Source organism: Arachis ipaensis, chromosome B07 (genome assembly GCF_000816755.2).
Source record: "Arachis ipaensis cultivar K30076 chromosome B07, Araip1.1, whole genome shotgun sequence".
NCBI classification, from domain to species: Eukaryota; Viridiplantae; Streptophyta; class Magnoliopsida; order Fabales; family Fabaceae; genus Arachis; species Arachis ipaensis.
The window spans coordinates 45,479,410-45,542,753 of NC_029791.2; the positions used below are offsets into that span (position 1 = coordinate 45,479,410).

The 63,344-nt window shown below is 37.2% G+C and overlaps 3 protein-coding genes and 2 long non-coding RNA genes across 14 annotated transcripts; 1 reads left to right on the top strand and 4 right to left on the bottom strand.

Moving 5' to 3' along the window:
• Positions 9,080-12,492, bottom strand: LOC107608995. 9 transcript variants are annotated; one of them, XR_002351495.1, is made up of 5 exons: positions 12,139-12,487; positions 11,939-12,035; positions 9,855-9,969; positions 9,596-9,689; positions 9,080-9,466 (listed from the first exon to the last, which is right to left on the bottom strand). XR_002351495.1 is itself a non-coding variant. In XM_016310806.2 (4 exons), exons 1-4 carry the CDS (start codon positions 12,374-12,376, stop codon positions 9,672-9,674), a joined length of 468 nt encoding a protein of 155 aa, XP_016166292.1. In that variant the 5' UTR covers positions 12,377-12,487; the 3' UTR covers positions 9,080-9,671. The 9 variants fall into 9 exon arrangements, 2 of the variants coding, with proteins under 2 accessions (XP_016166292.1, XP_016166291.1); XR_002351494.1 differs by having other exon boundaries at positions 9,588-9,689; XR_002351498.1 differs by adding an exon at positions 10,501-11,607 and having other exon boundaries at positions 9,080-9,969; positions 12,139-12,492.
• Positions 14,194-17,783, bottom strand: LOC107608996. Of its 2 annotated transcripts, none has more exons than XR_001613034.2 (4): positions 17,528-17,783; positions 16,119-16,215; positions 15,510-15,631; positions 14,194-14,529 (listed from the first exon to the last, which is right to left on the bottom strand). It is a non-coding gene; the product is annotated as an uncharacterized LOC107608996 (long non-coding RNA). The 2 variants fall into 2 exon arrangements; XR_001613033.2 differs by having other exon boundaries at positions 16,119-16,158; positions 17,528-17,781.
• On the top strand, positions 21,538-21,774 carry LOC110265174. The gene is made up of 2 exons (XR_002351499.1): positions 21,538-21,629; positions 21,710-21,774. It is a non-coding gene; the product is annotated as an uncharacterized LOC110265174 (long non-coding RNA).
• On the bottom strand, positions 24,055-27,368 carry LOC107607176 (probable polyamine transporter At3g13620). Its single transcript, XM_016309154.2, has 2 exons — positions 27,260-27,368; positions 24,055-25,872 (listed from the first exon to the last, which is right to left on the bottom strand). The coding sequence occupies exons 1-2, from the start codon at positions 27,366-27,368 to the stop codon at positions 24,560-24,562; spliced, it is 1,422 nt and encodes a 473-aa protein (XP_016164640.1). The 3' UTR covers positions 24,055-24,559.
• Positions 32,020-36,860, bottom strand: LOC107607175 (protein FAR1-RELATED SEQUENCE 5-like). Its single transcript, XM_016309153.2, has 4 exons — positions 34,610-36,860; positions 33,550-34,027; positions 32,479-32,595; positions 32,020-32,254 (listed from the first exon to the last, which is right to left on the bottom strand). The coding sequence occupies exons 1-4, from the start codon at positions 36,858-36,860 to the stop codon at positions 32,239-32,241; spliced, it is 2,862 nt and encodes a 953-aa protein (XP_016164639.2). The 3' UTR covers positions 32,020-32,238.

Consider the following 63,344-nt stretch of genomic DNA (forward strand, 5'->3'; position numbering starts at 1 on the left):
GCATATGGTGGTGGTTGTTGATAGTCCATTGGAGGTGGTTGTTGCCATGAGGGTTGATCAAATCCTTGTGGCTCCTCCCATCTTTGATTGTTCCAACCTTGATGCCTGTTCTCATTGTAATTTCTTCTTCCTGCAACATTATTGTAACCAGACTCATAGCCAAAGGGATGAGAGTTCATAGTAGCAAATAAAAAAAATTAAAAACAAAAATAAAAATAAATTTAAATTAAAAGGTTATTTAAATTTTGAATTTGAAAATTAAATTTTGAAAATTGAATTTTTGAAATTTGAATTTTTGAAATTTGATTTTTGAAATAAGATAAGATAAGATAAAAATTTTAAAAATAAAAATCTGAATTTTTTTTTCGAAAAAAATTAATTAAAACTATTTTTGAATTTAATGAGGAAAGAGAAAAACAATAAAATGACACCAAATTTCAAATTTTTAGATCAAAACAAAGAAAACAACTAAGAACAGCTTGAAGGTAAAGATGAACGTGAAGAACAACTTGAAGATCAAGATGAACACTAAGAACAAATTTTTGAAAAAAAAAATTTTTAATAACTAAATAAAAACCAATAACCTCTTAATTTACGAAAAAGCAAAAATAAAAATAAGAATAAAAACAAATAAACAAGTAAAAAGCAAATATTTACATTAACCAATAATAAGACACACGTTTGCAATTCCCTGGCAACGGCGCCATTTTGACGTTAGAATTTTTGCCAGTAAAGAATATCATAAAAACAGTCGCATTGTAGATATAGTCTCTAAACCGACATAAATCCCTTCGTACAAACGTTTTGGTTGTCACAAGTAACAAACCCCTTTAAAATTGATAACCGAGTATTTTAAACCTCGTGTCGTCTTCTCAAGGAATTGCAGGGAGGTATGTTCTTATTATTGGTTATGAGTTGTAAATTGGGGTTTATTAGGAGGTAAGGCGGGAATATATTGAATGACAAGTAAAATAAAATAATAACAATAAAATCTCTTGGCAAGGTATGGAGAACTGGAAGTCCTATCCTTATCAATTGCGATGAGAATTGGGTTTTAATCTCACTTTGTTAACCTCTAACTATGAAGGTAAATCAAGTGGATTAATTAGCTTAATCCTCAGGTCCTAGTCAATTCCTATGGAAAGACTAGAGTTATTGGAGCAACTCCCAATTTCAACCACTCCTTTATTTGACAGCTCAAGCGTTACCAATAAATCAACTAAAGCCAAAAGGGAAAAATCTAAATTATTTAAATAAAGGAAAGCAATCATAGATCTGAAAATACCTCAAATTAGCACTAATAAAGATATCAAATGTAACATGGAAGAGTTCATAAATTAAATTAGAAAAATAAATAAAAGGAACATTGAACCTGTGATCGCAAAAGATGAAATACTCATGAAGTGAAAAGAATCCTAATTCTAAATCCTAAGAGAGAGGAGAGAACCTCTCTCTCTAAAAACTACATCTACTCCTAAAATTGTGAATTATGAGAGCCTCTCTATGAATGGATGCATTCCTCCACTTTATAGCCTCTAATCTGTGTTTTCTGGGCCGAGAACTGGGTCAGAAACAGCCCAGAATTCGCTGGTCTCGAATTCAACTGCGCTGATTTCCGTCACTGTGACGCGGCCGCATGGATCACGCGGTCGCGTCGCCTAGCGTCAGGAGAACTATAGCATATTATATATCAAATCGAAGCCCCGGACGTTAGCTTTCCAACGCAACTAGAACCGCGTCGTTTGGACCTCTATAGCTAAAGTTATAGCCGTTTGAGTGCGAAGAGGTCAGGCTGGACAGCTTAGCAGTTTCTCCAACTTCTTGTATTCCTTCCATTTTTGCATCCTTCCTTTCCATCCTCTGAGCCATTCCTGCCCTGTAATCTCTGAAATCACTTAACACACATATCAAGGCATCTAATGGTAATAAGAGAGGATTAAATATATTAAAATTAAGACCAAAGAAGCATGTTTTCAATCAAAGCACATAATTAGGAAGGCAAATGTAAAACCATGCAAATAGTATGAATAAGTGGGTAAAGAGTAGATAAAAATCACTCAATTGAGCACAAGATAAACCATAAAATAGTGGTTTATCAAGCATCTACTGGGCGTTTAACACCAGTAGAGATAGCCATCTGGGCGTTAAACGCCAGAAAGAAGCAGCTTCTGGGCGTTTAACGCCAGATTTACAGCATCCTGGGCGTTCAGAAAAACGCCCAGTGACAAAGGAGTTTCTGGCGTTTAACGCCAGCTAGAAGCAACAGCTGGGCATTAAACGCCCAGACCAAGCACCAACTAGGCGTTAAACGCCCAAAACATGCAGCAGTTGGGCGTTTAACGCCAGGATTGTGGGGAGTAGGTAATTTCGTTTTCACTTCAAAGTTTTTTCACTTTTCATGTTTCAATTCATGATTTCTTGCATAAACATATTACAAATCCTAATTTTTCAAATCCTTTTTCAAAGATATCAAATGTATCTTAATTCTAAACATAAACCTTTTTTTTTAATCCTCTTCAACTTCTTTTCAAATCTTTTTCAAAACAAATCTATCTCTTTTCCTTCTCAAATTTTTTTTCAACTCATCAATATTTTTTTCAAATCTTCACAATATCTTTTTCAAAATAAAGCTATCTTTTTCAAATATCTTTCATATTATTCATATCTTTTAAATTTTAAAGTGCATCCTTTTCCTATCATACTTATCTTTTACAAATCATATCTTCAATCATATCTTCTTCAAAAAATTTCAAAACCCACCCCCTTCCCTTTAAATCCTAGTTCAGCCTCCCCCCCACCTTCACAATTCGGACTTGACTCTCCTCATATCCCTCTTCTTTCCTTTCTTTTGCTTAAGGACAAGCAAACCTCCAAGATTGGTGTGTTTATCCGTGATCACTAAGCCAATACCCACTAAGATCATGGCTCCTAAGGGAAAACAAACCAACTCAAGAGGCAAGAAAGAGAATATTCCAAAACTACTTTGGAATCAAGGGAAGTTCTTAACCAAAGAACATTCAGACCATTACTACAAAATAATGGGTCTAAGGTCAGTGATCCCGGAAGTTAAATTCGATCTGAAAGAAGACGAATATCCGGAGATCCAAGAGCAACTTTGAAACAGGAGCTGGGAAGTCCTAGCTAATCCTGAAACAAAGGTAGGAAGAAACATGGTTCAGGAATTCTACGCTAATCTGTGGCAGACGGACAGGCAGAGAATAGCTAGAACCGCATTCTATGACTATAGAACTCTGGTCAGAGGGAAGATTGTTCACACCCACTCTGACAAAATAAGGGAGATCTTTAAGCTGCCTCAATTGCAAGATGACCCAGACTCCTTTAATAGGAGAATGATGAGACTAAACCTGAGCTTGGACAAAATCCTAGAGGACATATACCTCCCTGGAGCCAAATAGACAACCAACACAAAGGGTGCCCCAAACCAACTCAAAAGAGGAGATCTCAAACCAGTCGCCAGAGGCTGGCTGGACTTCATTGGGCGCTCTATACTGCCCACTAGCAACCGCTCTGAGGTCACCACCAGAAGAGCAGTGATGATTCATTGCATTATGCTGGAAAAAGAAGTGGAAGTTCATCAGTTGATTTCTTGTGAGCTTTACAAAATTGCAAACAAGAACTCCAAAGATGCCAAATTGGCTTATCCAAGCTTGGTCTCTCTGTTATGTAAAGATGCTGGGGTAAAATGGGAGTAGATGAGTATATCTCAGTTGAGCAACCAATCACCAAAAATTCTATGGAAGGACAACAAGTGCAGGACAACCCCATCAAGAGGAAAGCACAGGAGTTCCTCCCGGAAATCCCTCAAATTGAATACTAGGAGCGCCTAGCAGCATTTGTCACCAAGTTGCAAGAAGCTGTGGATCAACTGAAGGAAGAACAGCAAAATCAAAACAGCATGCTCTGCAAACTGCTTAGAGAACAAGAAGAGCAAGGGCGCGAACTAAAGGAACTGAAGCGCCAGAAGCTATCTCTTGAAGGGCCAAGCACTCCACAGACTAAAGAGGCATCCACCTCCCAAATTCAAGGTTGTTGAGTTCTAATCTTAGCCTTAACTCTGTGATAATTAGTCTTATTAGAAATTTACCTTAGAAGTCATATATGAGTATTAGTAATTAGTATCTCTATTTTGATTTTATCTCCAATTAAGCTATAATTTATTTTTCTCATCATCACCAAACATGAATAAAATAGCAGATTTTTAGAATAAGGAGGCAATATTTTTTTTCGAGTTTTTAATAAGGAAAATTTTAATTATTTATATGTGGTGGCAATGCTTTTTTTTGTCTTCTGAATGAATGCCTGAACAGTGCATGTTTTTTATATTGAATTTTATGAATGTTAAAATTGTTGGCTCCTGAAAGAATGATGAACAAGAGAAATGTTATTGATAATCTGATAAATCATAAAATTGATTCTTGAAGCAAGAAAAAGCAGTGAATACAAAAGCTTGCGCAAAAAAAAAGAGAGAGAAAGAAGAGAGAGAGAGAAAAAGCAAGCAGAAAAAGCCAATAGCCCTTAAAACCAAAAGGCAAGGGTAATAAAAAGGATCCAAGGCTATGAGCATCAGTGGATAGGAGGGCCTAAAGGAATAAAATCCTGCTCTAAGCGGCTAAACCAAGCTGTCCCTAACCATGTGCTTGTGGCGTGAAGGTGTCAAGTGAAAACTTGAGACTGAGCGGTTAAAGTCAAGATCCAAAGCAAAAACAGAGTGTGCTTAAGAACCCTGGACACCTCTAATTGGGGACTTTAGCAAAGCTGAATCACAATCTGAAAAGGTTCACCCAACTATGTGTCTGTGGCATTTATGTATCCGGTGGTAATACTGGAAAACAAAGTGCTTAGGGCCACGGCCAAGACTCATAAAGTAGCTGTGTTCAAGAATCAACATACTAAACTAGGAGAATCAATAATAGTATCTAAATTCTGAGTTCCTATGGATGCCAATCATTCTGAATTTCAAAGGATAAAGTGAGATGCCAAAACTATTCGGAAGCAAAAAGCTACTAGTCCCGCTCATCTAATTAGAATCTGAGCTTCACTCAAAACTCTGAGATATTATTGCTTCTTGATTTCTTTTTATCCTATTTTATTTGTCTAGTTGCTTGGGGACAAGCAAAAGTTTAAGTTTGGTGTTGTGATGAGCAGATATTTTATACGCTTTTTCGGGTTAATTTCATGTAATTTTTAGTATGTTTTAGTTAGTTTTTAGTATATTTTTATTAGTTTCTAGGCAAAATTCATATTTCTGGACTTTACTATGAGTTTGTGTATTTTTCTATAATTTCAAGTATTTTCTGGCTGAAATTGAGGGAGCTGAGCAAAAATCTGATTCAGGCTGAAAAAGGACTGCTGATGCTATTGGATTCTGACCTCCCTGCACTCGGAATGGATTTTTTGGCGCTAAAGGAGTCCAATTGGCACGCTCTTAATTGCGTTGGAAAGCAGACATCCAGGGCTTTCCAGCAATATATAATAGTCCATATTTTGTTCAAGGATAGATGACGTAAACTGGCGTTCAACGCCAGTTCTATGTTGCATTCTGGCGTTAAATGCCAGAAACAGGTTACAAATTGGAGTTAAACGCCAGAAACAGGTTACAACCTGGCGTTTAACTCTAGAAACAGCCTAGGCACGTATAAAGCTCAAGTCTCAGCCCCAGCACACACCAAGTGGGCCTCAGAAGTAGATTTCTGCACTCTCTATCTTAGTTTACTCATTTTTCTATAAACCTAGGTTACTAGTTTAGTATTTAAACAACTTTTAGAGATTTATTTTGTAACAAGTGACATTCTAGACCTAAATTTTATACTCTTTGACGGCATGAGTCTCTAAACTCCATTGTTGGGGGTGAGGAGCTCTGCCGTGTCTCGATGAATTAATGCAATTACTTCTGTTTTCCATTCATACATGCTTGTTTCTATCTAAGATATTTATTCGTACTTCAATACGATGAATATGATGATCCGTGACACTCATCACCATTCTCAACTTATGAACGCGTGCCTGACAACCACTTCCGTTCTACATTAGATTGAATAAGTATTTCTTGGGTTCCTTAATCAGAGTCTTCGTGGTATAAGCTAGAATCCATTGGCAGCATTCTTGAGAATCCGAAAAGTCTAAACCTTGTCTGTGGTATTCCGAGTAGGATTCAGGGATTGGATGACTGTGACGAGCTTCAAACTCACAAGGGTTGGGCGTAGTGACAGACGCAAAAGGATCAATGGATCTTATTCCAGCATGAGTGAGAACCGACAGATGATTAGCCGTGCGATGACAGCGCACTTGGACTATTTTCACAGAGAGAACGGATGGTAGCCATTGACAACGGTGATCCACCAACACACAGCTTGCCATAGAAGAAATCTTGCGTGCGTGAAGAAGAAGACAGGGGGAAAGCAGAGATTCAGAAGATAAAGCATCTCCAAAACTCCAACATATTCTCCATTACTGCATAATAAGTATTATTTAATCCATGCTCTCTTGTTCATTTGCAAGTCAACTGATAATTATAATTGATATCCTGACTAAGAGTTACAAGCTAACCATAGCTTGCTTTAAGCTAACAATCTCTGTGGGATCGACCCTTACTCACGTAAGGTATTACTTGGACGACCCAGTGCACTTGCTGGTTAGTGGTACGGAGTTGCAAAAGTGTGATTGTAATTTCGTGCACCACATGCCAGGCTACACAAGTGCTTAAAGAACCCTGGGCGTGCCACTTGGGCTCGAAGGCGTGGCACGCCAGGGAGGCCAATGAAGGAAGGCGTGCCACTTGAAGAGTTGGGCGTGGCACGCCAAGCCAGATTCAGAGTGGGCGTGGCACGCCACTGAAGCGCCAGCCACACACCAGCTGGGAGATCACGTTTATTGAGTTTCTTTTCCCTCCAAATTGTATTTTTCTTTTCACTTTTGTAATTCCTTTATTTTTCTAGTGCTAGGAGTAGTATAAATACCCCCAAAAGATACTGAAAAAGGGGGTTAAGCAGTTGGAAAGCTAAGTTGTGGAGTAGAACTTTTAGTTAGATTTACCTTTTTACTTTATCATCTTCTCCATCTTTTGTACTTTTCTCTGAGCTATGAGTAGGTAAATTTCCTCTCATTGAGAGAGGGAGCTCTGTTGTACTTGATGGATTAATGATAGTTAATTTCTTCTTCTTTTCATCTTCTCTTTGATTCGCTAGAAGGAATTTCGTTTTAATGCTAGTGTTCAATTATCTTGGAAAAGAGATTAAATGCAAAATGGGTTTCATGGGAACCTTGGAAAAGGAAACATGAAACCAAGCTAGAAATTCCTTCTCACACTTGAGTAGGATCTGGGTTTTGGTGTTTGGATATGGTGACATATAATCCTCCCTCTACTTGGACCTATGATGATGTGTGGTATAGTCAGGGACCAAGCATATCTCTCTTCATGAGCAATTAGACCAAGGAATTGGCTATTGATCAAGATCTGAGAGATTGAGTCACCAAGGGATTGGGGCTCAATCAATCATGATTGCCAAGAGGTCAATAAGTTGCATTATTGAAGAGGATATGAGCTGGATTTAATCCAAAGAGACAACATCTCCTGATCCCAATGAATTCCCTTATTCTTATCTTCCACTTTCTTTATATTATGCAAATTTCCATTCCCATTTACAATTAAGTCATTTAAGTTTCTGCTCTTTACATTCTTGCCATTTCTATTTCTGCACTTTACTGCTTTTCTTTACTTTTGAGTCATTTATAATTCTGTCCATTTACAATTCTGCAATCACAGTCTATTCTGTTTAGCTTGACTAATTCACCAATTGATTAAAATTGTACAAAATTACCAATCTCTGTGGATACGATCCCACTCCACTGTGGGTTATTACTTGACGATAATTTTGGTGCGCTTGTCAAAAGAACGGATTCATCATTTTTATATGGGGAGTGAATTCGGCTCATTAGGAGGTTTGAAGGACTTGGAAAGGAGATATGTAGTTAGATTGAAGACCCTTAAGTTAGTTGCCTACTTTTACAGTTCTCATGGTTTAGTATATTTATACGTTTTGATTACAACTGGAAGTTCTAGTATTGCCTTTGGCTTTCCCAGGATATTACATGTTAGATATTTGGGCACTGTTACCATGCTGAGAACCTCTGGTTCTCACCCATGCAGATTTTGTGGTTTTCAGATGTAGGACGTGAGGCTCCTCGCCGAGGCATGTGGGAGACTTCCTTTTGGCGGAGATCCTTAGCTCTTGGGATTTTATTTTGGTCTTATATACTTGCTTAGATACTTATTGTCTCCGCCTATTATATATATTTTGTATTAACTCCTCTTAAAGGTTATTTTGGAGAAACAGGTTTTGTATTTTGTCTTCTGGGTTCTTTTGGGATTTCCTACTACATATGTATGTATACTCTAGTATGCTCGGGCCGGTTATCTTCACAAATCGAGTCCTGAGCCTTGATATCAATATTGTTGACACTCTTTTGTATATCTCCTCATGTTAGCTTATTCTTATCTGTTTCGTTTACGTTATCGATCAGAGTGTTGCGCTTTTCGATTTAACGGTTTTGAATTACCCATTTTTCTACAAAGACTCCTAGTTATAAACCTTTTCATACTACTATATGTACAAAATTTTATTTTTAGAGGTCGTAAACCTCGCCACCTCTGTTTTATGACTTAAGTATAAGACTCTATGTGGTAGGGTGTTACATGGCGATAGCTTTTCGCCACGCTTTTTGAGCTACCACCATGCTTTTGAAAGGGTCACATCTGCAAGCGCGGCAGTTGCTCTATCGCCACGCTTTTTTTGCCACGCTTTTTACAGATTGCCACGCTTGAAAACGTGGCCATATGTGGGAGATATGGCCACGCTTTTAATGCGTGGTGATAGCGAGATATACGCAATAGCGAGAGATACAGCCACACTTTTAAAGCGTGGAGATAGCATTATCAAATTAAAAAAAAAAAAAAACCTTTTTCTGACTTTACCTTCATCACTGCACAATATAAATTTTTAGTCTTTTTTATTACCAAACCTATAAATATAGTATGTAATTTTTATTACAAGACAAATCAAATAGTAATTAGTGACATGTATAATTTTTGCTATAATGTATGCTATAATTGTTTTATACATTAATACTCAAATACAAGATAAAGAAGATACTGATATGCTAAGAAAAAGAAGATACAGGAGGGAAAAAAAAGAAAATAAAAGGATTTTTTGTTTATTTCCAGTTTACATTTACAACATAAATTAATTGATAAATACAATTTAGGTAATAACTAACATGCCCAAAGAAGAAACATACAATCAGGAACATCTATCCTAGTTAGTACAACAATTTGCAACAAGACAACTTTATCACGCTAGCGTGGGTTCTCCTCAAGGAACTTTTCAAATGCCAATATCTTCTGCGGAATTCCTTTTATCATATCAATACGATCAATGCCCAACATTACCTTATTATTAGATTATAACATAAAGTTATTCAAATTATGCACATTTATCAGCAAAGCAAACATGGAAATCAAGGAATGATTGCATCAACTCCAAACTATTTTTGGCATATAAAGCTTTCACCTTTCTACCTGCAAATCTTTCTTTCGGTTCTTTCATATTCTTTTGGACTACAGGGAGTTCAAGGGCTCGAAAAATCGATCAGAATCAAATCCCAAACGGAAACTGAATTTCCAAACTCCCAAAAAATAAAAAAGTTCATCATGAGAAGGAAATTAGTGAGTACATATTCATTTGTATTTATTTAATGCAAATGAACATTCCACAGAATAGATATTCTAGCTATGCTGTGAGATGTATAGAAAAGATAGAAAACATAAGAATTTTTACCGCAGCCACACGAGTTAGCTTTCCTTGATCTTCTACTCCTTCAGATGTCCCTTCAAGCCCAAGAATGCGAGTACAAGCACTTACAAAGTGTCTGGCATAATCATAAGTATGGAATCTGGGATGCAGGAAGATACAAATATTAAAATCACAATAGAAAGACATGGGTCTTGGAAGTCATAAGATACACAGCCTCAAATAATAAATAGATAAGAAAGTTCAATTAATTTTATTTTGACATTTTTGCCTTCAGAAAATTAATAAATAACAAAAATTTAACAACACTGAGATGTAAAAATAACTTACTCCACCAAGTCAACAACAAGTACAAATCTCAATAGCTCTATTCTTGATGGCAGAGTCCTATGTATTTTCGAGGAAGGAAAAGGAGTATGAAGAAACCAACCAACTTTCATTTTTTCATTGTATTCTTTTAAACATTTTGTCATTGAAGGAAAAGGAGAATTATAAATTTAAGAAAGTTAAGAGAGAGAGAGAGAGAGAGAGAGAGAGAGAGAGATAATACTTTCTACGCTTCATATTAATTTGAACACAGGTGCAATCTGCCTATGGTTCATGGTGCAAACTCTTTTACCCTTGCCTTCGAATGTGTATGTGTGAGAGAGAGAGAGAGAGAGAAATTCATTACCATTTCAACTAATGCTTTAGTCAATACTTTATGCGCTTCATATTAATTTGAACACAGGTGCAATCTGCCTATGGTGCAAACTCATTTACCGTTGCCTTCGAATGTGTGTGTGTGTTAGAGAGAGAGAGAGAGAGAAAGAGAGAAAGAGAGAGAGAAATTCATTACCATTTCATCTAATGCTTTAGTCAATACTTCCTGCGCTTTATATTAATTTGAATACAGGTGCAATATGCCTATGGTGCAAACTCCTTTACCCTTGCCTTCGAACACCTCCTCAGGAGCCATCATAGCTATATCTGAGCATAGCCTTTATCTTCATTTTTTAATGCATGCTTATTTAATTGAAATGAAACATTACACCGCCATGTCGGGTTTCTGAACTAATCACGCTTATAACAGTATAATCCTCAATAACTTTTCTCCATTTGTATAAAAACAAACATCAAACCAAACAAAAATCCAAAAATTACAGACTAAACACAACACTAGAATAAGGAAGAACTAACAAAATAGAACATCTCCTAGTTGCTCCAAAGACTATAGCAATAATGCCACTGCTAACAGAGTTGTTTTCAAGCATCAGTTTCACTACCTAGAACCTGTATAATCTAACAAGACTATTTTAGAATCACATCAAATTTTTCCAAAACATTAACCAAAAGTATAAAATAATCAGCAAAAGAGAAGTTAAACCACAAAATCTCATCTAACCTAAAGAATTTTAGCAATTAGAAGATTTTATTTCTCCATAAGATATCCTTACTCTATCAAGGTCACATTAAATATATTCTTTAGTTCATACTATGGAGTTTTATTTCAAAATTACAAACCTTCCAACATATCCTACCAAACATTCATAATGCCACAGATTATATACAATATGTAGACAGTGTAGTCCTTCTTCAAAAGTTAAACATGAAAAACATACTACTTGCCACTGCACGCAAACAATACTAAAAATTTAAAATATATGAACATCTGCTCATCCCAGGAACACCTCACTTGAAAGCTTAAAACTCTTGTAAATAGTACTTTAAGGGCATTTCTCCTTTTTTTTATCTCTCTTCCTTTTATTGTTTTCCCCTCCAGCTACCTAAACATTTTCACCTGCAAAATGTTACCAGCTCCTCAACCAACAATGATTTTCTTTTCTCCCTAGGTATTCTTAAACCACTAACAACTTCTTTGAAGAAAAAAAGGGTTTTTTATTTGAAACGATGAATGAACAAGATGATAAAATACAAAATCACCAAAATTTAGCTAGTTCAAGTGGAATTGAAAAAACCTACAGTGAACCAGATTTATCGGAATTCACTCAATTCAGTGTACTCAGGATCTCGGGTAACAATGATTAAACTAACGAAATAAATATACCCAAAAAGAAACAAACATTAACAAAAAGAAAACAACAAGAGAAATGAAGGAATCAAGTGTGTACCTAACAGATGATTTTCCACCAGTCCCCTTGCGGAAAAGGTGACCCATGCCCTTGGTTGCAAGGGTAGAAATGTAACGCTCATTGTTCACTCCATAATCTGCAACAACAACAACAACAACAACAACAATGAAAATCAGAATCCAAAATTATACTAGAGCCCCAACATTGCTCAAAAAATTAGGGGAATGGAAGAAATTAACGGTGATCGGAGAGTTGAAGGAAGAGATTGAAGTTGTTGAAGATTGATGCCCAAAGGGAGGGACACGGAAGGAGTGCTAGTGCAGGGAGCATCGGCGGAGGGAGTACCGACAGAGGGGTTGTGAGAGAGGTTGACCAACGAGTGTTATTGGGAGCGAGAGTGAGAGCGCCAGCGAAGAACGACCACTGCTCCTGTGTGAGAAGGATGGAGGAGGAGAAGAGCGACGGCGAAGCCACCATGGATGCTACCTTCCTGCGTGTCTGTGTGAGAAAGATGGAGGAGGAGTGCTCGAATGAAGAAAATGAGGGAGAGAGGGAGGCGTTGCTACTGCGTGAATTATGGTCAAGGGAATGGGAAATAAGGGTTTTGTTACGACATGACACAAAAAAATTAAACTTTTTTTTTGAAATCTTTTGGCCACATTTTTAAAGCTTGTCAAAAATGTTACAAGAAACAGCCATGCTTTTAAAATGCTACTATAACAAAACTCTGTTGCTACGCTTTAAAAGCGTCCCTGTTTCTCTCTATGGCCATGTTTTTTAAGCGTGGCAAAAAAAGTGTGGCTAAATCTCGAATCAATTGTCACCCTCATAAAGGTGTGGCAATAGACCTTTTTTACCACGCTTTTTAAGCGTAGCAAGAAAAAAACGTGGTCAAATTTATAATCAATCACCACCTTAATAAAAGTGTGGCCATTGACCGCAAGCGTGGCAAGAAAAAAGCATGGCCATAGGCCTTTTTCTTGTAGTGCAGAATATCTGTTAAACTATAAAAAATATTCAGTCAAATGTTAGGCATAATCGTTTTTCTTAATCGAATATTTCGTTAATTTCAGTGTTTCTATCACGGTAGGGACTTAATTACAAAATCTGATATAACTACAACAAAACAGCATTTTCACGGTGGTTTTTTTAATGCTTAACGGTGGTTTTAATTGTCGCTAAAATTTTTTGCGACTGTTAAAAAAGCGTAACCAATTTGAGCATCACCAGGTAACATAGCGATGGTTATGGACCACCGTTGGTAAAGAGCATCGCTAAATTGTTTGTGACACTTTTGAAAGTTTAAAACGCTTGCCAAGGTGTTTTTTAATTATGTATTTGGCAACAATTTGAAACTGTCACTAACTTACTAAATCTTGTGACATGTTTTCTATATTTAGTGACTAGTTTTAATCCGTCACAATATAATAATGGTTTAAAATCAACTTATTATTAAAACATAGTATTTATGTATAATATGAGTTGTATAGTAGAATTATTAAAATATCTCTAATTCAACATCTATAATTTTATATATATAACACCAACAATTCAAACATATGACATACATAATCAACGAATTGAGATTGATTTATTATTATTTATTATTTTATTATTTGTAGGTCATAAAATAACAATTTTTATGTTTCTAATTTTCAATAAATTGAGACTAGTCGAATTTGAAATGTTTACAATTTGGTTTAATTATTCTTTCGGCCCCTAAAGTTTCATCGAATTTTCAATTAGGTCCCTATACTTTTTTCTTTTCAATTAAGTCCCTATACCATATCAGATTTTGTAACTAAATCCTTACCGTGACAAAAGCATTAAAATTAACGAAATATTCTGTTAAACTATACAGAATATTCAGTCAAATGTTAAGCATATTCGTTTTGTTTAACCGAATATTTTGTTAATTCTAGTGTTTCTATCATGATAAGGACTTAATTACAAAATCTGATATAACTCAACAAAACATTTTTACGACAGTTTTTTTAATGCTTAACGATGGTTTTAACTATTGCTAAATTTTTTTTACGACTATTAAAAAAGCGTCATCGATTTGAGCATCGCCAGGTGACATGACGACGGTTTTGGACCACCGTTGGTAAAGAGTATCGCCTAATTATTTGTGACACTTTTGAAAGTTTAAAACGTTTGTTAGGGTGTTTTTTAATAATGTATTTCGCGACAGTTTGAAATGTCACTAATCTCTCTAACATTTGAATTTTCTTTTCTTAATTATTACATAAATTATTTCTATTATAAATAATAATTTAAATGTATACAAACACTACAATATCAAAGTTCTCCTTCTCAATAGAACCTTCTACATCAAAACATTTACACAATCATAGATCTAATTCACTGTTCATCAGATTCATAATTCAAGTATCTACAAAGAGTAAGTATTGCCATATACAATACAAGTATTGCATCAATAACAATTCATATATCTAAGTGCTAAGCAAATATATGATATATGACTCTTGATGGTCTAACAATAGTAGCAGATTGCAAAGGCTCTCTTGAGTAAGACTTGAGAAGCACAAACACCAAAGCCCATACCTCGAACATAGTCTAGATGCTTTTTACATATGCTAAACAGCTAAAGTGCCTTCACCCATTTCCTTTTGCAAGCATCATTAGATTAACAATAACAAATATAGATTAGAATTTTCATCCCAAGTAAAATACTGATGACATAGAGGTTTTGTTTTTCCAGGATATAGGATACTCATAGAATGCACAAAATATTAAATGTGACAACAAGAACCTAATCCTACTTCATAGAAATTCAGATTGACTTCACTTTTAAGAACCTAAAGTTACATACAATTATTATAATTCATTCTCTATCAAGAATCAGAATTTTCAGCAACAATAGCACCATTATCAGTCCACACATTTAGCATGCAAGTCTATAAAATCAAGTATAACATATAATTAAAATTAGTACCTAATAAGCATTTAAATCACACTTCCCTAGCTTCTTGCTCCAATATGATGCTAAGGCACAATGTGTAATAACACAACCAGAATCCTAAAAGAAATTGCAAGTTAACCTTAACATATATATGATCTCATCTCACTAGTTCTTTTTTTATTTATTTAAGTTTAATAGATTCTATTTCAACCTTAAATACATATATTTTATTAACTGTACCGACTGAACGATAAAAAGACTACTCTCACCACTGAGCTACCTGAAAAGTGATGATATTTAAAAATGAATATGAGAAAATTTATCTTATTTCTCAATAAAAATTAAGAAATATTATTAACCAAAATATAAAAAGCAATTAAGTTTAATGGCACAAATTACAAAAACTAAATACGGACCTAATTTGTCCACAAGATCATACACTGCTTGATTATGTGGTGTATCCAACCACACAAGCACCATTTTTTCCCTTCTTGAAAAATCAACTTTTGATAAAGATTGAAAAGTAAACAGCATGCACATTTTTCCATCTTTATAGAACATGAAGCAACGAGAGCTATAGTTAATTACTACATATTTATTGTATAAAATCTGATTGTGAAAAAAAATCTAGTAGATAAAAAATTACTACACAGCACAACATATCAAGCATAAAATAAATTATACCTCTGGCCTTCCACTTGGTTATTTGGAAAAAGGATTTGAGGCAACCATGATGATATATTTTGTTTGGAAGAAATTCATGAACTTTGGTGAAAGTTAATTTGTCCTTCTCTATGTCATAACAACTACATGAATTGCCAACAAAAATCAGGAGTTATTGAAATAATTCAAGAATAATGACTTAAGTGTCAAAAGAGATGTGAAAAGAAACTAAAGAAACTATAAGTATATCACACATTTGTTATATAACCAATGCAAAAAAAGATTAAAATAATATTTAATATTATGTCTAATCATATATCACATTTCATCTCTTATTCTACTACTAGTTTTTTTCTTCTTTTTGTGGTTTCTTCTAAGTCCTTGAAAAAAGTTTTTTTTTCTCTTATTCTCTTATCAATTTGCAAATGATGTTTCTTTCCTTCAATACAGGGAACTAAGAGAATTATTCAGATTAGAATCTGTCATTAAGGATATAATTCATTTGAGTAAATCAAATGTCTACACATTTGTAGTGAGCTAAGTAGTATCACTGGTCTATGAATTTTCATAACAGTAAGATGAACTATGCTCTTTTTGTGTGTTTTGCTTTTGTAGTAGCTTTGAACATACCCTTGGCAGTCTTCCAAAACCAAAATATGTTCGTCATTGTCTGCACAGATGACACCACAAACATACAATAATATCACAAAACATTCACCTCCTTCAACTGAAATTTTAAAATAAAAAATGAAAAGAATTGAAAAGAAAAAACAGAAAACAAATTTATTAATATGACCAATTTCACTTTTATATTTCACAAAATATAGAGACATTAAACACTAAAATAAAAATAGTAACCAAACAGATCCTAATGATTTCTTGCAATATGAGAAGATTGAAGCAAGTGTAACAAGGGAATCAAAGAGAAAATCCTAGCAAAAAAAGAACATATGGTAAAAGAACATAAACAGGAAAATCCTAGCAACACGCCACAAAGTAGATAAATAATTAACCAAAAAAATGCATAAAGGAATAAAATTACTTTGCATTCAAACATATACAACCACTAGAACTAAGAGAGTGCCAAAGGTCACCACAGAGTTTAGTGCATATCTATTATATTACATCGAGTTCTTACCACTCGACAAGTTAAAACAATAAAAGACACATAATTGTTAATTATATTCACACAAGTGGGGTTCATTATACCAATGCCTCAAATAATTTTCATAAAAATATACGTATGCAAAGAGATATACATAAAACCAACAAATCAGGTAAATGCAAGTCTAGAATTAGCATGTTTTCTTTTTTGAAAGTAAAGAGGTTTCCAGTAAGTGACTGCATCAATGACTTTGAATCAGAGAGAAAATGCTTCCTACAATATTATTGCATTGAGCACAATATAATAGTAATAAGAGTGATTGATAACATACTTTAGAAAGCATATACCAAGGTGATATCAAATTCCCTGCAAATTAATTGATTTATACTCATCCCATAATTAATCACTAAATTACTTGATTTAGATCACCTGCATTAATGCTACATGGAAAAAGAAGAAAATAAACTACAACACTTAAAAATGTTGTTTAAAAAATACACATTACAATAAGATTACAAGAATCACTTAATTAACCATGTAACTCTTAACATTGGACCAATATAATTGCATATTAGTGCATCAATTGCACTCTTATCTGTCCTTCTAATTAGAAATACATCAAATCAGCCAGAATTCTAGTTGAAACATTTCATCCAACAAGTTGTGTGCTAGTAAATTAAAATGAATTTTAAAGAAAACAGAATTTAAAGCTTCCAACAAAACAATTTAGCATATAATAAGATACAAAGAATGAGCTCTAACACGAATAATCAATGAAAAGTTGAAAAACACAAGCAACATTAGCACTAAATTATTTCAAATCAAAATGAGACGAAGGAAAAAGGAGAGTACTAATAATTAGCACAAAACTAGAGGAAATCCATATTTTAGGACATAGTAGAAGAAGAGAAACTGAGTATAGTATCAAACGCACAATTGCACAAGCATAGAAGAAGTTGCAGACGGAATTAGGGTTCGCACTTGCAAAAAAGGGGAAGAGAACGGGCGGCAAATGGCGGACGGAGAACGGAGACGGCGGATAGCGAACGCCCGAATTGGTACCTGGTCAAGACTGCGGTGTTATCTTCTCTATTCTCAAACGGCCGCGAACAGGGTTTTGAGTTTCTTGGAAGAAATAGAAAGTAAGAAAAAGAGAGAGATTGGCAATACTCCACATTACTGACGGTTAAAAAGTTATATGTACAAGTTAGTTAAATTTGTGAGACGGCAACATACTCCAGTAGGGAGAGTGTTTCTCTCATCAGGGGAGTTTCAATCATTGTTCTGAAAAACCGGATCGGATCAGCCGGTTGAACCGGTCCAACCATGAACCAGACTCTAATACGGTTCAGTCCACTGCCAAAAACAACTCTACCGGTTGAGAACCAGCTGGTTAGACCAAACCACGACCCGGCCGATTCTAATGAAATGTCGCCGTTTAAGGTTCTGTGCCTAGGGATAAAAAAAACCTCCTCCTCCTCAAGCCATTTCTGATTTCTCCAATTCCTCATACTCTCTATTCTCTCAACTCTCAACCCTAGGTTATTGTAACACTCTAACTACCAAAGTTCACACTTCCGGCTGCGCGACTCTGATAGCTCGGACATTACGACGACACTTATACTACTTAATACTAAAATATGAGCCTGTTTAAAACTTTAAACCACAATACCGCTCCCAAAAAAATACTTTCGTTCGATAACGTACCTCCATAAATACAAAACTTCCAAAACCATGGAAAGTTAAAGATTCATTTTGGGAACATTCAAAATCACCCATCCAACAATGGGATTTTATAATAAAAGTTTCTTGCCAGAGTCCCAAGTCTTTAGGGGAGAACAGCATAACTCATTTCGCCAAATTCATTTAAAATCATTAAAACATTGGCTTTCCGATTTGAGTAATAAAATAGGATCCAAGCCAAACCGAGTCACGTAATCATTTACTTCCTTCAAAGCCGTTTCCTCTACTTAAGCAAAACCAGTTTTAACCCTCATGACAAATTCTAAAACGTTTCATATGTTAAAATTGTTTTAGTCTTGCAAGGATTCAGAATTCAAAGAGTACTTAAAACCTTTCTCACAACATTTCAAAATCAATCCTCAACGGATTAAACTCAGATTTCAAATCTTTAAAGAATCACTTCAAAACATTACATTTCACAAAGCCGCACAACAATTCAGCCAAACAAACATCCATAATCATTCGACTCAATCAAATAATACATAAGGCAGATACAATCACTAAATACACAATATCTCATATCAGTATCCATATGTAATAATTCCAATAACAAACTATAGTTTTCGGAAAGCGCCCCTACCTCAAATGCAATCTAACTACGCGACATAAACTCTTTCTCTTTCGGTTCGCATTCTGCGGTAGCTGCATACACAGTTCCATTTACTTTCACAACAACAGGAACGACTCTTATTCCAACCATGCGATTACCAAAACTCGACCCTAGCACGTCAATATCACAGAATTCTCACTAATCCACAGCAAAAATAATAGCGGTAATGATATCAAGATTAGAATACCTACTACAGCTATTGGAAACAGAACGATGGAGTAACACATAATAGAATCAGGGACCTGTGCACCGTCCTAGCTGCAGTAACACCATTCTGTTTGGTAAGGCAGCAGGGTTACCAACAAAATCAGAATAGCGGAGCAAACATAGAAATGGAACAGATTCAAGAAAGGAGAGAGCAGTTACCGGCAAATCTGGCTCGGTTCCGACAATGGCGTACAGCCGAGTAACTTACAACAATCAGAACCCACGAAGCCAGAGGCTTCAGCTGCGGTCTCTGGCGGCCGGCGCAGTGGCCTGAAGCTCCGGTGACACCACAGCAACATACGGAAAGCCCAGCAGCTCCGGTGATGGATCTTCGGCGACGGTGGGGGAAAGGGGGCAACCCTCCACAGCGGCGAGCCCAGCCTTGTGGTGGCGACGGCAACCCCGCGGCAGCTCCTTTTTCGCACATTCTCTCTCTCTGTGCGTATGGCCAGCAGCGGCGGTAGGGACAGGTTCGACGGCGGAAGTACGACAAAGCCGGCGGCGCTGTGCTTCCTCCACGCTTGCGAGCTCTACGGCGGCGATGCAGTGAGGGCAACGGCAGCGACACGGCATGGGCACGGTGGCGATGAAGGTGCAACGGCCCCCAAGCCCACGACACCCATCACTCGCAGACCAACCTTCTCCTCGGTCCCACTCTCCCTGGCGACGGCGCAGACGGTGCGGCGGTGGCGGGCTGAACTGGAGTGCGATCGGCGGCTCGTGGTGACTTGACGACGACAGCTCCAGACACGGTCTCCCTTCGAGACTCAGCGACGATGCGGCGGCGGTGATAGCGGCTCCTCGCCAGCGTCGTTCCTCCCCTCTCCCCTCTCCTCTTTCCCGTTTTCCTCCTATCCCTTTCTTTCCTCTGCATCGTGTTGCAGCTGTTGCTGCTGTGTTAGGGAAAAGGGGATGAAAGGGGTAAGGGTATGCTGCTGCGGCTGTGTGTGTGTGTGTGTGTGGGTGAAGGGAACCGGGTCGGGTACGGGTCACTGGGTTAGGGTTTCCTTATTTTGAAAATTAGGGTTAGGGACATTTTAGTAATTTCACTTAAAAATAGGGTAATATAGTAATTGAAACCCAATTTAAATCCAACACTAATTATATATAGAAAATACTATTTGCTCACCAATTTCACAAATTATTTTCAATAAAATATTCAAATCAAATAATTAGGAGTAATATAATTAAATCCCTTATTTTCCAAAGTAGCAGTATTAATATTGAAAATATTACTTGTTTAATCCAAATCATATAGAAATCCTTATTATCTCACAACTACCAACTTTATACTCTGAATATAGAAAATAATCCAATAATTGTGAAATTGGATAATAATCATAACTTATCTCAAATCCCATAAATCAAAACTTGCCTTAATTATCTTTAATAAAGTGATTTCTGAAATTAAGGCTATAAATAACCGTATGATTTGAGACTTGATCATAATAAGACTTTTCAAAAGTTCTGGGTCTTACAGTTATAGCCTCTGCCACCGCCGTAAGGAGAGACTTAGCGCCGCCGCTGTCTATTGTGCTCAGGGGCCAACGCCGCAGGAAGTGAGAAACTGCCAAACTGCCATCGTTCGCTGCATTATGGTCGTGCTCCAAGTCTCCCCTGTTCACTCTCACGGTATCACCAATTGCAGCTTCTTCTTCGAGCTTGGTGTCCGACGTTGTCTTCTTTTACTCAACCCCACTTCATATGGCTTCTCGCGGTGGCTCCGTGGACTGTGGTAACTAAGAAGATCATAGCTGCTGCAGAAACTATTAGAAGCACCAAAACCCCAACAACTAATGCTACATTGCTACTACAGGAATAGGTACATGGTTTTTCTTCTTCTCAATTGTTTTGATGTGTTGGTTGCATGATGATGTAGAACTACATAGGTATGGATTTTGCCCCACAATAGCATTTTCAAATTAAAAAAATGATTAAAATTAGATCAAGAATTAAGAATATCTTTGATTACTAGTCATTAGAAACTTTAGACTTTGGATTTTTGACTATTTGCTATTAACTAAGCATGCATGCCTCAATAATAGTGAACCTTTAATTTCTTTGATCTATTAAGGAGTTCATTGGGAACTAAACCAGTGAACTTGTTATTCTCCAAGTTTCTACGAAAAATAGAAATTGCTATGATACCCTTTTCTCTTTTATAACCAAATAAACTGTACTTATCATCTAAACAGGGGATTAACTTATAAAAATTTTAGTGATTGTAGCTGTATCAGAAAAATAAGGTATAGATCCACTTAAGCTATTATTTGATTAATCACTATTATGTCAACTTGAAAGTAATTGTGTGCAAAGTTTGAATGTTGTTAATTTCACATTGCAAAGTTTGAACTTGTGATTTTAATTCTGATTATTGATTTTGTTCCGTTTTTCTTCAATTCTTCTTCTTCGGTCTTGATTTGAATTTTGGTTCTGAATGTATTTGTTGATGGATCTGTAATTAGTAATTACCCAGGTTAGTGTTTTTGTGTTTTCTCTGTTTTCAAATTTATTGTTCCTGTAATTGCTGGCTTTGATTTGTTTTTAATTACCCAGGTTCTGAATGTATTTGTTGATGGATCTGTAATTGCCCAGGTTCTGAATCTATTTGTTGATGGAGCTATAATTGCTGGATTTAATTTGTTTTTAATTACCCAAGTTCTGAATGTATTTGTTGATGGATCTGTAATTGCCCTGGTTTTGAATCTATTTGTTGATGGAGCAATAATTGCTTGCTTTGATTTGTTTGTAATTGCTACTTTACTAGTTGCTGGATTTGATTTGTTTACTAGTGTTTTGGTTTGTTTGGTGCTGAATGTTGTACGCAGATTTCAGATATGGTCTTGTCAATGATTTTTTTAGTTTTCATTATGCTGTGGCTGGTCTTTAATTTCGTATCTATTTTTTTTAATTTCAGTTATGGATAATAGTATTTAGATATGTTATTGATAAATTATGATGTTGGGATTTACTATTTAACTTTTGAGTTTATATTTTAATAAGATCATATGGATTTGGTTGATGATAGTTTATGTAGTGTTTTAAATTTGGAAGATATTTTAAGATTTATATTATACTATAATTATATTTTAGGATGTCTATTTATAATTTATTAATTATTATATTCTAAAATGATTTTTTTGGTTGAACCACCAGTTGGACCGGTTGGACCAATGAACCAATGAACCAGTGACTAGAGCGGTTTGATGACTGGTCCGATTCTCAGAACCTTGGTTTCAATAGAACACTTGGTTCTTCTCCAGTAGGGAGTTCCTTTATCATTTAATCATAACACATAATTGCATTCTACGTATAATGTAACACCCTAATTTTTAGCATATCATGATCGTACTAAAAGTCCAAGTGCTAATTACCTCTATTTCTTTAATTATATACTATGTTTATTAAATATTGAATCTTCGCAAATATCAACCGAAACGTTAATTGAAAAGAAGAGAGGAGACTTTATTTTCAATCACTTAATCACAAAAGTATTTATATATTCACATAGCATTAAATATATAGACTTATTTCAGGATTCTCAAAACAAATTCTACCCCTCTAAAAATCAAAATAATAAATGACGAGGGGAAAATAAATTCTAACAACTCAACTCATAAATATAATCTTCTATGCTCCTGTAGCTCCGCAGTAAACCTTCGCACCTGTAACTGAAAGGGATGGAAATAGGTGGTAAAAACTGGGGAGTTCTTAGTAGGGTCGGGGTTAGAAGTTAAGTTTGTTTCATTATGTTTTCGGTCAGTAACAACAGTGAACAAAGTATAATCTAACTCAGTAATTACAAAACATAGAACCCAATCACAAGCACACACAATCACAAACAAATATGTGCAAGCAAGTATGATGTATGCCTAGTCCTATACAGGTCATGAGCTCATGTGTCGGTTTGTTACCCGATTTCCGACACTGGTCCTGAGACAAGCGTTTCGTACCGCCGTCCTTATCTCAGCCAACGTCCCCTCTATGAGCGTTACGCATCGCCGTCTTATGTTTTTAAATTATTTTATAAAATTTATAATTTTAAAAATAAAAATATAAAAATTAATCTTTTAAAAACAATAAAAAGGCAGCTAAATAGGCACGGTAGTGCTTGTTGAGCTGCTAGTATATTTAAAACAAAAAAATTAATTGTTGACGTGGTAAATATAATGCACGTATGGTGTTCTAATTTGTTCACAATTTTATCGTATCGGTACGTATGAATTTATCATCGTACTGAAACAAACACCATATATAAAACATCAAAAATACTATTTGTACATCAATGTGTTGATTTTAGTGTACAGGTAGCATAATCCATAAAACACTGTTCTCTCTCTTTATATATGCAAAAAATAAATTCGATCTTTTTCGTATGGATTAATCTCTACATTCAAGTGTTTTCCGCTTACAAGCTTTACAAGTCTGAAGAGAACGAAACCCACTAAACGCGCTGCTTATGTTACAAATCTCTTTAACAGACTTTTAAATTAATTCAAATCAATTAACGCGCAAATATATAACTTCCATTTTTCAAAAGATTTCGTTTCTTTTTTCGAATTTCTTACCAAATTTGTTGGATCTTCTTCTTGCTTCGTTTTTTTTCGATTTTCATGGTTTCTGAAATCAAGCTTTGAAATTGTTTTGAAGATAATGAAACTTCAGAAATACATCCAAACGATTACAGAAATACACCCAAAAGATTACAAAAATACACCCAAACGATTACAGAAATACACCCAAACGGTTACAGAAAGAATTACAGAAATATACTCAAACGGTTACAGAAATACACCCAAAGGATTACAGAAATACATCCAAAGGATTTAAGAAATACACCCAAAACATGAGGGAGACAGTCTTGAAATCTTTTAATGTTTTGCTGGTTAAGGATGAGGCACATGGCAGAGACAATCTAGAAAAAAAAACCTAGAAGAACAGTAAAACAGTACCTTGAGTAATGTTTCTTCATTTTTTTCTGGTAATTTTTGATGGAGATTTATATCTTTTCTTCTTGATTTCTTCTACTCTTTACGAGGAGTAACGTGTCTTCAGAATCGTAGTTTGTTTTGAATGTCGCTTGAATCTTGACGTTTTGTGTTTTGATTAAGGAAGAAGAAGAAGAGTACAGCATAATGAACGCGTGTGTTGAACGCTCGATTTTAAGGGAGTGATGCGCGTGCTTTTTTCTTGGACTTAGACCAACTTGTATAGCTTGTAAGCAAGAAAGGCTTGTATGTGTAGCAGACCTCTTTTCATATATATGAATCTTCTCTATTATTTTAAGATAATAATATTGATAAATACTGATAATAGTGTCTTTTATTTATATTTTATTTATTTTATTTCTATTATTTATATTTCTTTATATGTAGTAGTCCGTACGGAACTTCCTCCTTCTTCTTCCTATAAAACTGGCCCGTCACTGAACTCAACCCACGTCTTTGTCTTGCACAATTTCATGAATAAAAAGAAACCAATCCCAGCCACAGTCATAACACCACTGACCAAGTAAACAGTCTTAGTGGCTATTACCATTATGAGCACCAAGAACCCCGAAGGAACCAGACACACGAGAACCAGCAACGGCAACTTCATGGGTATCCTATAAGGCCTCTTCAGATTCGGTGACTTCAACCTCAGCCAAAGAAAAGAAGCGAATTCCAACAACATTCCCAAACTACACAATAAATTATCGGAAGAAATAATGTCAGTGAAGTCCATGGAAGAAACCGCAAGTGCTATCACCATTGAAATCAAGATCCCCAGCCACGGAGTGTTGAACCACTTAGACCTAACACGGAAGAATCTCGGAATGATGCCGATCTCAGCCATTCCAAGTACCTGGAAAGCGCTGCTGCTCAATTGAGCCTCGAAAAGCCCAATTGCTGACAGCACTGCGCTCACCTCGATCCAAATCTTGAGCCACTTCCCCGCAATTATCTCCGCAGCCTGGGCATGGAAGCCTGTTTTCCATTGACTCTGGTCAACGGAAACAGCTCCAGTAACCGCAAACAATGGAACGATGTACGAAACGCAGGTGAAGATAACGGAAACGAGAAGAGCCAAAGGGAAAGTTTTTTGCGGTTTATCAACTTCCCCTGCCAAAGTGCTAACGTTATCCCAAAAGTTCAGATTCCAGAACAGTGTGTTGAAATATAAATTCCAGTCTCTCGAGACTCCTTTCTGCCCCAAACTGAGCCACCTGTGAGGTTGAATCTTGGGAATGGCGATGAGAGATAAGAGAACGAAGGGGAAGAGGGCAACCAGAGCGAGCAAAACGGCGGCGTATCCGACGATGGTGAGACCCGTGTAGTTGAGAAAGGAGAGGGCAAGGGTGGACCCAACGACTGCCACGTGGCGGGGCCAGCCGGATGAGAAGACGGGCAAGAGCTTCTGGATGTAGTCGACGCAGAGGACGGGGAGCGAAGCGATGTTGAAGACGCCGCTGAGGAACTTCCATGTGCCCATCATTGAGCCCATGAAGGGCCCGAAGGCCCGTTCGGCCCACAAGTCGAAGCCACCGTTTCCCGGGTACGCGGTTGTGAGCTCGGCGGTTATGAGGGCTTCCGGGACGCTCCATATGAAAGGGAAGATGAGGAAGCCAAGGAGGGCTATGAGTGCGCCGGCGGCTTTGATGGTGGGCTCTTCACCGTAGGGTCCACCGGCGACCTGGAAGTAGATGAGGAATATATAATTAATTCGTTGCTTATAAATCACTATATGTAAAAAATAAAATATAAATTCTCAACATTTATTTTAACAGACTAATAAATTAATAGCAAAGTTTAGGGCCAGCAATTTTGTTAAATTCTGGCCAGCATGTAATCAGCAAAGAAAAGTGAGTTATTAGATAAAATTTTACACCAATCTCACACCATTAAAACCATCATTGATGACAATTTGATGGTTACAATTCACAAAAATTGTTGGCCCCTAGCACTCTTCTAAATTAATTATTAGACTAATTCAACTTAATTTTGTGTTGTGTTATTAGTGTGGGAAACTAACGAAACAAGGCTCAGGATTCGATGGTCCCAAAACCTTTGGACCACTTAATGGTCCCATTAGAAAACATGTTTTTAGAGTTTTTTTTAACAATTGCTACATAGTCCTTGAACTAATTTTAATTACAAATTAACCCCATATATTTTATTTAATTATAGAAACTGTTTTTTATTTTATAAATTATTATTTTATCAATTATCTATTATATTTATTAACAATCAAATACATAAACAACAACCAATTATATCCTCCATTGATCCTAATAAAGCTTTTGGCCATTCCAATCGATTAAAATATTAAATTTGATCTCGTGACGTTCGTCCATGGCTTCCAAATCGTGTTTCCTTGAAATTCAATCGATTGGTTTATCAAAACAATCGATTGAAAGTTGTAAGGTAGAATGGTTTTCGCTTAAACCAATCGATTGTTTATACTTTCCAATCGAATGAATGCCTCAAAACAATCGATTATTTTTGTTACTCAATCGATTGAATTCACGAAAACAACATGAATTTGCCAAATACAATCGATTGGAAAGTGATGACATTGAAGTTTTAGCCAAATTCAATCGATTGGTAATGTAATCCAATCGATTGGAAGGTGATGAAGTTGAATTTTTTGCCAACTTCAATCGATTGGTAATGCTACTCAATCGATTGAAATGTAATGACTTTGAATTTTTTGCCAAATTCAATCGATTGGTAATGCAATCCAATCGATTGAAAAGTGATGACATTGAACTTTTTGCCAAATTCAATCGATTGTTAATGTAATCCAATCGATTGAAATTTAAAACGTGCTATGTATTAAAGCAGATAACCCTGCGTATTCACACCCACTCTCTCCCCCTTTTAAACATTTGAACGCCATTTCTACACCTCTCTCCTCTCTCTAAAATCCAGAAAGCTTCTGTCTTCTTCTTCTCCATTCTCACCCACATCCACTCCAAACTACATACATAATTCCAACCCTCATCAAAATCCCTACAAAACCCACAAAACCAGTATCCCCATAATGGCCAGAACTAAGAACGCCAAAAGAGGCAGGGTTGAGGGAGAAAGCTCTGCCCCCGCCAGACTAATTGCTTCATCCCATTACATGGCAAGGTGGCTGCTGTCTCGCAGGGCATTGAACAACTATGAAGTTCGAGTCCAGGACAATTGTTCCTCCCAGATACATAACAACCGAGTTCATTCAGGATAGACATTATAATTTGGTGTAGAATGTATTGCAAACACAGTACTTAATTGATTTTGTACAAACTAGGGATGATTATTACCCGCACTTGGTTAGGGCTGTTTATAGTACTTTAAATTATGTTGTTCCTGAACCTGATGAAGAGGGTGAGGAGGTAATGCCGCTGATTGAGTTTGATTTAGGGAAACAGCATTATAGAGTTACTTTGCAAGAACTAACTGAACAATGGAGTCTAGTTTATCACGTGGCAAAATTTACTGGAGGTATTGCAGCAGATGAGGAATGGGGTGAATACAACAGATTAGTTGATTTGCAGAGTTTACAATATGAGAATCCACACATGGATGCTAGAGATAATATAAGTTGCAGTGGGTTGGGCAATGAGCAGCGTATATTGATGTATTTGTTTTCATACATGTTGATTCCAAGAAAACATAATCATGGAATCTTGTTTAACGAAGATATTCTAGTGCTTTGGGCTATGGTGACTGGAAAGGAGATAAACTGGCCTTATTTTATGGTTCATCATATGCTTGAAATGAAGAAAGGAAAATCAAGTGTTGGTTTAGGATATGCTTGCCATTGGACCAAGATTTTCAAATGGCTTGGAATTGACTTGACTGAAGAGAAAAGTGTCGTCTTGACTAATGTAGCCAAGATTGATGATAGCACTCTAAGACAGATGGGAAGAGATCCGGATGCCTAAGAACCTCAGGCCCAAGGACAACTACAAGACCAGGTGCAAGCACAACCACAGACACCCCCACCACCACCCCCTCCTTCGCCAACAATGCAAGATTTGATGGATGAATTGCGAAGCATGAGAGTATATATAGAGGAGCAATTTGCTGATATGAGGCAGCGTCAAGACAGGCAAACGGAAGCTATTAATCGTCAAGGAGAAGCAATTGATATTCTATACACTAATCTGGGCATCACAAACCCAAGGGGCATCATCCCAAGGCCTGGACCATGAAGAAATTGTTATCTAGAACTCCACATCATCCTATGATCTCCATTGATGCTTGGATGGGAGTTAATATTTTTGAGTTAAAAAAAATGTAGGACAAAATCTAGGTGTTATCTTCACTGTATCATGAAATGTGTCATTTCACTTTTGAGAGTCCCAGATATTATTGTTCATTGTGTCATTTCACTTTTGAGAGTCCTAGGTATGTTTGATGCTGCTACTATTGCAACAGAAGCATAAGTTATTGATCAGCTTATTTTGTTTTTAAAGTATTATGGCAATCTAACTTTCTTATTATTCAAAGAAGTTAAAGTACCCAAAAACATCTTAGCTATGCATGTAAATCTAGGAACTTAAGCTGCAATCAGTTCTTGTATTAAATTGATTGAAGAATGCTTGCAATCAAGTGTGTATGGAAACCAATCGATTGGTTTGGTAGTAAAATCGATCGTTGTACCCTCAATTGCTAATTCAATTGATTTTTTTACTGCAATCGATTGAATATTCAGTGAAATCGATTGGAGTACTCTTATATATACTATTTCAATCGATTAGATTTTAATGCAACCGATTGAATAATACACACACCTCTCATTTAATCGATTGTGTTGTTGTTGTAATCGATTGGAGTCGATTTAGTTACTGCTTCAATCGATTGTTTTCTAAGTGCAATCGATTGAAGTATCCTCTTTTATTATTTCAATCGATTGGTGGGCCTATCTACCAGTTTTGAATCTTGTTTTATTTAGTTATTAATCTGATGCGTCTAATCTTATTATTATTATTTGAGTATTTAGCTACTTAAAAATAATTATAGATAAGATATAATTATATGAATTGATCAAATTTAATTTCTTAAATTGGAAATAAAAATTAACTTAAAATTTGAAATGTATTTGTTTTTAATTAAAAGATAAGATATCTTAAACAGTTTTAAGATTATTCGGTTGATTTAAAAATTTTTAAAAAGATAGAATTAAAATTTTGTTATCTTTTTTGGGTATATATATGTGTTCAATCCGACTAATTTTTTATACACTAACAAATTATTTTAAGTATTTGCCTTTCAACCAAGTCTACTCGTAATATATTCTTCCGTTGATAATAATCATGGATATTCCTTCTGACGAAGATATAGTGGGGGTCTCCAATGATGCATGTAACACACAGAATATGTCACTGGACTGTGATGTTATCAAAGTTGATTTTGGTGATCAACTTGGAACTATAATTCCTAGTGCTAAGGTAAGACTTAATGGGTTTTTAATTTCTAGTATAATGTATTACGAGTAATTTAAACTTTTATTTTTTTTATTTTCTACAGGATGACCAAGTTATTAATGATGATGTTATTCAAAGCGAGGATCTAAATAAAGTTCAAGACTTGTCTAGTAAAGTGGATAAGGTCCTCTCTAGCATGAAGGTAATTTGATGTGACAAACAGTAATTAATATATATTATGTAAAATAATTTATATATTATAACCTTTTTTACCATTCTTTTTTGCAGTCAATGAGAGTTGTAAACATGGCTCGGGACGAAATAATTGATAAAATCCTTGAATCTATAAGCCGCATTGAGACAATGATATCACAACTCAGTCTGAACAATGATTCCGAGACTCCGACCAAGCTCTCTATACAAAACACACATCCAATCTCAAGATTGAAGGCTAAGAGTTCGGCTATTGATATTCATACGGCTATATCAGACGATGAGGATGATCTTACTGTACTGGATCATATGTCTTTCACTCACGATGATCCGTTCCACATCAAGATCAATATGGACAAACCAGTATCCCCAACTATAAGATCCGCATCAAAAAAGAAAAATATGTCAAAGGTATATGCATGTGTAGTAAAATTTCATAACTCTTATTATTTGAGTAATATATTCTTAACATGATAATAAGAATATACTGAAACTATTTTTTTCTTAGGGTAAGAGCATTATGGGGACGCAGAAAAAATTACCGTTCACTCACCCAGGCGGAATTAGAAAGCCAAAGATTGAGCCCAAATCAGTTAATAAATCGAAGGCGTCTTATGCACTGAGCCAACCCACAAAAGACTATAGAAGACCTGTTTATTTCTTTTCCATTACCAACGTAATTACCACTTAAATTATCTAGTTTCTTATAGGCACTGCTAATTATTACGTTTAGTGATGAATTGCTAATACTTTTGTATTAAAATTTGTAGTCAATGCAGTGTCAATTTATGCCAACTCCAACCATGCGTCTTTTGGAAGATCAGGTAAAGACATGTGCATATATATTTTCAGCATCGCTAGATCCATCGTAAGTTAATTTGATATTATCTTTGTTGTCGATGAATGAGGGCCAGTCTAATGTGTTTCGGTTTTTAATTGATACAGTGAAGAACTTGTCGTAACAGATACAATCAGAGCAACTAGATCAGACTTTGAACATTTCATACCTGACAAACCCATTACTGATAAGGTACACAAGTAATCTATTAGTTAATCTATGTTCGGTTCTGGGCATAATCTCGTAATATATTTGGATTGTGATTCAGATTCTTGAATTAGCGGCATTGAACTGCACTGATATACAATCTGATATAAGTTTCAAGACAACATGACAACTTCCACCGAGATTTGTGGTATGTTCTATAACCCCTGACAAGATAATTTCATTTATCATAAGTTACAAATGTAATGCTGATATAGAACCATACTTTATCATGTACTAAAGACTATATTGGTTTGCATTAATGAACTAGGTGGATGTCTTCAGCAAGACAGATTTAAAGAAGAAGATGGAAGACTATATTTATAAATTTATGCAACCTACTGCTGATTTAAAATTTGTAAGAATTTTTTCTTAATATTCATTGTTGGATATAGTTTTTCATCATTAGCATACATAACTGAGGGGCAAATTTTTATGGTCTAGATATATGTTCCTATTCAAGAGGGTGACCACTGGTATCTAATGGTAATCTCGCTTTGCGACCGAACAATCTATCACCTGGACACCCATTTTAATGATGACAGAATTCGCTATCGTGAACGTGTTATGAGGACACTAGTAAGTCCGTGAAAAATTTTATATAAGCTTATTAGATCTTATTTTGTTTTTATTATTTAACCAGTAAAATGAACTCAGACACACGTACTGGAGCAAGTCATCACGTCGAACTTTTACAAGGATGATGGCATTCAAGAGTATAATAAACAATTTCATGACTACAAAATTAAAAGACCAGAAGATATACCTCAATGTTCCTCAAGCATGAACTCTACAACTTGGGTGATGAAGTGGATGGATATGACTTATGATTTCAAGCCAAATGGTAACAATAAGGTGAGCATTTATAAAACAACTCTCTAATATTTAATCCCTATTTTTTGGTACTAATTTATAATGAATAAATTGTAGCTTGAGGATCACGATATTCGCATGATAACTGCGGTGCATATACTCCGGAGTCGGATCAACCATAAGAAGTCACAGATTATAGCATCGGTCCAGGAGTTTTGGAATATGCACAGTTCTTATGAGATATAAAGATAATAGTAGTAATCTAGATAGATTATAATACTTTGGTTATTGCGTATTTATTTGTTAGATAGATTATAATACTTTGGTTATAATACTTATGAGTTATTGCATATTTATTTGTTAGAACTATTCGGTTTTTTTAATTAATTCAAACAAAAATAATGAACAATATGATCACACAGTGATACAAAATTATAATTAAAAAGCTAGATTAATCAAAAAATGATTACAATAGTTGATCACATAGTAGATGCAACTTCTATAAAAGAAGGAACAATCATAACAAATACTATTTATAATTAAAAAGCTAGATTAATCAAATTATGATTACAATATTACATAACATTTGTCCTCCACCTTCAGTTTCACTAATCTTATCCCTCATACTATGATCAAACTGCAAAAATATCACAGACACAACAGTAAATATCAACACTAACAGTGAATCAAAACCAAAAACAAAACAAAAATAAATCATTGAATCAGTAACAAGTGAGAAGCTAAAAATAGCAGCAGCCACCAATTTCTACTAAATACGATAGATTCCATGACAAATAGATCCTACTACGTGAACATGGAGAACCAAATAGATTCACTAAAATGACAAGCCTAACACATCACCTGTACTGCGAAAGCATTTCATCACGAGTTCCCTGCTTCTTTTCAGTTTCATTGTTTGAAATCACTTCTTCCTGCACCTGCTCCTCAATTTCCTGGCTATCCTCCATTGGACCAACTCTAAAACAAATAAATAGATGTTAACTTAAAGTACCCAAAATTATCTTACAGTTATAAGAAATCATATGCAAACAGCAACAAGAAAAGAATCGAAAGCAAACTAATCATCGAAGTTAGAAAGGAAACAGTGAGGCTATACGCTATGCAACAAATTCTCAAAATTAGACAGTTAAACCAGGATCAACCAATGCCAAATTTTATTGAAATAATTTTAACAAGTTCAGCACAATGATTAATAGCAAAAAAAAAAAAAGGCTAGCACTATCAACTCTCCAATTGCTCAATAACCTCCTTTCCTTCCCAACACCTTCAAAGTAATCTCTAGCTCATCCCACAATAAGTTATATCAATTAGAAATTATCAAACCACATTCATTTTGTATGCAAAAACAGTTTTAACATGGAAAGCTTCATTGCAAGAATGCAAGTCGGTGTGCAGGTCCTCGGACAGCAAATCAATACAAATATTCAAGAAAAAGAAATATAACACAGCAACAACACAACAAAGAGTCAAAGGAACATTTAAAACACAGCAACAACACAACACCTATAGGAACATTTAAAACAAAGCAACAAAGAAAGAAACATCTAAGAACACCCAAACGAAGGAAACTTCAATCATAGCTTAAACCAAAATTCACAATCCCTTTAAATTGAAGCAGCAAGCAACTTGAGAACTAAAGCAAGGTTAACAACTAAATCAGTCTAAATTTAACAAATATTAACTGAGCTAATTTAACTAAATATTCAATGATTCAATCCCAAACAAGAAAATAGTATAATACAGCGCAGGAGCAGAGCTAATCGATGATTTAAATTTTATTTTGAGTAGCACTAACAGAATCCAAAAAAAATCAATGTTCTAGCAGAATCACAAAAAAAATCATTGAATCAATGTTCTGAGCAAAGATAATAAAAACAGATCAAAAAATAAAAAAGAAAATGAAGCCATTGCCTTCGTGAGCTCGAGGAAGACGCACCAATTGTTGAATGAGGAAGAAGCGTGGAGCCGCAGACGACCGGACGAAGACACGATGGTGCCTGAGCGCAACGGCGGTGTTGAGTGAGACCCTTGCGGCAGTGGGGGAGTAACCTAGGGTTTCTGTTTTGGGGGTGGGGCGCTGTATACCTGTATCTGAATGAGGAAGAGGAGGAGAAGTGGGGAACCTGCGCGACAGAGGCTTCCACGTTCGCATGATGGCTGCGCGATGGAAGGGAAGGAAGGTAGCGATGGCTGCGGCGCGATGGAGGGGAAGTGAGGGAGCATGCGGTGGCCAATCGAAGTTCCGACGGTGGCGGTAGCAGGCGGTGGCTGGACGAACGACCAGGAGCTCGAAGAGAGGAGCCTGGACTGATTGTGAGAGAGGCACTGAGATCTGAGGCAGATGCGCGTTCTGGATCTGGATTTGAGTTTGGAATCTCGAAGATGGAGTCTGGGTAGGGTTAGTCAGTGTGCAGCACAATGAAACGCCAGCGTTTTGTTCCTTTTTCAAATTACCGGCCGGGTCACGGTTTGGTTCGACCGACCGGTTACTGGCCGGTTCGACGATTTAATTGTGGTTTTGGAAATTGATGGTTTTAACATTTGTCTGAATCAGTTTTTATAGCGGTTCACAGTTCAACCGGTTCGACCCAACCAACCGGTTCTCATTCGATTTAACGGTTATCCAGCGGTTTTATCTCCAACAGTTATTACAGGAGGATCGGACCGCGTGCTTAACCGGTTCGCGGTTAAACCTGTTCGACCGGTCTGTCCGGGCCGATTTTCAGAACCCTGAAAATTAGGGATTTTGCCAGTGAGAGTGAGACTGAGAGTGAACGAAAAGGGAGAGGGGCAGTTTACCCGTTATCGCTAACCGGTATTTATTTGACAATTATTACATCTAGAAAGTATAAGCACGACTATTGGAAGAATGTATAAAATCTCATTAATATAGTGAGAAAAAAAAAATACAAATACAGAACTGATTTTCTACCCAAAAATATTAAAGTTTATGGAGGTTGCTAATTATCACTATCTAACTTAGCCGTCACTTCGGTACACATGTCGCCATCGTCCGAACCGTTAGCTTCATTTTCTGTAACATTGTTGTCAATGTCCTTTTGCCAAGGACATGTTGTCTTCTTATGTCCTTCCATTTGACAAACACTACAACGTTGCCGCTTCTTCTTCTTAGATGGTTGTCCTGAGCCTCCAGTGGTTTGATGCACATACGGATCGCTACTTCTAGCTACACCTGACTGAGGTTGATTAGTGCCTTCGTCTGCAGCCTTGTAAGATGAGTACAATCCCATAATTATGTCACGTGTCTCTTCATATCTCTCTGGTACTTTAGCAGCAACAGCAGCCAATTGTTTAGAAAATTCCACCAAGGCACTTTGACGACTAAGAACAACAGCATCCCTGGTGAACCCACTTGGATCATTGAGTGCTGATGTAACCTTTTTTGTCCATCTATCCAATACCAATGACCGGGGAATCTCACAGATGTCTCTGTCAACCATAACTTTCACAATATGTTCGCAGGGAATACCAAATGACTCCATTCTTAAATAGGTACACATGAAGATCATTTCTTCTTGACAAAAATCAATGGTCCACATAAAATCGGGCCTCCCATGCTTACACACAATGTACTTTATGCAATCATCAGTATTATCTATGTTTAGCACCCGCATTGATCCAGCTCTAGAGAGAAATGGCCGAAAGAAAAGAAATATCTCATGAGTGTATAACTCAGCAGCATATCTCTCTAGCAGCTCTATACAAGTTTGCATGACGGGCACCCCACGTGTAGATTCATAATCAGCATTAAATTCTTTAAAGCGCATGTATGCAACACACCTTTGAAAATGCTCTACAAAACTTGTCAAATCATACCGCGACCCTACATACCTTCCCACAATTAAGTGTAAACCTTCACATCTTGATGTAGTTCTAAAGCCAGCAAAGAATTTTCCTCTTAGATATGCAGTAGCCCACATATGCTTCTCTTCGTACATGTTGATCACCCACGGCTTATCCTCAATGCCAAATTCTTCAATAAGCTGAACCCACTTACGCTTAAACACGGGAATTTCGTAGTCTCCTAACATGATTTTTCTGAATTTAGATGTAAACGATGGATTTCCAACATTGCTAGTTGCATTTCGAATAAGGTGCCAAGCGCATAATCTATGTCTAACTTCGGGAAATACATCTCTTACTGCATTCCTAATGGCCATGGCCCCATCAGTTATGATTGAGGTCGGGGTCTTGCCCCTCATTGCAAACATGAGCTGACGCAGGAGCCAAATATATGTATCAGTAGTTTCGTCCGCAATTAACGCAGCAGCAAAAATAATTGTTTGGTTGTGGTGGTTAACCCCGCTGAATATGACTAATGGACAACTATACTTGTTCTTCTTGTACGTAGCATCAAAAGCAATAACATCCCCGAAGAGTCGGTAGTCTAGTTGGCTAATCCCATCAGAACAGAAAAAATTATGTAACAAACCTCTTGAATCGTGACATGCCTTGAAATATAATTGTGGATCCTTTAACCGCATATCCTCCAACTTCTTCAACACTCGTGCTGCATCACCAGGAATTTGACGCCTTTGCCGAGCAATCTCATTGTACATATCTCTAGGACCATAGCCAACAAATTCGTACCCGCCTGCTTGACTAGCTAGAAGACCAAATATCTGTGAGGTGCTAATCCCTGACTTTAGCATGTTCATCATTTGCATAATATCTGCCTCTGACATTTTTTTGTGGGCAGGCAACATAGCACTGAATTGTGTATCCAATAGATCATGGTTGTGTTCGTCAGAAAAATAAAAGATATGCCACCTTCCACTTTCTGGTACAAATTTAACATCCATTCGGGCTTCACATCCAGTTCTTGTTTCCAATCTAGGCTCCTTCTTTCTTTTTTCCATCGTGTAATATTTCTTCATCCTGAATCCTTGCCTATGACATACAAACTTTTGTTTGTAAATCTTGCCAGTACTATTCTTGAAGGTCTTGCTCTTCCTTGCACTAAAGCCCTTCGACTTTGAGTACTTCATATAAAAATCAAATGCAAGCTGCAAAGTAGAAAAGTGGTATTTGCCAATTTCCTCCGCAAAATTCTCACTAAATTTTAAAGTTGTAATGTCTTGCACGGAGTCAACCGCATAAGCGGCTTCAAGGATATCTTCTGACATATCAGATTCAGAAAAAAATGCTCCCTCAGTAAATTCATCTCTGAAATCTTGTTCGAATTCATTCTGTTCATCCATCATATCTTGGTCACTTACTAGCTCTTCTTGTTAGTTAAAGTCATCGTCCTCCTGGTATTGCTCATTCATCTCAGTGTCCGTAAATATACCTGACATCTTAAAAATGTCCAATGAAAAAAATTATTTAATACACACAAAGTCATATATTTTTATTTGTGGTAAAAGTTAAAAATTAAAAGTAAATAATATTTAAACTTTTTTGTTTAACAAAATTAAAATAAAAAAAAAATACAAAGTTTTTATTCTAGAAATATAAAATAGTTAAAAAATAAAAAAATTATTTAAATATGATTTTTCAAGACACTCTATAACTTAGATGAATAAATATTATTTTTAAAATGAATCATGATATATTGATACAAAACTTATTGTATGTAAATTTTTTTTTAAAAATTAATAAACCTCTCTCGTTAATAACAATATTAGAACTTAAATTTGAACGCTAATTGATATTATATATTGTGTAGGTACTTAGAGTATATTAGAAAAGTACGCTAATAATTTGAAGAGAAAAATTATTAGTGTAAATTTATTTTTTAAGAATATTAATCTTTATTGAACTATTCTACTTTTATTCCTTCAAAACATATCTTAATAAAAATATTTGTAACAATAATTTACATCCAATAAGAATATCTTAACAAGCAGTTACATCATTCTGTCATGGGGTAAAATAGGAAAAAATAATCGACACCCAACTCTCTGTATTCCTAATATAAATTGTTATAGATAAGTATAGTTTCTTAAAATTTTGGGGTGTCCGGGCCACTACTCGCCTCCTCTAGGTCCGTCCCTGATTGCTAGCTAATTAATTAATAATAAAAAATAATAACATCTATTTACTTTTTAGTATTTCTCAATTTCTATGAATTAATAAAAGATAAAAAAATATTTTTTTCTTACACAAATAATTTCACGAATAAAGTATCGATATGAATAATTGCAAAATTAGAGATTCTATTCACTGACATCGATTTTGTAATCAAAACGATGGTTTATTTTTTGAACACTATAATGAAAAACTTGATTGGACCTTTGCTGATTGCTACAACGGTGATTAACGATGAAGAAATAGTGGATATTAAATAGACGGATAAAAAATAAAAAAATTGGATATTGAGCAGATGGATGTTCCAAAGAAAAATAATTAATTTTTTTATAATCAAAGAAAATGATATACGATTTCAATGGTGGGATTGAATAATTAGTGATGGATTATTCACCAATTTATAATGTTAATATTAAGGAAAAGATAAGATTAGTTTATCTACATCAAAATAAAACAGCAAAAATTGAAGATAGAATTTTAAAGATAAGATAGATAAATAATAAGATAATTTCTAAAAAGATAACAAGATTGAAATAGTCGCATGACACATTTCAATCGATTGGGTAGCATTACCAATCGATTGAAGTTGGCAAAAAATTCAACTTCATCACCTTCCAATCGGTTGGATTACATTACCAATCGATTGAATTTGGCTAAAACTTTAATGTCATCACTTTCCAATCGATTGTATTTGACAAATTCATGTTGTTTTCGTGAATTCAATCAATTGAGTAACAAAAACAATCGATTGTTTTGAGGCATTCATTCGATTGAAAAGTATAAACAATGGATTGGTTTAAACGAAAACCATTCTACCTTATAACTTTCAATCGATTGTTTTGTGATACACTGTAATCTAATCGATTGAGTTATCATTCAATCGATTGTTTTGATAAACCAATCGATTGAATTTCAAGGAAACACGATTTGGAAGCCATGGACGAACGTCACGAGATCAAATTTAATATTTTAATCGATTGGAATGACCAAAAGCTTTATTAGGATCAATGGAGGATATAATTGATTGTTGTTTTTGTATTTGATTGTTAATAAATATAATAGATAATTGATAAAATAATAATTTATAAAATAAAAAACAGTTTCTATAATTAAATAAAATATATGGGGTTAATTTATAATTAAAATTAGTTCAAGGACTATGTAGCAATTGTTAAAAAAACTCTAAAAACATGTTTTCTAATGGAACCATTAAGTGGTCCAAAGGTTTTGGGACCACCGAATCCTAAGCCACGAAACAAAAAGAGACTTAGACGAAACGGACCTTGTTTTTTTTTTAGGTGACTGTGGTGTGGACTGTGAGAGTTTGGAGATTTTAATAGTTGGCGTTTCATTATTAGTGTTAAAAACTAAAAAATGAAAAGTCAATCAGAGAGGCACGCATATGGTGTGTTCTTGTTCTTTTTCTTTTTTGGTTGACAAGCATACGGTGTGTGCGTAAAAACAGAAATGTGTTGAATAAAAGAATTTTTTAAATAAATAAAAAATATTTTACTTACTAAAATATATAATTTATAGTATTTTTACAAAAATACACCTTATTTTTTATCTCGTTTACAGTGTAAACGAAATAAAATTGTACGTATCTAGTTAGGCGTGTTAATTTTGTTTATAGTGTAAACAAGATAAATAAATAATTACGACGTTTACAGTGTAAATGAGATACATCATGACAAATTTTTAACAGTTATAAAACGATATACAACCCTTTGTATTCTTCATAAACATCTCACTTCGTATTCTCTTATGGTTTTCTTCTGAAAAAAAAGCCAAAATATCTAGTAGTGTTGTAAACGAATAAAAATACACGTATCTTATTTATATTATAAACGATGTATGATAATATACAGGAGACATGCATATTTTGTTTACAGTTCAAATAAAATACGTGCATTTTTATTTCGTTTACAGTTCAAATGAGATACGTGCATTTTTATTTCATTTACACGATAAACAAAATAAAAGATAAGTTATGACATTTACACTGTAAACGAGATACGTTACGACAAATATTTAAGAGTTATAAAAGGATGTGCAACTCTTTGCATTCTTCACAAATATTTTACTTCTTTTCTTTCGTTTTTCTTCCAAAAAATAAGACAAAATGTCTATTAGTAATGGATATGTGATTGTAAGTGTGTATTCCAATTGTCATATGAAAAACAGTGATACTGAAGTGATATTTGAGTTTGATAATCCCATTATGTTGCGCACTCGGCGAGTAAGTTCTTTTTCTGAGTTGAAGAGTTTGATATTGAATAGTGTTGGTGGTAGTAGGAGAAAAGAGATTGGAAGGGTGGGGTATAGGTTGCTAGCACCTATGGGAAATGGAATTTTTCAATTTCGTATATTTTGACTCCATGGCGATGAGCATGTGCGCCTCATGTTTGATATTTATGAGAGAATCATGGTAGAACAAGTGATAGAGTTTTCTGCGGAGGTCGGCGATTTTGGTGGTGGTGGGTCTGGCCATTCGGATTTTGTGTAGGATATCCCACCTCTCGCACTACCACCGCTACACGTTGCTAGTCCAGTGGAAGACATAGACATGGATGGTGAGGACTCCGACAAGGAGTATGTTGCGGATAGAAATGATAGTGGCTCTTCTGAAGATACGATGAGGAGGAGTTTGTGCCAGAGACGCTGGTCGAATCATCAGTTTGGTATCTTCTGCCTGTCCCAAATCTAGTTGTGGCTTATTAGCTATGCCCAGTAACTATCATACATTGGATTTGGAGGCGATGTACGAGAAAACTCCATTTTCCAACATGGGTGAAGACGATTACAACTTAGACGATGGTGTGGAATTTCGGGTTGGCCACAAATTCAAGAGCAGAGATGCAGTAATGTTGGGTGTGAAGAATTACAGCATTCGCAGAAGTGTTGAGTACTGAGTTATAGAATCGGACCGATTAAAGTACCATATGCATTGCCGGTAACATACAACAGGATGCCCTTGGAGTCTCTGTGTTGCCCTCCGACAGAATCTCAAATATTGGTGAGGTCAAGTTTAACTATAGTGTATTTTCTCATTATCATTGATTCATTGTTATGTTTGGTATAAATACCAACCATGTATGTGTTATTTCATTAGGAAAGTGCGTAGGGTTGAAGGAGTGCACACGTGTTTAGCACCCACTGTAACACCCTACCATACAGAGTCTTATGCTTAAGTCATAATCCAGAGATAGCAAGGCATTACGACCTCTAAAACAAAAATCTAGTACGTATAGTAGTGTGAATAAGGATTATAACTAGGAGCCTTTGTAGAAAAAGGGGTAAACAAAAATTGCAACTCGAAAGCGCAACACTCCGGTCGATAACGCAACGAGCAAAGGATAAGTTAACGCGAGATTATATATATACAAAGGAGTGTCAAAAACAGGAATATCGAGACTCAAAATCCGGTTGCAAAGATAACCGGTCCGAGCATAGCAAAATATATATATACATATAAATAAATTAAGGAAACCCCAAAGGAAACCCAAAGGGACACAAATACAGAACCCTATTCTCCAAAAATCTCCTATAAGAGGAGTCATCATAGTTTGTATTATTTAGTGGAGATAAAAGTATCTAAGCAAAACATATAAACCAAAACAGAGTCCCGAGAACAAGAATCTTCGCTAATCCAGAAGCCTCCAGCATGCTTCAGCGAGAAACCTCACGCCCTGCATCTGAAAACCACAAAATCCGCATGGGTGAGAACCAGAGGTCCCCAGCATGGTAACAGCTTCCACATATATAATACATAATAATAATAGAGGAAAGCCGAAGGCAATCCTAGAACTTCCTCCAGATAATATCAAAGCTTATAAACAAACTAAACCGTAAGTGGCAACTGACTAAGGATCCTTCAGTCTAACTAATACTTCCCTTTCCAATTCCTTCAAACCTCCCAACCACCAGCAGGAGTATAATATAGCAAACACAGTTATATCAGACAAGAGATTTACAAATAGGAACAGATAAGGCATTTAGACAATTAGCAAGTAATATGCAGTCAAATAGGCAATCTCAAACAATTCATATAGTATGCATATGATGAATGCCTGTCCCTAGTGGCTGATGATATCATCTGTCGGTTATAGAGTCAACCCGACAAGTCCTGGTAGCTAACTATTGGACTGTCCCTCTGTCGCGCATCCCCAACTCGAGTTATACTCATCATAAACTTGATCATAATCATGATCCATATCCATCACCCTCACTGGTGAATATTTACAGGGGCGAGCTCATCCTGGCCTTTCACAGTACCCGGCCACACTTACGACATAGGGTCAAAGGAGCTTCGAGTCTCAACCTGGAGCACATGGTGGCTAGCCATTGCTTCCTCCCAGGGAAACCCTCATCTCCGATGGTGGAAGTGCAAACATTCACAATTCATTCAACAGCATATATGCATTTATACTTAGCCATAATCATGGCTCCGCCGTAACACGGCAATAATCTAGCCATCCGGCTCACGGTTAAATCCATAACCAGCCAATTCATTAACAATTACGGCCCTTCGGCCCATGGCACAACTAGCACTTCTACCGCCATCCTCCGCATCTCACATAATCATCTTTGATCCTCATTGATCATTCATTTTTCCCTTGCTTCACTCGCAAGTTACCACATTTACTAGTCCCTTTGGTGCACAGAAATTGTGATTATACTTTGATTATGTAAAATTCATTGCTCTTTCTTTCCCTGGTAATGGCGCCAAAAACATGATGCCAATACCATGGTTCACAACTTCGCACAACTAACCAGCAAGTGCACTGGGTCGTCCAAGTAATACCTTACGTGAGTAAGGGTCGAATCCCACGGAGATTATTGGTATGAAGCAAGCTATGGTCACCTTGTAAATCTCAGTCAGGCGAATAATAATTGATTATGTAGTTTTCGAAAATAGAGAAGAAAACAAGGATAGAAATACTTATGTAGATCATTGGTGAGAATTTCAGATAAGCGTATGGAGATGCAATCGTTCCTCTGAACCTCTGCTTTCCCGCTGTCTTTATCCAATCAGTCTTACTCCTTTCTATGGCTGGCTTTATGTAAGGATGTCACCGGTGCCAATGGCTACTTTCGATCTCTCTCGGGAAAATGATCCAAATGCTCTGTCACAGCACGGCTAATCGTCTGGAGGCATCACCCTTGTCGTTGGTTGCATCCTATTCCTCTCTGTGAAAATGGTCCGATGCGCTGTCACTGCATGGCTAATCATCTTGGAGGTTCTCGATCGTACTGGAATAGGATTTACTATCCTTTTGCGTCTGTCACTACGCCCAGCACTCGCAAGTTTGAAGCTCGTCACAGTCATTCAATCATTGAATCCTACTCGGAATACCACAGACAAGGTTTAGACTTTCCGGAATCTCTCGAATGCCGCCATCATTCTAGCTTACACCATGAAGATTCTGATTAAGAGATCTAAGAGATACTCATTCAATCTAATGTAGAACGGAAGTGGTTGTGAGGCACGCGTTCATAGGGAATGATGATGATTGTCACGTTCATCACATTCAGGTTGAAGTGCGAATGAATATCTTAGAAGCGGAATAAGTTGAATTGAATAGAAAACAGTAGTACTTTGCATTAATCTTTGAGGAACAGCAGAGCTCCACACCTTAATCTATGGAGTGCAAAAACTCTACCGTTGAAAATACATAAGTGAAAGGTCTAGGCATGGCCGAGAGGCCAGCCCCCAAAACGTGATCACAGGATCAGAATACAATCTAGGATCCAAAGATGTCTAATACAATAGTAGAAAGTCCTATTTATAATAAACTAGCTACTAGGATTTACAGAAGTAAGTAATTGATGCATAAATCCACTTCCAGGGCCCACTTGGTGTGTGCTTGGGCTGAGCTTGAGTGTTACACGTGTAGAGGTCATTCCTGGAGTTGAACGCCAGCTTTTGTGCCAGTTTGGGCGTTGAACTCCACTTTGTAGCTTGTTTCTGGCGCTGGACGCCAGAATTGGGCAGAGAGCTGGCGTTGAACGCCAGTTTTCGTCATCTAAACTTGGGCAAAGTATGGACCATTATACATTTCTGGAAAGCCCTAGATGTCTACTTTCCAACACAATTGGAAGCGCGCCATTTCAAGTTCTGTAGCTCTAGAAAATCCATTTTGAGTGCAGGGAGGTCAGAATCCAACAGCATCAGCAGTCCTTCTTCAACCTCTGAATCTGATTTTTGCTCAAGTCCCTCAATTTCAGCCAGAAAATACCTGAAATCACAGAAAAAACACACAAACTCATAGTAAAGTCCAGAAATGTGAATTTAACATAAAAACTAATGAAAACAACCCTAAAAGTAACTAGATTCTACTAAAAACATACTAAAAACAATGCCAAAAAGCATATAAATTATCCGCTCATCACAACACCAAACTTAAATTGTTGCTTGTCCTCAAGCAACTGAAAATCAAATAGGATAAAAAAAAGAGAATATACTATAAATTCCAAACTATCAATGAAACATAGCTTCAATTAGATGAGCGGGACTTGTAGCTTTTTGCCTCTTGAATAGTTTTGGCATCTCACTTTATCCATTGAAGTTCAGAATGATTGGCTTCTATAGGAACTCAGAGTTCAGATAGTGTTATTGATTCTCCTAGTTCAGTATGATGATTCTTGAACACAGCTTCTTTATGAGTCTTGGCCGTGGCCCTAAGCACTTTGTTTTCTAGTATTACCACCGGATACATAAATGCCACAGACACATAATTGGGTGAACCTTTTCAGATTGTGACTCAGCTTTGCTAAAGTCCCCAACTAGAGGTGTCCAGGATTCTTAAGCACACTCTTTTTTTGCTTTGGACCTTGACTTTAACCGCTCAGTCTCAAGTTTTCACTTGACACCTACACGCCACAAGCACATGGTTAGGGACAGCTTGGTTTAGCCGCTTAGACCAGGATTTTATTCCTGTAGGCCCTCCTATCCATTGATGCTCAAAGCCTTGGGATCCTCTTTTTTTGCCCTTGCCTTTTGGTTTTAAGGGTTATTGGCTTTTTTCTCCTGCCTCTTGGTTTTAAGAGCTTTGGCTTTTTCTGCTTGCTTTTTCCTTTTCTTTCTATATTTTTTTTCGCCTATTTTTTTTTCTTTTTTTTTTCTGCAAGCTTTGTTCTTTGCTGCTTTTTCTTGCTTCAAGAATCATTTTTATGATTTTTCAGATTATCAAATAACATGTCTCCTAGTCATCATTCTTTCAAGAGCCAACATATTTAACATTCTTAAACAACAACTTCAAAAGACATATGCACTGTTCAAGCATTCATTCAGAAAACAAGAAGCATTGTCACCACATCAATATAATTAAACTAAGTTCAAGGATAAATTCGAAACTCATGTACTTCTTGTTCTTTTGAATTAAAACATTTTTTATTTAAGAGAGGTGATGGATTCATAGGACATTCATAACTTTAAGACATAGTTACTAACTACCAATGATCATGTAATGAAGACACAAACATAGATAAGCACATAACGTAGAAAACGAAAAACAAAGGAAATAAGAACAAGGAATGAATCCACCTTAGTGATGGTGGTGTTTCCTTCTTGAGGAACCAATGATGTCCTTGAGCTCTTCTATGTCTCTTCCTTGTCTTTGTTGCTCCTCCCTCATTGCTTTTTGATCTTCTCTTATTTCATGAAGGATGATGGAGTGCTCTTGATGTTCCACCCTTAGTTGTCCCATATTGGAACTCAATTCTCCTAGGGAGGTGTTGATTTGCTCCCAATAGTTTTGTGGAGGAAAATGCATTTGAGGCATCTCCGGGATCTCATGGTGATGAGCTTCATACGCCTCTTGAGCTCCATGAATGGGCTCTCTTGCTTGCTCCATCTTTTTCTTAGTGATGGGCTTCTCTTCCTTAATAGGAATGTCTCCTTCTATGAAAGCTCCAGCTGAGTAACTTAGATGGCAAATAAGATGAGGAAAAGCTAGCCTTGCCATGGGGGATGACTTTTCGGCTATTTTGTAGAGTTCATTAGAGATGACTTCATGAACTTCTATTTCTCCAATCATGATGGCCCGATCCACAGTAACTTCAGATCGGTTGCTAGTGGGGATGATGGAGCATTGGATGAATTCCAACCATCCTCTAGCCACAGGCTTGAGGTCCAATCTTCTTAGTTGAACCGGCTTGCCTTTGGAGTCAATCTTCCATTGAGCTCCTTCCACACATATGTCCATGAGGACTTGGTCCAACCTTTGATTAAAGTTGACCCTTCTAGTGTAGGGGCGTTCATCTCCTTGCATCATAGGCAAGTTAAATGCCAACCTCACATTTTCCAGGCTAAAATCCAAGTATTTCCCCCGAACCATTGTAACATAGTTCTTTGGATCCGAGTTCTTACTTTGATCATGGTTCTTGGTGATCCATGCATTGGCATAGAACTCTTGAACCATTAGGATGACGACTTGTTGGATGGGATTTGTTAGAACTTCCCATCCTCTTCTTTGAATTTTATGTCGGATCTCCGGATACTCATTTCTTTTGAGTTTGAAAGGGACCTCGGGGATCACCTTCTTCTTGGCCACAACATCATAGAAGTGGTCTTGATGGGCTTTGAAGATGAACCTTTCCATCTCCCATGACTCGGAGGTGGAAGTTTTTGTCTTCCCTTTCCCTTTTTTAGAGGATTCTCCGGTCTTAGGTGCGATCAATGATAATGAAAAAACAAAAAGCTTATGCTTTTACCACACCAAACTTAGAATGTTGCTCGCCCTCGAGCAAGAGAAGAAAGAATATATGAAGAAGAAAAAGAAAATATGGAGAGGAAGGGGAGGTGTGTTTCGGCCAAGAAGAGAAGAGAGGGTTGTGTTGTGTGAAAATGAGGAAGAATGGAGGGTTATATATAAGGATGGGAGGGGGGTGAAGGTTCGGCCATTTTGGGTGGGTTTGGGTGGGAAATTGATTTTAAATTTTGAAGGTAGGTGGAGTTTATGAGCTAGGTTTATTGGGAAGAGTGGATGGATGTGAGTGGTGAAGAGGTGATGGGGAAGAGAGATTGAGGTGATTGGTGAAGAGTTTTGGGGAAGAGTGTTTATGGGATTGTGTGAAAGAGGAGTGAGAAGAAGTGAGTGGAGGTAGGTGGTGATCCTGTGGGGTCCACAGATCCTGAGGTGTTCAAGGATTTACAACCTTGCACCAAATTAGGCATGTAAAATGCCCTTGCACACAACTCTGGGCGTTCAGCGCCAGGTTGGTGCCCATTTTAGGCGTTCAACGCCCATTTGTTGCCCATTTCTGGCGTTGAACGCCAGAACCATGCTTGTTCTGGGCGTTCAGCGCCAGCTCCTCTCCAGGGTGCAATTTTGGCGTTCAGCGCCCAGATGATGCCCATTTTGGGCGTTCAGCGCCCAGATACTGCCCATTTTGGGCGTTCAGTGCCAGAACCATGCTCTGTTCTGGCGTTGAACGCCAGGCAGATGCTTCCTCCAGGGTGTGATTTTTCTTCTGTTGTTTTTGATTCCGTTTTCAATTTTTCTATTTATTTTGTGACTCCACATGATCATGAACCTATAAGGACATATAACTAAGAAAAATATAGTCAGATAAATAAAAATTGGGTTGCGTCCCAACAAGCGCTTCTTTAATGTCAATAGTTTGACAGTGGGCTCTCATGGAGCCTCACAGATGTTCAGAGCATTGTTGAGACTCTCCAACACCAAACTTAGAGTTTGGATATGGGAGTTCAACACCAAACTTAGAGTTTGGTTGTGGCCTCCCAACACCAAACTTAGAGTTTGACTGTGGGGGCTTTGTTTGACTTTGCTTTGAGAGAAGCTTTTTCTGCTTCCTCTCCATGGATGCAGAGAGAGATCCTTGAGTTGTAAACACAAGGTTGTCCTTATTCAATTGAACGATCAATTCTCCTCTGTCCACATCAATCACAGCTCTTGCTGTGGCTAGGAAAGGTCTGCCTAGGATGATGGATTCATCCTCTTCCTTTCCAGTATCTAAGACTATAAAATCAGTAGGGATGTAAAGGCCTTCAACCTTTACTAATACGTCCTCTACTTGTCCATAAGCCTATTTTCTAGAGCTGTCTGCCATTCTTCAGAAGAGGAATACTCATCAGAGCTCATGAAGGGCATAAGGAGGTTCAATGGAATCTCTATGGTCTCTAGATGAGTCTCAGATTCCTTTGGTTCCTCAGAGGGAAACTCCTTATTGATCACTGGACGTCCCAGGAGGTCTTCCTCACTGAGATTCACGTCCTCCTCTCCTTCTTTGGGTTTGGCCATTTTGGTAATATCAATGGCCTTGCACTCTCTCTTTGGATTTTCTTCTGTATTGCTTGGGAGAGTACTGGGAGGGATTTCAGTGATCTTTTTACTCAGCTGGCCCACTTGTGCCTCCAAATTTCTAATGGAGGACCTTGTTTCATTCATGAAACTCACAGTGGCCTTAGATAGATCAGAGACTAAGTTTGCCAAGCTAGATGGATTCTGCTCAGAATTCTCTGTCTGTTGTTGAGTGAATGATGGAAAAGGTTTACTATTGTTAAACCTGTATCTTCCACCATTGTTAAAGCCTTGTTGAGGCTTTTGTTGATCCTTCCATGAGAAATTTGGATGATTTCTCCATGATGAGTTATAGGTGTTTCCATAAGGTTCACCTAAGTAATTCACCTCTGCTATTGCAGGGTTCTCAGGATCATAAGCTTCTTCTGCAGAAGATGCCTCTTGAGTACTGTTGGATGAAGCTTGCATTCCATTCAGACTCTGAGAAATCATATTGACTTGCTGAGTCAATATTTTGTTCTGAGCCAATATGGCATTCAGAGTATCAATTTCAAGAACTCCCTTCTTCATAGGCGTCCCAGTACTCACAGGGTTCCTCTCAGAAGTGTACATGAACTGGTTATTAGCAACCATGTCAATGAGTTCTTGAGCTTCTGTCGGCATTTTCTTTAGGTAAATGGATCCACCTGCAGAAGTATCCAATGACATCTTTGATAGCTCAGATAAACCATCATAGAATATATCCAGGATGGTCCATTCTGAAAGCATGTCAGAAGGACACTTTTTGGTCAGCTGCTTGTATCTTTCCCAAGCTTCATAGAGGGATTCACCTTCTTTCTATTTGAAGGTTTGAATATCCACTCTAAGCTTGCTCAACTTTTGAGGAGGAAAGAACTTGGCTAAGAAAGCCGTGACCAGCTTATCCCAAGAGTTCAGGCTATCTTTAGGTTGAGAGTCCAACCACACTCTAGCTCTGTCTCTTACAGCAAAAGGGAAAAGCATGAGCCTGTAGACCTCAGGATCCACTCCATTAGTCTTAACAGTATCACAGATCTGCAAGAATTCAGTTAAGAACTGAAAAGGATCTTCAGATGGAAGTCCATAGAACTTGCAGTTCTACTGCATCAGAGAAACTAGCTGAGGTTTCAGCTCAAAATTGTTTGCTCCAATGGTAGGGATGGAGATGCTTCTTCCATGTAAATTTGAATTAGGTGCAGTAAAGTCACCAAGCATCCTCCTTGCATTATTATTATTTTCGGCTGCCATCTCCTCTTCCTGTTCGAAAATTTCTGACAGGTGCTTGCTGGTTTGTTGTAATTTAGCTTCTCTTAATTTTCTCTTCAGAGTCCTTTCAGGTTCTGGATCTGCTTCAACAAGAATATTCTTGTCCTTGCTCCTGCTCATATGACAAAGAAGAGGGCACAACAAAATAATAATAGGGATCCTTTTTACCACAGTATAGAGGTCCCTGTGTGAGTAGAAGAAAAGAAGAAGAGAGGGAGAATTGGATTTTTGAAAACAATTTTTTGAAAAAGAGTTAGTGATTTTCGAAAATAAATTTTTTTTTTTGAAAAATGTTAGTAATTTTCGAAAATTAAAAAAATCAAAAATTAAAATAATTAGTTAAAAAAAAGAAATTTTGAAAAAGGGGGAAGATATTTTCGAAAATTAGAGAGAGAGGGAGTTAGTTAGGTAGTTTTGAAAAAGATAAGAAACAAACAAAAAGTTAGTTAGTTAGTTGAAACAAATTTTGAAAAGATAAGAAGTTAGGAAGTTAGAAAAGATATTTTGAAATCAAATTTTTGAAAAAGGTGAGATAAGAAGATATTTTTGAAAAGATATGATAGAAATTAGTTTTTGAAAAAGATTTGAATTTTTAAAATCACAATTAATGACTTGATTCATAAGAAATCACAAGATATGATTCTAGAACTTAAAGTTTGAATCTTTCTTAACAAGTAAGTAACAAACTTGAAATTTTTGAATCAAAACATTAATTGTTATTGTTACTTTCGAAAATTTGATGTAAAAATAAGAAAAAAGATTTTTTGAAAAAGATTTGATTTTTGAAAAAGATTTTGAAAAAGATAAGATTTTCAAATTGAAGATTTGATTTGACTCATAAGAAACAACTTGATTTTAAAAATTTTTGAAAAAGTCAATCCAAATTTTTGAATTTGATGAGAGAAAAAGGGAAAGCTATTTTTTTATTTTTGAATTTTTAATGATGAGAGAGAAAAACATGAAAATTATGCAATGCATGAATATTTTTAGATCAAAACAATGAATGCATGCAAGAATGCTATGAATGTCAAGATGAACACCAAGAACACTATGAATGTCAAGATGAACACCAAGAACATATTTTTGAAAAATTTTTAATGCAAAGAAAACATGCAAGACACCAAACTTAGAATCCTTTAATGCTTAGACACTAAGAATTCAAGAATGCATATGAAAAAAAAGAAAAGACACAAAACATGCAAATGCAAAGATCAAACAAGAAGACTTACCAAGAACAACTTGAAGATCGTGAAGAACACTATGAATGCATGAAATTTTTGAAAAATGCAAGATGCACATGCAATTGACACCAAACTTATAACATGACTCAAGACTCAAACAAGAAACACAAAAATATTTTTGATTTTTTTTGATTTTATGATTTTTTTGTATTTTCTTTTAATTTTTCGAAAATCATTTTGAAAAAGAAAAATAAGGATTCCAAAATTTTTAATATGAATTCCAGGAATCTTATGCTCTTTAGTCTAAAGCTTCAATCAAAGGGTCAGGCATGGCTTAATAGCCAGCCAAGCTTTAGAATGGAATTACATTCAGCAGCCAATTTGCTAAGAAAGATAAAGAAGCTCTTCTCTTGAGTACAAAAGAATTGAGACATGGCTTTACAGCCAGCCAGGCTTCAACATGCTTCATGAAACACTAGAATTCATTCTTAAAAATTCTGAAGAAAAATATATTTTGAAAACATTTTTATTTTTTTTTTCGAAAACAGATGAGAAAATTTTTGAAAGATTTTTTTGAAATATTTTTGAAAAGAAAACAAAAAGAAAATTACCTAATCTGAGCAACAAGATGAACCGTCAGTAGTCCAAACTCGAACAATCCCCGGCAACGGCGCCAAAAACTTGGTGCGCAGAAATTGTGATTATACTTTGATTATGTAAAATTCATTGCTCTTTCTTTCCCTGGTAATGGCGCCAAAAACATGATGCCAATACCATGGTTCACAACTTCGCACAACTAACCAACAAGTGCACTGGGTCGTCCAAGTAATACCTTACGTGAGTAAGGGTCGAATCCCACGGAGATTATTTGTATGAAGCAAGCTATGGTCACCTTGTAAATCTCAGTCAGGCGGATAATAATTGATTATGTAGTTTTCGAAAATAGAGAAGAAAACAAGGATAGAAATACTTATGTAGATCATTGGTGAGAATTTCAGATAAGCGTATGGAGATGCAATCGTTCCTCTGAACCTCTGCTTTCCCGCTGTCTTCATCCAATCAGTCTTACTCCTTTCTATGGCTGGCTTTATGTAAGGATGTCACCGGTGCCAATGGCTACTTTCGATCTCTCTCGGGAAAATGATCCAAATGCTCTGTCACAGCACGGCTAATCGTCTGGAGGCATCACCCTTGTCGTTGGTTGCATCCTATTCCTCTCTGTGAAAATGGTCCGATGCGCTGTCACTGCATGGCTAATCATCTTGGAGGTTCTCGATCATACTTGAATAGGATTTACTATCCTTTTGCGTCTGTCACTACGCCCAGCACTCGCGAGTTTGAAGCTCGTCACAGTCATTCAATCATTGAATCCTACTTGGAATACCACAGACAAGGTTTAGACTTTCCGGATTCTCTCGAATGCCGCCATCATTCTAGCTTACACCACGAAGATTCTGATTAAGAGATCTAAGAGATACTCATTCAATCTAATGTAGAACGGAAGTGATTGTCAGGCACGCGTTCATAGGGAATGATGATGATTGTCACGTTCATCACATTCAGGTTGAAGTGCGAATGAATATCTTAGAAGCGGAATAAGTTGAATTGAATAGAAAACAGTAGTACTTTGCATTAATCTTTGAGGAACAGCAGAGCTCCACACCTTAATCTATGGAGTGCAGAAACTCTACCGTTGAAAATACATAAGTGAAAAAGGTCCAGGCATGGCCGAGAGGCCAGCCCCCAAAATGTGATCATAGGATCAGAATACAATCCAGGATCCAAAGATGTCTAATACAATAGTAGAAAGTCCTATTTATAATAAACTAGCTACTAGGGTTTACAGAAGTAAGTAATTGATGCATAAATCCACTTTCGGGGCCCACTTGGTGTGTGCTTGGGCTGAGCTTGAGTGTTACACGTGTAGAGGTCATTCCTGGAGTTGAACGCCAGCTTTTGTGCCAGTTTGGGCATTGAACTCCACTTTGCAGCTTGTTTCTGGCGCTGGACGCCAGAATTAGGCAGAGAGCTGGCGTTAAACGCCAGTTTGCGTCATCTAAACTTGGGCAAAGTATAGACTATTATATATTGCTGGAAAGCCCTAGATGTCTACTTTCCAACGCAATTAAAAGCGCGCCATTTCAAGTTCTATAGCTCCAGAAAATCGACTTTGAGTGCAGGGAGGTCAGAATCCAACAGCATCAGCAGTCCTTCTTCAACCTCTGAATCTGATTTTTGCTCAAGTCCCTCAATTTCAGCCAGAAAATACCTGAAATTACAGAAAAACACACAAACTCATAGTAAAGTCCAGAAATGTGAATTTAACATAAAAACTAATGAAAACATCCCTAAAAGTAACTAGATTCTACTAAAAACATACCAAAAACAATGCCAAAAAGCGTATAAATTATCCGCTCATCACCCTTGCCTCATAGCTAGGCATATTATAACAATTTAAGACATAAGTGGTGAGATCGGAGGCATAGAAGTATGAAATTTGGCTTTTAAAACTCAAAAATCAACTTTGGGATGAAAACAGTGCCACGCGTACGCGCACCTCACGCGTATGCGTGGATGGCCACAAAATCTCATCGACGCGCAAGCGTCATACGCGCGAACGCGCGGGTTGAAAAATAGCCAAACGACGCGTGAGCGTCAACCACGCGTACGCGTGGGTGCTCTTGCGCCCAAGGCACAAAACTGGCACAACTCTGGCACAACTCTCGGGAAAATGGCTGGGCATTTTGTGCAGCGCATCAACGCGCTTGCGCACACCACGCGCATGCGTGGATGGTGCTTTCTTGAAGAATGGCGCGTACGCGCCAAGTGCGCCTACGCGCGGAGGATCATTCTGCTAAAAATTTTCTAAGTTAAAAGCTGCAGAATTTACAGATTCAACCCCCAATCTTCCGACAGACATAACTTTCTCATTTTAAATCGTTTTTCACCCGTTCTTCAAACGGCATGGACATCCCGGATCCAATTTCATTTCTAAACAGATTTGGCACAAATCAGAGATCCGTAGTCCAAGTTATGTCCCGTCAAAGTATGCCTAAAAACCATGTTTTCATACAAAACCATAAAGTGCCATTTTCAAAACAAGCCACTTTCAACTCTTTTCAAAATCAATCAAAACATGCCAATTTCATCCATTTTCTTTGAAACTAATCAAAATGTACCAAAATCAACATCAAGCCATCCTCAACTCACACATTGACATTTTACCAAATTTCCCAAAATCACCATCCAACCCTTTTTAACACTTCTCAATCAAATGGCTAAAGGACGAACACAATATCATGTCATACATCCTCCCTCATCCCAATTTCCAATAATACAATTTTCAATCAACCATCATTATATATAATCAACATCATACTCACCATTAACATGGTACCACCTCCCAATTCAACCTTAATCATTCATCAAGCATATATCACAACATGCATTTTCTCACATATCACAAAATCAAGGCATCAATATTCATAATCACATATATGATCACATCATATATCTCATCCATTTAACAACATCAACAATTCAATGCCTATCTTAGGGCCTCTAGCCTAAGTATTTCCTACCACATTACATATTAGATACGAGAAACCGAGACCATACTTTAGCCGATTTTCCAAGCTCAACCGGAGCACTTCCAAACCACTTGTCCACAAGCTCTCAAGGTATCAACACCTCCAAGAACAGATTTTATCACACAAAACCCTCTCCCAAGCTTTCCAAAGTCACCAATCAAGCTCTAATATTCACATATACACAACCTAAGCCACAATTATCATACCTATACACAACATCTCAATACCCAAACATCATAGAACAACAAATTACACTAGGGTTGAGAATCTTACCACACCCAAGGTCCAAGAAGACAAGATTAACCTTCTCCTTCAAGAGAGTTGGGTCCTATAACATCAAAGAGCCCAAAATCTCAACATTTCATCCATGAAACTCGAAAATAAGGGCTGGAATTTCGAAGAGCAAAACGTGGCTTACCTCAAGATTGATTGTATGGGTTTTTTAGAGCTCTCCGCGGTGAACACGTGGCCATAAACGGTGTGGCAATCGGAGCTCTAGATCAAAAGTTATGGTGGTTTGAAGATCAACCAAGGGAGAGAACTTGAGAGAGTGTTCTTCCCACCATGGCCTCCATTTTCAGCGTGTGAGTGTCTCAAGTGAGGAGAGAGAGTGCTGAAAACTAGGGTTTTGGTTTAGTTTAGTTGGGCCAAGGGCCCACTTTGGGTCCGGTTGGCCCGGTTTGGCCCGTTCGGTCCAATCTTGGTCCGATTTCTATAAAATTGGTACCGAAATTCTCGTCTCAATCTCCTATATCATATTTAGCCATAAAAATCACATTTTTGGCTTTCTAGAATAAATTGTCATTTATGGGTTAATTAGCCGTTAATTAACCGGGTCTTACATCCTACCCACCTAATTGGGAATTTTGCCCACAAAATTCGAATTCAATTACCTGAGAATAAGTGCGGATAATCCGTTCGCATCTCCGACTCAAGTTCCCAAGTGTGTTCCCCAACACCGCCTCGACTCCATGCCACTTTGACTAATGAAACCTATTTTCCACGCAACCGTTTGATACTAGTATCGTCAATTCTAACTGGAGCCGCTGGAAGCGTCAAATCTTCTCTTAACTGAGCCGACTCAGGTTCTAATACATGGCTACCATCAGGAGTGTACTTCCGAAGTTGTGACACGTGAAACACATCGTGCAGGTTCGAAAGATGAGGTGGTAGAGCCATCCGATACGCTACCGATCCAATCCTCTCTAGGATCTGAAATGGATCAATGTATCGAGGATTCAACTTCTTCGCTTTAATCACCCTACCTACTCCTGTGGTTGGAGTAACCTTCAGGAAAACATGATCTCCTTCTTCAAATTCCAAGGGCTTCCACCCCTGATCGGCGTAACTCTTCTGGTGACTCTGCGCCGTAAGCATCCTATCTCGGATTTTCTTGACTTGTTCAGTGGTCTCAGCTATCATCTCTGGCCCCAACAAGCCTTTCTCTCCAGCTTCATACCAACATAGCGGAGATTGACATTTCCTCCCATACAATGCCTCATATGGAGCCATTCCGATGCTCGCATGGTAACTATTATTGTATGCAAACTCCACTAACGACATATACCGATCCCAACTCGCCGGTTGATCCAAAACACCAGCTCTCAACATATCCTCTAGTGTTTGGATCGTCCTCTCAAATTGACCATCTGTTTGAGGATGGTACGCTGTACTCAAGCTTAATCAGGTTCCAAAAGCTTTCTGAAATGCACCCCAGAACCTCGAAGTGAAACGAGGATCTCTATTAGAGATTATAGTAGCAGGTACACCATAGAGTCTCACAATCTCCTTTATGTATAACCGAGCTAGCTCCTCAAGGGTGTAAGTCATCCGAATGGGCAAAAAGTGAGCTGACTTCGTCAGTCGGTCCACAATCACCCAGATAGCATCAAAACCAGTCATAGTCCTTGGCAATCCCGACACAAAGTCCATTGCAATACTTTCCCACTTCCATTGCGGAACCTCTAAAGGTTGCAACATCCCAGAAGGTCTTTGATATTCAATCTTTTCCTTTTGGCAAGTTAAGCACTTTGAAACATATTCCGCCACATCATTCTTCATACCTGGCCACCAAAACATCGCCTTTAAATCATGGTACATCTTAGTACTTCCCGGGTGAATGGAGAATCCGTTTTTGTGTGCCTCCTTTAAGATATCTTGCCTCAAAGTGCCAACATCCGGCACAATGATTCTACCCTTGAATCTCCATAACCCATCTTTTTCTTCCGACACTCTCCACTGTTTTCCTTGCTCGATAGCCGGTAACACCTTCCATAACGCTTCATCATTTTCATGAGCCTTTAGGAGCTCGGACTTAAAATCACTCGAGATTTCTAATCGGCTCAAACACAAGGTTCCAGATACTTCTCGAGCACCAATTTTTAGACTCTCGAATCCCTTGAGCAACTTCTCCTCTTGAAGCATCATCCAAGCCGCATATAACGACTTCCGACTTAACGCATCTGCCACTACATTTGCCTTTCCCGGATGGTAATTCAACTCAAAGTCGTAGTCCTTCAATAACTCCACCCACCTCCTTTGCCTCATATTAAGCTCTTTCTGATCAAAGAGATATTTCAAGCTCTTGTGATCGGAGAAGACTTGGAACTTAACCCCATAGAGATAATGCCTCCACACCTTCAAGGCAAACACGACCGTAGTGAGTTCCAAATTGTGCGTAGGGTAACTAACTTCATGAGGTCTCAACTGTCGTGAGGCATAAGCCACCACATTATGATGCTGCATCAGCACGCTTCCTAGACCCTTTAGTGAGGCATCACAGTACACCTCAAATGGTTCGTTCGGCTCAGGTAACACCAACACAGGTGCAGTGGTCAACTTTTTCTTCAATGCTTGAAAGCTTTCCTCACACTCAGGAGTCCAAACAAACGGAGTGTCTTTGCGGGTTAATTTTGTCAACGGCAAGGCTAATTGCGAAAAGCCTTTGATGAACCTTCGGTAATAGCCAGCTAAGCCCAGAAAGCTCCTTATCTCAGTTACTGTGGTTGGTTGCCTCCAATCCATCACAGCTTCCACCTTAGTTGGATCTACGGCTATTCCCTTCTTACTCACCACGTGACCCAAAAACTTTACCTCATCCTTCCAAAACTCACACTTAGACAGTTTCGCATAGAGTTTCTTCTCCTTTAGAATTTGCAACACGGTCCTCAAGTGTTCTGCATGCTCTTCTTCAGTCTTGGAATAAATTAGTATGTCGTCAATGAAGACAACAACGAATTTATCCAGAAACGGAGGAACACTCTATTCATGTAATCCATGAATACTGCAGGAGCGTTCGTTAACCCAAAGGACATTACAATGTACTCGTAATGACCATAACGAGTCCTGAAAGAGGTCTTAGGGATATCCTCACCCCTCACCCTTATCTGGTGATAACCGGATGCAAATCGATCTTGGAGAAAACCCCAGCTCCTTGTAACTGATCCATGAGATCATCAATCCTCGGCAGTGGGTACTTATTCTTTATGGTGACCTTGTTCAGCTGCCTGTAATCCACACAGAGTCGCATACTTCCATCTTTCTTCTTTACCAGTAACACTGGAGCACCCCACGGGGAAACACTTGGTCGGATAAAGTTCTTACCCAACAATTCCTCTAACTGAGACTTTAGCTCGGCCATCTCTAACGGTGACATTCTATAAGGAGCACTTGAGATTGGTCCCACCCCAGGCACCAATTCAATAGCAAACTCGACCTCTCGGTTAGGTGGAAATTCCTCAATATCATCGGGAAACACTTCCGAAAACTCACACACTACCGGAATCTGATCCAACCTTTGGTCATCACCTGAAACACCCGCGGTTAACAACAGGATACCCTGACACTCGATTCCGGAACAGTTCACCATCATCGAATTCAAGTAATAATTATTCACCACAACCGGCCCTTCTGTATCTTCCGGCATAAAGTACACCGACTTTGTAGAACACTCAAGCAGGACATGGTACTCAGATAACCAGTCCAATCCCAAGATAAGATCAAGACCGATCATCGGTAAGCAGATTAAATTATGGATAAAATCACGCTGCTTGAACCTAAACGAAACTTTCGGGCATCCTAGCCTAGTTACCATGGCTTCATGGGTAGCATTATATACTTTTAGGTCATAACCTAAGGTTACGATCTTCAATCCTAACTCATGGGCTTTCTCAAATGCAATGAATGAATGCGATGCTCCCGAATCAAATAAAGCATTTAAAGTTTGACCAGCCATTTCACAGTTACCTCGAATGAGTGTCTCGGACCCCTCTGCACCCTTAGCTGTGGTGGTGAACACCCGACCGGTCTGTTGTGCTTTCCCAGCACCTTGCTTCTGTTGCTCCAGAAAACTTGCGGCTCTATGCCCCGCCTTTCCACAATTGTAGCACAAACCCCATTCGGCCTTGCATGGTACTCCCGGATGGTGACTCCCACACCTAGTACAAGCTTGGTCATTCTGAGGCTACTTCCCAAACCGTTTCCCTTGGGAGTAGTTGTTGTTGGGCCTCCTAAAGGAACCTCCCCTCTTGAAAGACGGACCTCTAGGTGCAAAACTCTTCCCTCGGTTCTGTGGAAATGATCCTTTGTGACTTCCTTTTTCAGTGGCTGCCCTCTTCACACACTCTTCAGCAACCCTACACTTGTTCACCAACTCGGAGAAAGTCCTAATCTCCATTGGCCCCACCGAACCAAAAATATCGCTCTAGAGTCCTCTTTCGTACTTAACACACTTCCATTCCTCATATTCCACCGGAGTCCCTTGACACATACGAGAGAATCTGAACAGCTCCTCAAACTTGTCAGTGTACTTAGATACGAACATAGTACCCTGCTTCAGCTGCAACAATTCAAGCTCCTTGGCCGTCCTAGCAGAAGTCGGAAAGTACTTCTTATAGAACTCCTCTTGGAAGACATCCCAGGTGATATAATCATCACCCTACTGCAGGAGGCATCGGATTCCTTGCCATCAATGCGACGCTTCCCCAGTGAGCAAATAGGTATCGAACTCCACACGCTGCCCTTCAGGTACCACTTGCGCTTGCAGTGCTCGTTCCATGGCCTGAAACCATGTATCGGCCTCAGTCAGGCTAGTGGTCCCCTTGAACTTAGGTGGATTAACCTTCAAAAAGTTTGCCAGTGTCATCGGGCCCTGAACTCCACCTCCGTCATTACCATGGTTGTTCATCTGTTGACCAAGAGCCTCAGCAGTGGCTTGCATAGCAGCAGCCATGTTCTCCAATGCAGTCATAAAGTTCACCGGGTCATTAGGGTTAATCTCCGGCGCACGAGCATTCGTATAACCGCTCCTACGACCTCTACCGCATCCACGAGGTGCCATCTGGTTCCTATACACACCAAACAATCGATATTAAGTTGATCAGTCTCAATATCGAAAGTCTAGCACTTCAAAGTCCCAAATGCATGCTTATGAACGTTTATGCCAACTATATCAAGTAGATATATGATGAGCGGATAATTTATACGCTTTTTGACATTGTTTTTAGTATGTTTTTAGTAGAATCTAGTTACTTTTAGGGATGTTTTCATTAGTTTTTATGTTAAATTCACATTTCTGGACTTTACTATGAGTTTTTGTGTTTTTCTGTGATTTCAGGTATTTTCTGGCTGAAATTGAGGGACTTGAGCAAAAATCAGATTCAGAGGTTGAAAAAGGACTGCTGATGTTGTTGGATTCTGACCTCCCTGCACTCAAAGTGGATTTTCTGGAGCTACATAACTCGAATTGGTGCGCTTCTAATTGCGTTGGACAGTAGACATCCAGGGCTTTCCAGCAATATATAATAGTCCATACTTTGCTCAAGAATAGACGACGCAAACTGGCGTTCAACACCAGCTCTCTGCCCAATTCTGGCGTCCAGCGCCAGAAAAGGATCCAAAACCAGAGTTGAACGCCCAAACTGGCACAAATGCTGGCGTTCAACTCCAAGAAGGACCTCTACACGTGCAACACTCAAGCTCAGCCCAAGCACACACCAAGTGGGCCCCGGAAGTGGATTTATGCATCAATTACTTATTTCTGTAAACCCTAGTGACTAGTTTATTATAAATAGGACCTTTTACTATTGTATTAGATATCTTTGGATTATCTTTTGATCTTTTGATAATCTTTGGACGCCTGGTTCTTAGATCAGGGGGGCTGGCCATTCGGCCATGCCTGGACCTTTCACTTATGTATTTTTAATGGTAGAGTTTCTACACTCCATAGATTAAGGTGTGGAGCTCTGCTGTTCCTCAAAGATTAATGCAAAGTACTACTGTTCTCTATTCAATTCATCTTATTTCGCTTCTAAGATATTCATTCGCACTTCAACCTGAATGTGATGAACGTGACAATCATCATCATTCCCTATGAACGCGTGCCTGACAACCACTTCCGTTCTACCTTCGATTGAACGAATATCTCTTAGATTACTAATACAAGGGACCGAGTCCGAGATATTGGGATCTTCGTGGTGTAAGCTAGAATGATGGCGGCATTCAAGAGAATCCGGAAAGTCTAAACCTTGTCTGTGGTATTCCGAGTAGGATTCAATGAGTGAATGACTGTGACGAGCTTCAAACTCGTGATTGCTGGGCGTAGTGACAGAATGCAAAAGGATAGTAAATCCTATTCCAGCATGATCGAGAACCGACAGATGAATAGCCGTGCCGTGATAGGGTGCGTTGACCATGTTCAGTGAGAGGATAGGATGTAACCATTGACAAGGGTGATGCCTCCAGACGATTAGCCGTGCCGTGACAGGGCATTTGGATCATTTTCCCGAGAGAAGACCGAAAGTAGCCATTGACAATGGTGATGCATTACATAAAGCCAGCCATGGAAAGGAGTAAGACTGATTGGATGAAGACAGCAGGAAAGCAGAGGTTCAGAGGAACGAAAGCATCTCTATTCGCTTATCTGAAATTCTCACCAATGATTTACATAAGTATTTCTATCCTTTATTATTTATCTTTTAATTATCTAATCCAATCACATTTGACCCTACCTGACTGAGATTTGCAAGGTGACTATAGCTTGCTCCATACCAACAATCTCCGTGGGATTCGACCCTTACTCACGTAAGGTATTACTTGGACGACCCAGTGCACTTGCTGGTTAGTTGTGCAAAGTTGTGAACCATGGTATTGGCATCATATTTTTGGCGCCATTACCAGGGAAAGAAAGAGCGATGAATTTTACATAATCAAAAGTATAATCACAATTTCTGCGCACCAAGTTTTTGGCGCCGTTGCCGGGGATTGTTCGAGTTTGGACAACTGGCGGTTCATCTTGTTACTCAGATTAGGTAATTTTCTTTTTGTTTTCTCTTCAAAAATTTTTCAAAAATCTTTCAAAATTTTTTCCTTTGTTTTCGAAAAAAAAAAGTTTTCAAAAATAAATTATTCTATGGTTTCAAAACTTTCAAGAATGAATTCTAGAGTTTCATGGTAACATGTTGAATCCTATCTGGCTGAAAAGCCATACCCAAACTTCTTTGGGATTGGTCTTCAACTAATCACCTCAATGGATGTAAATCCATTCTAAAGCTTGACTGGCTATTAAGCCATGTCTAACCCTCAGATTGGAGCTTTAGACTAAAGAGTACAAGATTCCTAGAATTCATATGAAAAATTTTGAATCCTTATTTTTTTTCTTTTTCAAAATGATTGTCGAAAATTTTAAAATAAAAATACAAAAAAATCATAAAATCATAAAAAAATCAAAAATATTTTGTGTTTCTTGTTTGAGTCTTGAGTCATGTTATAAGTTTGGTGTCAATTGCATGTGCATCTTGGATTTTTCGAAAATTCTCATGCATTCATAGTGTTCTTCATGATCTTCAAGTTGTTCTTGGTAAGTCTTCTTGTTTGATCTTTGCATTTGCATGTTTTGTGTCTTTTCTTGTTTTTCATATGCATTCTTGAATTCTTAGTGTCTAAGCATTAAAGAATTCTAAGTTTGGTGTCTTGCGTGTTTTCCTTGCATTAAAAATTTTTCAAAAATATGTTCTTGGTGTTCATCTTGACATTCAAAGTGTTCTTGGTGTTCATCTTGACATTCATAGCATTCTTGCATGCATTCATTATTTTAATCTAAAAATTTCATGCATTGCTTCATTTTTCTTGTTTTTCTCTCTCATCATTAAAAATTCAAAAAATAAAAAAAAATATCTTTCCCTTTTTCTCTCATCAAATTCGAAAATTTGGATTGACTTTTTCAAAAAAAAATTTTAAAATCAAGTTGTTTCTTATGAAGTCAAATCAAATTTTCAATTTGAAAATCTTATCTTTTTCAAAATCTTTTTCAAAAATCAAATCTTTTTCAAATTTCTTAGTTATTTTCGAAAATTCCAGAAATATTTTTCAAAAATATTTTTCTTAATTTTACATCATATTTTCGAAAATAACAATAACAATTAATGTTTTGATTCAAAAATTTCAAGTTTGTTACTTGCTTGTTAAGAAAGATTCAAACTTTAAGTTCTAGAATCATATCTTGTGATTTCTTGTGAATCAAGTCATTAATTGTGATCTTAAAAATCAAATCTTTTTTTAAAAAAACTAATTTCTATCCTATCTTTTCAAAAATATCTTCTCATCATATCTTTTTCAAAAATTTGATTTCAAAATATCTTTTCTAACTTCCTAACTTCTTATCTTTTCAAAATTGACTTTCAAAATTTGTTTCAACTAACTAACTAACTTTTTGTTTGTTTCTATCTTTTTCAAAACTACCTAACTAACTCTCTCTCTCTCTAATTTTTGAAAATATCTCCCCCTTTTTTAAAATTTTTTTTAATTAACTAATTATTTCAATTTTTAAATCTTAATTTTCGAAAATTACTAACATTTTTCAAAAACTATTTTCGAAAATCACTAACTCTTTTTCAAAAATCATTTTCGAAAATTCCCCTTCTCTCTCATCTCCTTCTATTTATTCATTCATCTACTAACACTTCATTTCGCCCAAATTCGAACCCCCTCTTCCATCTGTGTTGGAATTTCTTCTTCTTCTTTTCTTCTACTCACATTGGGACCTCTATACTGTGGTAAAAAGGACCCCTATTATTATTATTTTTCTGTTCTCTCTTTTTCATATGAGCAGGAGCAAGGACTATGATGGTCTGTCTGAGTTATCTAAGATGTCATTGGATACTTCTGCAGGTGGATCCATTCACCTAAAGAAAACGCCCGCAGAAGCTCAAGAACTCATTGACATGGTTGCTAATAACCAGTTCATGTACACTTTTGAGAGGAATCCTGTGAATAATGGGACGCCTATGAAGAAGGGAGTTCTTGAGGTTGATACTCTGAATGCCATATTGGCTCAGAAT

What these genes read in the sequence shown, in the direction of transcription:
- LOC107607175 (XM_016309153.2), bottom strand. Translation starts at nt 36,860, where the DNA reads ATGGATGAACAGAATGAATTCGAACAAGATTTCAGAGATGAATTTACT. An exon ending in AGTGACGGCTAAGTTAGATA is followed by an intron (nt 34,028 to 34,609) that starts GTGATAATTAGC and finishes AACCCTACCCAG; the next exon opens with ACTCCATCTTCGAGATTCCA. An exon ending in TCTTCCTCGAGCTCACGAAG is followed by an intron (nt 32,596 to 33,549) that starts GCAATGGCTTCA and finishes TATTTGTTTTAG; the next exon opens with AGTTGGTCCAATGGAGGATA.
- LOC107608995 (XM_016310805.2), bottom strand. Translation starts at nt 12,376, where the DNA reads ATGGTGGCTTCGCCGTCGCTCTTCTCCTCCTCCATCCTTCTCACACAG. An exon ending in CCTTCAACTCTCCGATCACC is followed by an intron (nt 12,036 to 12,138) that starts GTTAATTTCTTC and finishes TTGTTGTTGCAG; the next exon opens with ATTATGGAGTGAACAATGAG. An exon ending in GGTGGAAAATCATCTGTTAG is followed by an intron (nt 9,970 to 11,938) that starts GTACACACTTGA and finishes CCTGCATCCCAG; the next exon opens with ATTCCATACTTATGATTATG.
- LOC107607176 (XM_016309154.2), bottom strand. Translation starts at nt 27,368, where the DNA reads ATGTCTATCCTGAATGAACTCGGTTGTTATGTATCTGGGAGGAACAAT. An exon ending in GACAGCAGCCACCTTGCCAT is followed by an intron (nt 25,873 to 27,259) that starts GTAATGGGATGA and finishes TTTTACATATAG; the next exon opens with TGATTTATAAGCAACGAATT.